Source organism: Aulonocara sp. 'chitande type north' Nkhata Bay, linkage group LG20 (assembly GCF_057382095.1).
Source record: "Aulonocara sp. 'chitande type north' Nkhata Bay isolate Kocher_YH1m ecotype deep benthic linkage group LG20, A_spYH_male_GT1.1, whole genome shotgun sequence".
NCBI lineage: Eukaryota > Metazoa > Chordata > Actinopteri > Cichliformes > Cichlidae > Aulonocara > Aulonocara sp. 'chitande type north' Nkhata Bay.
This window is the reverse complement of record NC_141363.1, coordinates 4,828,927-4,901,015: the sequence shown is the minus strand read 5'-3', so window position 1 is coordinate 4,901,015 and position 72,089 is coordinate 4,828,927. Positions and strand designations below refer to the sequence as shown.

At 41.8% G+C, this 72,089-nt stretch overlaps 2 protein-coding genes across 3 annotated transcripts; one reads left to right on the top strand and one right to left on the bottom strand.

Annotated features, from left to right (window-relative positions):
- Nucleotides 1–49,359: 49,359 nt before the first annotated feature.
- Nucleotides 49,360–57,210, top strand: perm1a (PPARGC1 and ESRR induced regulator, muscle 1a). Its single transcript, XM_086278643.1, has 4 exons — nucleotides 49,360–49,713; nucleotides 50,029–53,699; nucleotides 56,032–56,148; nucleotides 56,310–57,210. The coding sequence occupies exons 2-4, from the start codon at nucleotides 50,051–50,053 to the stop codon at nucleotides 56,438–56,440; spliced, it is 3,897 nt and encodes a 1,298-aa protein (XP_086134769.1). The 5' UTR covers nucleotides 49,360–49,713; nucleotides 50,029–50,050; the 3' UTR covers nucleotides 56,441–57,210.
- Nucleotides 57,211–58,194: 984 nt separating this feature from the next.
- plekhn1 (pleckstrin homology domain containing N1) lies at nucleotides 58,195–71,094 on the bottom strand. Of its 2 annotated transcripts, none has more exons than XM_086277703.1 (17): nucleotides 71,052–71,094; nucleotides 70,701–70,889; nucleotides 68,960–69,047; nucleotides 68,629–68,790; nucleotides 67,776–67,856; nucleotides 67,016–67,106; nucleotides 65,137–65,270; nucleotides 64,489–64,638; nucleotides 63,292–63,372; nucleotides 63,107–63,182; nucleotides 62,709–62,854; nucleotides 62,258–62,410; nucleotides 61,358–61,600; nucleotides 60,782–60,937; nucleotides 60,175–60,420; nucleotides 59,898–59,958; nucleotides 58,195–59,048 (listed from the first exon to the last, which is right to left on the bottom strand). In XM_086277703.1, the coding sequence occupies exons 2-17, from the start codon at nucleotides 70,772–70,774 to the stop codon at nucleotides 58,864–58,866; spliced, it is 2,127 nt and encodes a 708-aa protein (XP_086133829.1). In that variant the 5' UTR covers nucleotides 70,775–70,889; nucleotides 71,052–71,094; the 3' UTR covers nucleotides 58,195–58,863. The 2 variants fall into 2 exon arrangements, with proteins under 2 accessions (XP_086133829.1, XP_086133828.1); XM_086277702.1 differs by having other exon boundaries at nucleotides 68,960–69,050; nucleotides 71,052–71,093.
- Nucleotides 71,095–72,089: the final 995 nt, after the last annotated feature.

The following is a 72,089-nucleotide window of genomic DNA, read 5'->3' as shown; positions in this document are numbered from 1 at the left end:
TGCACCCTGCTGTTATGTGCTGGATTGTCTCTGGGGCATCTTTACACAGCCTGCACCTGGGGTCTTGCCTGGTGTGATAGACCCCAGCCTCTATGGATCTTGTGCTCAGAGCTCTAAGCTCTGAGCATATATATATATATATATATATATATATATATATATATGAGCCCGTAAGTCAGTGGTCCATGATAAGATGGTAAGTTGGAAACAATACTCTGTTGAAGAATTGTTAAACTACCCACATATGCTTCATTCTGCGCCTTCTTTAAGTTAATGCTTTTTGCCTCCATCTCTTCTTTTTCACCTTAAACAAAAAGAGGGGCCTTTAATGTCTGTATTAATTTAGAAGCAGGTGGTAAAGAAGCCTTTGTTAATCAATTAATGATGAATTCCCCCCACTTTACATGGTGGCTTTTTCACCATCCGTTTACTTCTTGTGCCTGAGTTGGGGAAACTTTATAAAAAGTTTATCTTACCATGAAATGAGTAGGCAAGGATAAATGGCTAACGTGGGGTTTTGTCTGTCAATGCAGTCGACCTATTGGGGGTCCACCGACTGGGCAGGTTTGGACCATATGTCATCATTCCTACCCTTTGTGTGGGCGTGTCTCTGTGGCAACGGCATCAGCTGCGACCATTGTGTGAGAGGATTCAATGGCCCATATATTCATTGCAGAGCTGGCATGGGCCCCGCAACAGAAACAAATTGATACATACAAGCGCCAGCCCCATTTGGCGAGCATGACACATTTCAAATGGACAAAAAAGGACATTTTAGTCTGCTGAAAATCTTGAGAAAAGCTTGGTCACCATAGTAACTGTGCAGTAAAAGCGATCATGGGCCATTAAACTCCAATCAGATGTAAATTTGGGCTGCCCTCAACCCCTCTGAGGGAAAGCCCCCTTCACACACAAGACACAAATTAAACAGTTTGTTTGCCAATTCACATGTCATCTTAATGAGTTTTTATTCGTTTCCCCTTTGTTTAAATGGAGAGAATTACAAACTGCCATTGATTTGTAATACTGGGCCACTTCAGCTGTCTGCACATGATCTATTCATAACTCATTCCAAGCCAGATAATAAAAAGGTACAAAGCATGTTGTAAAGCTTGTGAAGTGATAAATTGGAGCCAAAAGAAAAATAATGGCAACTTTACAAGATAATCAAACCCTTAATCAAACAGCAATGTACAGTTTCATTAATTTTCTGTCTTTGCTTTCTTCATCATTGACAAATTGCTGAAAGTGTTGTTGAAAACAGTTTCTGTTTCACATACTGTTAAACTTTAGTTAGTGCTTCTTATTATTATTCTTTTTCACGAAAATGTCCTGTAACACAGGAAACAAGTTTTAATGGAAAACAAAGGGCAACTGGATGACACTGTCTCCAGGACAGGAAGCTTTGTGCCCTTGTGATTGGGCAGAGAAAATATTTTGCTTGACTTGGTGGCTACAGATTTGTCATGCCATGCAGCTCCGTTCAATGGCACACACAGTGTCTGATGTTATTGTAGCAATTAGGATTATTATGTTCCACAGTGCCTGGCTTTTGTCAAAGAACAAGTCAGCAAAAAGAGGTTGCACAGGTCGTTGACACAAAAATTGCTTTTTATTAATCATCATTACTTGTTAAGAGCAAAAAAAAATCCTGGATAATGCTACTTGCATGAAACACATCCAGCCAAAGAAAGGGTAACAACCCATATCGTTACCCAGTAATCACTATGAAACATCAGGATTTATGATAAAAATAATTGAGATGGATTCATTGGTTTAAAAAAGTAAACATTAGCAATTTAATTCAGTTTCAATTCAGTTTTGTTTACATATACTGCCCCCAAATTATATCACTCCTTTTGAGCAAGTACTTTGGTGAGTGACAGTGGGAAGGAAAAACTCCCTTTTAACAGGAGGAAACCTCTGGCAGAACCAGGCTCAGGAAGTAGGGGGGCACACTTACTGGCCTTATTCACTGATGTGTGTTCAGAAATGTTCCTATTGTGCATACAAACAATCTATGCCTCAAATCAGTAATCAGCGTGCTGCAATGTCCATCTTTTTCTGTATTATGAAATATGTTTGCCTATAGGTGTATCATGAAGAAAGCTCAACACTGATGAAAAACGTAAATATCAGACCGGCTGAAAAACAAACAGATGGAGGACAAAGCCTACAAAGCCTATGAATGTCCATCAGTGGGTTAGCCTATACCAATAAATGAGGATGAAAATTAGAGCATCAAATGAATGAATGTAAGACCATCATCTTCACAGTTATTTTATAAATTTAGCCAATCTAAAAAATGTAAATATTGTTAATTAATGGATTTATATGTAAAGCATTTTGCATTTTCTGAGATATCATTCGTGTGTATACATGAATTGAAGTGGTTCAGACAGTATTAAAAACGTAATGTAAGAAGAAACTGATAAATGCCGGTTTTATACGAAACATTAACGTGTGAGGTTCAAGCACAGCATTGCATGTATTCGCTGTTTGTGATTAAGACCCATTGTTGCTACTCCAAGTGTTTCCATGTCCGAACACGAGAAAGGGGGGAAAAAGAGAGAAAAACCATGACTAGCTCTGATATTAATGAGAAATGAGTGTGTGGTCCTGTTATTATGCCTGTTTTCAGGACGCTGTCGCCACTCTTGTCTTCACTCTCGCCTCATACAGTACAGCTGCTCTGTTATGACAACACTGGACAGTCAGAGCACAGCATGGGCTTCCACTGGCTCCGGACCAAGCTGACCTGGGAGCTGACTTTACCAGTATAGCTGCAGCCTCCCCATTGCTAGCCTATTGTTGCACGGCACAGCTAACGATGGCCTGTCTGTCTGCTGTGGTCTCTTCCATGCAGAGCAGGGGGAATGCTAATTTGACAAAGGGATGATTAACTACAGCAGCACGGTAACAAACTGCCTCATTTTCACGTCTTGTTGTCTCCAGTGTCCCACCTCCCAGAGATTTGACTGCTCTATTAACTTATGTGTGTTGAGGGCTTAGCTCAATACTTCAACTCCTTGTATGTTACTATTTTTTGCATTTTCTAAAAATGTCCTTTGGTAACACTGTAACTAAAAATTGTAAAACTATGTAACTAAATCTACAAAATGTAAATTATTTCTTTAAAAGATAGTGTGGCAAATATATTATTAACTTCCATTTGCTAGCTAATGCCTACATTTATGGCTTCAGTTGTTGAGCGTTACAACACTACAGCAGCTGATTACCACCCAAGCCAACACGTGAAAAAAATTCCATATTTACATTTTGTGTGAGTCACTGTCTTGCTGTTGCCTTAGCCTAAGCTGCCGGGGGAAGACCCAGATTGTCTAACACTTGGAAGGTTGGTGACTTTCTCCCTGGCTTCTCCAGTCAGCATGCCAAGTTATTCTTGGAAAAAATACCAAAACCTGAGCTGAGTGTGAGTGTACGTGTACGTTACGCTCGCTCAGTGCATGTTTCTTTTCATTCTTCACCTTTGAATGACGGTTAAAAAGTGTAGGGTCCAAATTCCATGCATTTAACATATGGACACAGAGCAGCTGTAGTTCAGGAGTAAGCCATCTACCAGTCGGAAGGTTGGTAATTTGTTGGTATCTTTGGGCTCAGTACTGAACCCCAAGTTAACCCTCGTGCATCCATCATTGTTTGTGAGTATGTGCGAATATTAGGTGTGTAGGTATAGAACAAAGCCCTTGCATTTATTTGTGTGTGACTTGGATAACAAGCCGTATAGTAAAGTGCTTTGAGTGCTCAGTTAGAGTAAAAGAAGTGCTACACAAGTTCCAGCAAATATATAACTTGCTAATCACTTTGTCTCAAAGTAAAGAAAGTAAAGGTGGGTAAAGCTGACCTGATAGTGGTGGAAAGAGAAATTTCTGGTCTGTAATAGATGTTGATTTTGTATTTGATGCATGAACAATTTGTTTTAAGGGTTTGATCCAGCTAGACAGCCAAAGTGGCATAGATACATCTCGTGTTATATTCAGTTTTAAAGCAGCGAGTAAAGGGAGTAAATCACTTGAAATTCGAAATCTTAAAATAGATTCTCTTGGATTTCGCCAGAATGGAAGAGACCGTGAAGCCACGAGAGAAGTAAAGAGAGAAAGACTGAAAAGGAGGCAGAATGGTGTACTGTCTGGCTGTCTGGTGTCCACACAGAACTCTGCCTTGTCCACTGGTGGCTGTGGAGGATTCATTAGACACCACAGTCACTCCCCCTGCACGTGAGTGACAGGTCTCTTCAACCAGCTCTCTAAAGCACCAAAGATCATCCCACTCCTCTCTTGCCCATCTGGCTGCCTGAATCTAACAAGGGGTGCCCTCCAGTTATAAGAGTGCATAAAAAAGAGGAGGAGAGGGAGAAGAAAAAAGTTAAAGACTGGAAGATCCCATCAGATTCTCCGTGGTCCATAGGCTCCAATTATTCAGAGCTTATCTTTTCAGCTTGGCTGATTTCCCAATGAATAAAGTGCGGTACGTATTACTGCCGGGCGGGTGCATCTCTAAAGAGGCTGAAGGAGGATCAGGGATGTGGGTTATGGTGTCAATCTGGCCCTGACCCCTGGGGTTAGGGAGGTGACGTTATGCAGTCACAGTGCCAAGGCATCCACTTGTAGCGCTTCCATTTAGAAACCGTTTGGATAAATGGAAAAGGGCAATCACATTAGAAGAGGTTTCTTTCCAAAGAAAGCAAAGAAAGAACGATAGAAAGAAATCTCTAATGACAAAGTGAGTGACTCTTGACTTTAAAATCACCTCTAAGACGATGGCTGGAAAAGGCATAAGTCAGGAGGGTTAAGCTTAAGCAAGGTACGTGCTCACATTTGTGTCAAGAACTGCATCAAATGATTTTAGCAGAGACTACAGGCACCAGAAAATATGGCAGATAGAGACTATGGTAACCAGCAGATCCACTACAAACAATGGTTTAGTGAAAAGTTGGCCACAAAATGCAACCATTTTTATAACTACATGCGGAGTATATGTAGTTATTTGCATATGTGATAAGAATCTCAAGTTACAGAATAATATGTTGCTGGTAGCTTTTCCAAAAAATGTAAACAAAAAATAAAAAGGGTTTCATAATTTTCTGAATGCCAGGAAAACTTCAGGGTTAAGTGGAGTGACCCTCCCTGTACGAATCCCACTCTCCACTTGGCACCGAGCTGGGGCACCACGGGAGATTGGTGGTCCTCCGGTTCGCGGCAGCCCTTCCATTCCTGAGCATCTACAGCCCTCAGATCTACCGACAAGTGTTGCCCATCCCTCTCTTTTCTTCTGCCTTCATGGAGATGGCTGGGAGATTCTCATGCCAGCGCACAATACCTAAACAAGCGGGTATGTCTAATTCAATTAAGTCCACAAGGCTGTGCCAAGTGGGCCCTGGTCCTGTGTGACAGGGATAATGAGCGGGCAGAGAGGAGCAGGAGGAGGAGGGGGACTGGTGTTGGATTGAAGATCGAGCCCACGCTCATTCAGACATTCATACTTCATTCTTTTTATTATCTGCTCCGAGCTTTAATGTTTCCAAGATGACCCCACTCATTTAGTGCTGAATGGAATATTTTGCATTCCAGCATTAATGTGCAAATAGGCTTGATGAAGGACACTGAGAGGCTGGGAATTATAAATAGTGCGACCTCTGAATTCCTACAATTCATCACTTAGAAACGTCTCTGAATCTGGATTCTTTCCCCACTGCTGAGAACAGTGTCACACGAAAGATGTGCGGGAGAAGGAAACTTAACAATCTGACTCAATGAGTGACTCAACAAACAGATACCTTACAAAGAGGCCGACTCTCCCTCTGTGATCGCTAAGCCATTTATCCTTTTAGTCTTTAACTAATACTTGTATATATTTTACCTTTGTCGGTGCTTTTCCATGATTAATTGCTTTAAGATTAGGTAAATAAAGTCATTCAGTTTCAACTTACTGTTGCAAAATAGTTCCCTCACTGAAAACAAAAGCAGCTGAGGACTGGAAGGCAGAGGATTCAGTACATCCTGAATAAGTCGGAAGTTGGAATTTCCAAGTTCTCAGTTAGTATTTGAATCTTGAACGCACCCTCAACTCAGATTTCCCACTTGGAAAGTCGGAGCAGCCTTCGCAATCCTGAGTTAGCAATCTAAGTTTGTACATAAAAAGTAGTACGATTGTGAAACTTTTATCTACACTGCCACAGTTGTGTATTTGTGATTTACTAAATAAGGCATTCGCAGAGCACGGTGAATGCCTCTGTCCACGAATGTGCTGCAACTATTCTGTTGTGTTGCTAGTGTTACAAAAATGGCTCTGCTTAGCTTAAGAACCAATGCAAATCCTGGTTTTCCTCACCTTTTCTGGAACGCGCTAGCTCAGTAGCTACATTGCTCCTGAGTTCCAAGGTGTCGGGAACCCAGCATTAGAAGTTAGCAAGAAGCTAGCTTGCTAGCTGATGTCTAGAAATGATATGTCACAGAATTGCTATTAACCTTAGACATCTAATGAACTTTAGATAAAGAAAATCAAATATGTCAAAATTGACATATTATAATTTGCCAACTCCTGGTTAGCTACAGGGTAATCATTAGGCTTAGGACGTTGAGTAATACACACTTTTCCTTTACTACTCGTGACTGTATCACCTCCAATATGATGGACAACTCTCGAGCAATGTGTGCTTTATAAAATACACCAACAATGGATAAAACTGAGGTCCTTGAGTTTGGCACTGAAAACTCCTCTAAGGTAATTACATCACAGTACCAAATATCATATTTGCTTGTCATATTTTTGACCAGCATTTACAATTTGAATCTCACTTCTCAAAGATTATCCAGTCTTGCTTTCTGTCATCCAATAATTTGGAGATTTTAGTGCACACTTTAGTGCACTAAGTCACTTTTCACGTGTATCTCTCAGTCCTCCTTGGCGAGTCTTTAACTGAACCAAAATTCAGCAGATTTTTTTTTTATTTTTGGTGATAGTTTATATCTGATTTGTACAGAGATGTGTATTTTTAAACAAATGCGTGACCTTACATTTGACTGTGTCTGTATGCTGGAAGTATACATGTTGGAAGCATAAGTACAGTTATTAAAACTGCAAAGGAGTTGTCAGGGAGCATGCTATACAATCCTGTGCTTAGTCGGCCTGAGAGCGATATTTCTGAATAACTAGAATAAGCTTAGCTATGCGCTAATCTAGCACAGGAATAGTACTAATAAAAAACTGTACTGAGATAAAATGACTTTAATGAGTTTAGAGCCAAGGCAGTAGAGGCTTGGAGAAATAGAAACAGGGTCAATGTGTCATCACTTAACAAGCTTATAGAGCAACGACCACAGTTCATTTGTGCTTTAAGATGGGATACAGCTACGCCTCCCCTTGACACTCAACACTGGTTTATTTTAACCACATAACCATATGTGGTTTTTATTTTAATCACAACAAATGTTCCCCGACTTCAACAAAGTGGCAATTTTACTACAGCCACTGTTCTCCCCATAACTACAACCACAATGTTTTTCCCAAACCTAATAAAATTGAACCATAGCAGAAAACTCAGTCACAGAGACACAACGTCCTTCCCAGATTTATGCATTAGGCTAGAGGAAAAGGGAAAACCGTATAATTTATTGTTTTATTTTGGGGAACTATAATTCCGGACAGCACAAAGAACGTCTGTCTCGTTTATTGTAAGCTGAAAACTTGTGTGAGAGTAGGTGTATTTCAAAGGCTCGATGACATCCACTTATCCAGCGCCAGTGAGAAAAGTTGCTAAATAGCGTAACAGTCACGGTTGACAAGGAGTCATGCGTTGCTCAAGGAAACCTGCTTTTCTGCATTTTCGGCACTTTTGACTTCAGCTGGGAACTATCTCAGACCTGAGAGGCTTTTAGTTTCACTGAAGTTTCCAAGGACTCCTGCTGCTCTGCTGAGACCCTTGTCCCCGACTGGCACAAAACAGCCTCTCAAACGTTTGACTTTCTCACAGAAACAGCTTGCTAAATGGTATTTCTGTAATGGACTCCTGCTAGGGTTCATATGTGTTGTATAGCCACATTGCACAAAGTTGAGTCAACATGATTACCATGAGAAAGGTCCCTAAGAAAAGCCCAAAAAGGGTTTTTTGAATAAAAATCAGAAACTATAGAATTCATTGTTTTCCCAAGGAAAAAGATGAAAATCAAAGACATCGATGGTCATTTTTTTCTATTGGAAAAGTGCTGCCGAATGAATGTCTTATTTACATGCCAAAGGAAAGGGCCGTGGTTTTAAAAGGATGGGAAAGCAGGGGCCTCCATTATGGTGGTGCTGGTCGCAGAGGCCGTGGCTACTCTGGCAGCCTCCCTGCCAGGGAGCGGTTAACAAGGCCTTGGCTGAATTAAAGAATGGCAATGAGTTTTTAATTGGTGACACATTATATTTATCAAGCTGACAGCAGAGTGACTGCACTGTGGCCTTTCTTGTTTTGTCCTTGTGTGCGCATTACTTCCCCCAAGGTGCCCCTGTATGATACCCCCTGTCTGCCGAGGTCCCTCACGTGTGAAGAAAGAAGAAAAACATAATAATTGAGCATCGAGTTGAATGATAACACTGAATTATTCATTAGGGTCCCTTAAAGTGCTGGATAAATCAACACCCCTCTCTTCTCTTTTTGACAAAAGCATCTCTTTGTCCCTCAGTCCAATCACGCCAGTTTAAGGCTTAGCATAAAGACAAATCCTTTTCAGTCCTTTTAGTGCTTCGTGACAGACGCTCTGCTGCAGGGCCGGAAAAGTTATTAACAAGTGTTTAATATTTGGATGGGAGTGTTTGGTCACCTCTTCTATACATGCCATTTATGTGCAGCCCGTATATATTATGGGGCAGCTTGTGACTCAACACTTAATAATGACGCTCTGTGTTGCTAATGTGTTCATATGCTGTGAATATATTTGAGTTTCAATAAAGTTTCATTCAGCTTTTATCATCAGGTTCACTGTTATTATGCAACCTTTAAATAGGTTGATTCACTCCACACCAAATATTGACTGCTCTTCCAGCTGCTGCTAACTTTTTAACTGCTACACATACTTTTTTTTCTCCAGTGGATACAGTGCACCCTTTAAAAAATGTGACAATAACCCTTTTAAGAAATAAGGCATCAGATAAAAGGACTGATGTATAAGTGTACAGTGTTGTATTTGGGGGATTAGGGAGCTTTTAGGAGAGATCGCCCATTTCAATTAAAGATCTGGGGACATAAACACATAAACATGCTTGTTGCAATAGTTATACACCCTTAATATCTCTCACTATAACAAAAGGGGCATCTCAGTTTCAATTTTATATTTCTTCTGTGTAATATATCAGGGATATTTGTATATCCTACTGAGCTTACTGTCTTGGAGCAACTGTGACCACATAATTTCCTCTAATTACGTGTAATTTTCTGATTCTGATAAACAAATGTAAAAAAAAAGCCAGACACCAGCTTACTAATTTCCAGCAGTCTATCCCATCAGGAAGCAGTTCAAAAAAGACTCTTCATGTGAACCGTTATCTGTTTAATTTTAAACAGCGCTTGTTTTCGAGTAACAGAAGGTCCCCAGCAGTTTTAGAAGAAACCCTTTGTTGTCTTCAGGGTGTTACTACAGCGAAGGGGAGTAAAGTCTAGAGGTCCTGGCGATCCTCTTCAAAACGCTAGTGAAAAGGGAGAAGGGGTGAGGGAGGCCTAATGAAATATTTAAGATTTAGGCTAAAAAGGGACTCTGAAAAACTTTGCAACAAAGGGGTTGGCCGAGGGCCTTCATTGTCCCGGGACCCGACGGAAGCAGGGGCCAGGCTGCTACAGATGTGAGGAGAGCCCATATTGAGCCGGGATGTGTAGGCTCTGCACACAGCTGTGTCACTGCACTCCCGCCCCAGCCACCAGCCCCCTGCCTTTGTGAGCCTTTGTGAGGGCCACAGAGTGGCAATTTTACACCGAGCTGATTGCACAGCAACGCCTTTGTGTCGCCAATAAGAAGACCCTGCCCATTCCTGAACATCGGCACTCATTCCCTGCGCATCACAGATTTGCACAATTCTTCCCCATCCCCTCAGCCCACACAGTCTCATAGCTTTTTATTATCTAAGAATGACAAGGTGATGAATCCCCTTTCCGTTGACTGATACGAGCGGCGGTGGTTAGTTTGGGGAGGGGTGAATCTCTCATCCTGGCTCCTTAGGATCTGCCTATTTAGCACTTAACTGCTTTTGATTAATGGACAGCCCATTCTATGTAACGTATGTTGTTTTCGGGGCCCACAGAGGCAACCGCATAGGCAAAATGCTTGAGTAATGATGTCATGAGGTCACAGCGAGCAGTTCAGACACAGAATGAGTGAAATGAAGGAAGAAACTGAGCTTTTCCATTTGTTAAAAAAAAGTTCAACATATGGTGGCAAGTAAATGTGCTAAAGTCACTGATTGTGTGCTTAAAGAGTTAGATGAGCATCACTTTACTAAGAAAATACTGAATGTTTTACCTCCACTCATGAATGAGTGAAAGAAGTCAATGAACGACTATGATGTTCCTTGTTTCAGTCTGCTAAAAATATAAATCCTTTGCCTAACAGAAGACTTGATCCCTCAAATTAGACGGAACCCTTCCTGAATGCTTCGCCATTACCTCTAAATCCCCTGGTGTCACTCAGAGCTACAAGGCGAGTTCAGGCCTGAGCACTGAAAGGGCACAGCAGCTTAACACCAACCTTAACACATGACTCACTCCTTCCAAGCTCATAAAGTCTTCTTAATGTGGCTAATGTGAAGAACAATAGAGAAAGACCGGGTCAGCAACTTGGAATAATGCAACTCACTTTGGACAAATCAAGAAACATCTTTTGACCTAAACTTACACAGGAGAAGCCTTAAAAGAGTCACGTCATGCATGATTTGAGTTCGAAGGCAATTACGGAAATGCATTTTCTTTGACTGAATTCAGAAGGAGATGTCATAAAATGTCAACAGCCTTAGGTATGTGGACATCCAAAACCATTAAGATTCTAGCTTCCTCGTACTGCTAAGTATGAATACTAATTATACTGATACTGGTCTTCATTGCCCAGGTACTACTCATAGTCTTGGTTTCTTCAGGTAGAAAAAGCAAGTTGCTTTTCTACTCTACCTGAGCACTCCAAGTGCTTTAGGAAACATGCCTCATTCATCCATTCACAATTAAGTGCTTTCTACCTAACAGCAGCCAGGGATTGAACCTCCAACCTTCCAATTAGCAGTTGACCAACTTTACCTCCTGAGCTCTATCCATCCATCCATCCATCCATGTGTCAGAAGTCTAGACATCCCTCTATCTAGCCATCCCCTCTAGCATTTGTTTTTTTCCACTAGCACCTACTCAAATCAACTAGGTTTTTAGGGTTTTCCATTAGGTGCTAGTTCTTGGTATCAGGTACTGTTTAAGAACCTACTCGGCTGGTTCTTAATAACTGAATACCACTGATTAGCCAAGGACTGACATCACTGAATGAGTCGTGAGAGAGGGACTCCTTCACAAGAACGAAACCTGCTATTTTAGAAACCTGACAACGAAGAAAATGGCAACACATGCTGCCTGCCGCCTTCGCTGGCTCTCTGGCAAAAAGTCCGTATCCCAATATGGTATACCATCGACTCGTTGTCCTTGATTGTTGTGTTGTGTTTGTCTCATATACAGATAAGTTCACTTTGCTATAACAATCCCACCCACATTGGGGTGGTACTCAATTATGGAAATAATAATGGAAAATGGTCTAAACTATATATAGTGCAGTCGAGTTGAGCGAAGTAGATACTAGTGGAAAATAGCCTGTTGAGGCATTCCCAGGTGGAATCTCTGCAGCGTGTCCTGGGTCTACCTGAGTGCCTACTCAAGGTGGGACACGCCCAGACCAACACACCCACGAGGCATTCTACTCAGATACTTGAACCACCTCAACTGGTTACTTTTAATTTGTTTGAAGTTGCTAGTCGAAATAAATTAAATCTAAAAGGTAAATATAAATATAAACTGGTATGAATGTGAGAGTTTGTGCAGAATAGTAGCAGTATTGTTACAATATTGTGTACGAAAATATTGTGGCACTATTGTCTTACTTTTAATGCCATTTTTAATTGCTTGGTATGTCGTGTGCAGACACCAGCACATGATTGCATGTTTTGGAATAAGATAATAAAGATTTTAAACTTAGTAGTCTAATGTGCTAATACTAGCGTCCTAGCGGTGTTTTCTTTTCTTTTACACCCATTTACCCCAGTTGTGAAATTGCCATCATACAGTGCACTAAAAAGTAAAAATGTTTTTACCACAACAGAACACATGATCCACCTAACCTTGCCAAGTTCCTAGGACATCATCCACTTTTCCAGTCGAAAATGCATGGTCACCACTTTGACACGGTGAAATCAGGCATCCAGTATGTTGAAAGGAAAGGTCAGAACTGGACATCTAGTGAGTGGTACAAATGTAGGAGGAGTGCTATGAATGCATACAGCACTTCATAAAAAGATGTGTTTTTACATCCATTTTTAATAAGAACTATCTATGGGTTGATTAGTATCTAACAGCTGTATTGAATATTACATCTATATTATGTGCATTAACATCATGTTTGTCTGTTTATGCATCAATAATGTCATTCATCAGTACTTGCACATTAGCGCACTGTAATTCTTCATTACCGCTGAAAGTAAGTAAGTAAAGAAGCTAGGAACTGAGAAGGACTCCCCTATTTATACCCAATTCAAAAACTTGTTACTCAAGGGGTTTTTGGGTTTTTTTTACTGTAGTTTTCTAGCTTCCCGTTACAGTGCCATTGGGGTGTATGACTGAATCAATGATATCACCAAAGGAAAAAAAAAATGCACCTATAATGAGCCTCCTGTATTGTTTCTGTTCCGGCCCTGCCAGAGTTATGGATAGACTCACTTCACTGGGATACTTAATAGCCCTTAATAGATGTGAGACTGGTGGAGTGAGGCAGACTGCACGGAGAGCTTGATACAAACCAGATGCGAGGCTAACTAACCTCTTAGCCTTCCTGCTATTTAAACACGGGTTTGCTAGCTGTACTTTCCTCTGAGTTTGTCTCTATGTTCTTCACAAAGACCTGTCACGTTTAATGGCCAATTGGCTGAGTGGGCTGCTGTAGCCCTCTCTAGAAGAAAAGCACCACGGAGAAAGGCTCATGGTCAGCTAATGCAGCTTAATATTCTTTAAAAGGGTTTGGGGAACAATTAAGAGAGTGTTTCCCATGGTTCTCCCCCCAGCGGTTTGCGGCTGCCTGTGCAGCCGCTCGTCTGTTTGATGGACTCTGAATGCATCTTATTGATGGGGGTCAGAGATTAGAAGCAGCCGTGCAAGGGGAAGAGAGTGAAAAGAGGGTCCCACACGGTGGCCTCAATGTGGCTCAGACACGCACACAAACAGCCGCTAACAGCTCTTCCTCTTGTCCGTCTGTGAATCATATTCATCTGTGATTAATGAGCGATTGGGCGCTGCATGTCCTCTAATAGAGATTCTCCTGTTTTGTTTTGTTTTTTTGCATATGTTACATCTTTTATCCAGCTTGTGAGAAAAGTTGCTAAAAATGCTATCGTAATGTGGTGAGGCACTCGATGCATTTTGTCATGTTGTTTGTCTGCAAATGCGCTCTCAGTCGTCTTGCAGGCGCAGTGCTCTGGCATGCACCCACTGTGCAGATGCCACATGTGTGAATGTGTTGGGTCATGACCTCGACAGCAGACGCATGAAGCAGAGTAACACTTAACCCCACAACATGCATTTCTGACTCCAAGCATGGAGAGAAACTAGTGTTACTATGTCAGTAAGCACAGATTTTTCTTCAGCGTGAGCAGTGCAGCGACTTTGTCGCTTTAGATTTTACAGAGTGATGCTCTTTCAAAATAAAGCAAATGCAAAATTATACTGCTTGCAGTCTCACGTGAGTCATATCAAGGAAGTGGTCTGTCTCACTTGAAAGCATACCAACCAATTTCCTGCCATCAGACTCTTCACCATTTATTGTGATACCTAACATTTGCAAAGCTTTAGGTAATATGCATATAATACTAAAGTGTAAAAATAATTGCATCCTTTAGTTTTGTCACCCCGAATTTACCATTGTGTGTTTATCTTGTAGTGCCCTGGCAGACTGTTGGGATGCTATACTAACTAGTTGTCCGTCTACAGCTATAGCTCACCATGCAGTGGCAATTAGAGGAGTGTTTTGGGTCAAGGAGAAAGCAAGGGTTTTGTTTGCCTCCATCTCATGATTGAATGGCCATGTATAGGAGCATGAAAGAAAAGAAGCCAATTAAGTGAGGGGTGGTTTGATTTTTTTGTCCTGTGTTGTAATTAGGCCCAGGCTCTAAAAAACTTCCTCAAGTACCATTTGGGTTGTTTTGTTGGCTATATCATTAGGACCAAAATGATCCGCCCAGGTGCTCACTGCCTGAATATGTTGAGAGACGATGTAAAGAAAAACTGCCAACCACAAGATTTTGGTGCTTGTAACACTCCCTGGCTCACACATAGTGGCATGAGTGGAGTCCTTAAATTCTGTCAATCAAGCCGGTTCAAACAATGACGAGCATGTTTTACATTCAGACCATCCGAGAAAATAAATGGACTTGATGTACACTCAGCGGAATTCCAAAATGTCCTGGAAATGAGAGTAGTTATTTTCCTTCCTTGGTCATTTCAAAAGCACTTCAGAGACTCAGTTACCTTTGATGGTGCAGAGCCAGGAAGTGAGTCATATGCAGTGGTTTTAAGTATATAGGTTCATTCACAACCACATCCAGTCAATTAAAGTTTTTCCTTCTCCACCGAAAACCTTCACAGTTCACATTTTCCACAATTCTTCTTCAATGAAACATTTGTCTAAAATATTCATTCATCATAATTCCTCGATTCTCTCTTATTGACCAAATGTCTATAAATAATATTAATAAAGGGGTAATAAACATTTAGTTAGGCTAATATCTTTTTGTCAATGAGTTTTATAGCATCTGGCTGAATCTGAGCAGAGTACAGCTCTGTACACTTCACAGTTCAATCACAGGTCACATCATCAATAAACCCAATTTTATTGGTGCCCGTTCCACTGGTAGCCATGCTCTGACATGTTTGATGGATAATGAAATATGCTTCAGATCATCAGCTGTTTCTCTCCTTATCCATCCTTTTCTCTTCCCATCATTCCGGTACAAGTTCCTCTTGGTTAGAACTGTCCAGGGGCTGTTTTAGATGTTTACCGGGAGTCTAATCTAGCCTTCAGGTTCTTAAGTTTGCAATTTGTTATAGACTCTCTTTATTTAGAATCATGAAGGGGTCTCTGGATTGCAGATGTTGACAATGATACTCATATCCCCTCAAGGGTATTCTTGACTTGTCAGATGTTTAAATGGCTTTTTCTTAATGAAAGATATATGACATCGGCATCTCTACTGAAAAGTTCCAGTAACTAGTGAATTCTAAATGCAAGTTTAATTCTTGGACCTTCTTTAACCTCCAGATCTTTTATCATCTTCATTTGTCATGAAATACCAAGGGGCAGATCTGACCTGACCATGAAATAATTCAACTGTTCAATAGTTTTGGGCCTCTGAAAATGGGGGATTTTGTATAAAATTGGCTGCAATTCTGAAACAGGAGCGCAGTTAGTTTGTTAAATCCCTTGATTTAAAGCTAAAAGTCTGCACTTCAATCATAAGTTGTTTGTTTGATTTATAAATATTTATAAAAAGTTGTAAAGCCTTTGCTGTCTCAAGCGATTACACAAATCAGCCTAAACCCTGACAGACAAAACAAGAACCACTGGTATGCATATCTGACCAACTAATCAGATATCGTGACCCCATAAACCCCCCACCCCGAGACATATACGCACACACATCCATACATGCTGACACACTCCCTGTTTCCTGACTCTGGGAAACTGAGAGTCCGGCAGCTGCTGTCAGGCTGGGTGGTTAAAGGAGGGGTAGCCGAGAGGCATGGGAAGGATTTAAGTGTGCCATGTTAATAACTCACAAGTGGCCTGGGCCCATGGTCACCCTGTCATTAAGGTGCCACCACACTCCTGGCATCTGACCCAAACTTACATTCCTGGTGTAATGGGCGGCAGCTGGACCGAGGTTTCCAGGAGGACAGCTGAGAACAAGCAGGCGGGGAATACCACGGGGAGCTCCCACGCTCATCACTCCTTCAACCCTGTCCTCGGCCCTATTCATTAGTTCCTCCCAACCAGGAAATCATTTCAGATTGCTCTTTGCAGTAGAGAAATGAAAAAAAAGAAAAGTGATCATTTAGATTAATACAGGTCACAAAAGTGTAGCAGTTATTCCTCCCAGAGAAAATATAGCTCTGGTTTTGGTAAAGCTAACTACAATATGTAGCTCCACCTTTCTTTTTTCTTTCTATTAAAGGCTGCATAAATCAACAATGACACCTGACAGAAACTCAAATGAAAAAACACAGTTTAATCCCCACTACAAAAGTCTCCAGAGTCACCTACCATTTCACTCTGCTGTACTTCTGACACGCTTCTTCCGCCCTGAATCCACTGACACAAACTTTAGAAAACCGACCCTGACAAAAAGAAAACGTCCACAGTTGAACTCATTTTGTTTTGTTTTTTTTACAAAAGCACCTTCTCTCAGTGTTCATGTGTACATAAGAAGTGGGGGCTGACACACAGACCTCAGTCTTGGCTGGCGACCAGTGGCCGGAGCAGCGTTGGCAGCGAGATCGTGAGAAACAGGGGGGCGACACCCAAATGTCATCACAGCTGCAAAACTGCTGAGCATAGAAGCCAAATTACAGAAATATGTACCCCGAGGCCTCCCAACAATGAAAACAGAGGCACATTTGAGTGGCTGCTGCAGTGGAAGTTGTCCTGCATTATGTTTCGTGGGATTTACCATGAGCAAGAAACTCCAGATTCCACAGCTGCTGGCAGACATCACAGTGCAGCGTCGGTAGCTGTGTGGGAATTCACACTGCTTCAGCCTCATTATTATTGTGCCATGTTATTGTGCATGAAGCCTGGTGCACAAGGAATGCACTGTTCACATAGTGTATGAGAGGATCACGCTGATAGCCATGTTTTGAATCACAGTAGCTCGGCTGTCTTGGTCACCAGAGTGTTTTGTTTGGATTAGAGAGGCAGACACCCTCTCCGCTTTTAAGATTAGCCTCAAAACTTTCCTTTTTGGCAGAACTTATAGAATAGTTAGGCCTGATCCTCCCTTAGTTACGCTGCAGTATGTCTAGGCTTCTGGGGGCTTCCCATGATGAGTGTTTCCTCTTCACTCAACCCCTTTTTACTCTCTGTGTGTTTATACACCACTCTGCATTTAATCATTAGTTATTATTAATATCTGGGTCTCTTCCACAGTGTGCCCTTTTTCCTGTCTTCCCTCACCCCAAAGCAATTGCAGCAGATGGCTCCCCCTGCCTGATCTATCGTCTGCCAGGGGTTTCTTCCTGTTAAAAGTGAGTTTTTCCTTTCCACTGTCACAGTCTTTGCTCACAAGGTTTTTGTTTTCTGAACTATTGTAGAGTCTTTACCTTTCAATATAAAGAGCCTTGAGGCGCCTTGAGATTGTTGTTGTGATTTAGCACTATACGCAAAACTGAACTGAATTGAACTGAACCGAACCGAGAGTAGTAATTGTGTTATTGAAGCGTAGCTCTGTTAAAGTGAGGTAAAGCAAAGTCATTCACCCAAACCTGAGACGTATCATCATGCTTGCAACTCATCTTTGGCAGGAAGTGTTTTTGTGGTTAGGAAGCCATGTAAACTAAATGCATGTGCTGGGGAGGGGATTGTGGGGGGTGGGGTGCGTGTCTATCAAAGCATACACGTCGAGCTTCTTTATCACATCAAACACCGCAAACCTCACTAATATTCTCATGGCATGAAACCTACATGCATTTTTCTCCTGCACCACACTTTGTCCTCAGTATGAGCTCCTATAGTGCTTTTTATTGCAGTATTAAAGCTTTGCACGCTTAAACAATGACCAAGCTGTTACTGGATACAGTGGAGAGTCTTGCAATTTCGTACCTCATATGAGAAGAATAAACTGGTTTCATGTAGCCTTTTTTGCATTCTTTGTTTTCAGTGGAAAATTCAGCTTGTTTTCTTTCTCTCTCTCTTGAGGACAGGACTGATAAAACTCTTACATTCTGTATTATCTGGTTATGGTTATAACAAATAAAGACAGGAAGGCTGTGGATGGTTAGTGTGTGGCTAGTTTAAGGAAACATCTTAATCCCAAATGACTCCTGCTGCAAGTGTAGGAATTAAGGACTCCTACTGTTTGGTTGCAAGCGCCAACCACGGATTCATCATCAAGTGCAAATTCTAGCCTAAAAAAGTCAGAGTTTTTCATGCACGTCCATTTAAAGGTCAGACTGCTTCCTGCATTTGGACAGCATTTGAACATAAATTGTTGGGTGTGGAATAATCCAGTGAGTACATATTTCCTAGGGTACTGAGCTGAGTCCATCACTCGGTTCCCACCCACGAAAAATGTCAAATGAGGTTAAATGTGTCGGGAGCTGCTTCCTAGGAATAAACCACTGTGGATGTGGGCAGAGACCGTTTTCCCTACATCTTGGCATTGAAGAGCTTTACTTTAACTGACTGTAGCTACTGAATCTACACAAATATGGACAGTCACACAAACTGGCTAAAAACTACTGGGATTGTTTCATTTTTCCACAGATCATGGTGCCAGAATGAAAGGTGCAATCAACAGTGGCGCTAAAGCAAAAACAACTTTCAGAACTGATCAAAATGCATCTGCAGCCCATTATTTGCATGTTCTGTTAAAAAAAAAATCTTTGGAAAAACGTACTTGTCCTCAAACTCAGTGTTTGTGGACATATTCCTGAAAAGCTAAAACAGTCTCGGTGGTGTATTTATTTACATGTACACAGGTGTGTGTCTGCATGTTTGTATATGCAAGTGTATAATAGTAACAGAGTAGGGGCTGCTGTTTATTTGTGCATGAGAGTGAAGCTGGGAAAGTTTGAGAGAGGCAGTAGCCAGGCGGGTGGCTGCGAGGGAGGTAGATTTGTGGTTTGGGTGGGTGGGGGTGCTAGTTATGTGAGCTCAAGGAGGTGGGTGAAGAGACGGGCTGTGCAGAGAGAGGCAGAGAGGGCCTGTGCTTGTGCCTTTCAAGGTGTGTTATTTGTTCAAGGCTGTCCAAACATTTACAGAGCGCTGGCAGCCGTGGAATGCAGAGGCAGGGCCGGGACTGAGAGCAGCAGCCGTGGGAAACCGCTGCTCTCCTCAACCTCTGCAGGCTCGTTCCCCCTCGGGCAGAGTGTCAACGCAGACGGTGCCAGAGATGTGTGGGCCTGATAGTGACAGGTCCCGTCAGCAGCCGCGCGCACACGTACAGACACACACACAGACAGAAACGCACACACACACGTGCAGTTCCAGCAGGCACACAGCCGGGCTCATTGCCTCGCTTGCAGACTGACACACATTAAAACACAGAGGCAGAAGCCAGAGGCACACGCCTTACCGCATATGCACGCACACACACCCTCAGACATGTTTAATTGTTCATTCACACACCCACACCCACCGCCCCCCCCCCCCCCCCCCCCCCCCACCCCCACACACACACACACACACACACACACACACACACTTAATTCTTTTAGTCTTTTGAAAGATAAACAGTAGACTTCAAAATTGCTTTGAGTTTAGCTTTTGATTCCACAAATGTATTGTCTACCGGCACATGCCCATGTGAGCTTAAGTTTTACTCATGTTGTGTCATGTTATAAGTTTCAGGGAAAAACAAAAATGATCTAAACCATCCACCTCAAAGCCTAAGCAGTGAACCAGAAATAGATGAGACACGGGGAGAAAAAATGCCAGGTGTTTATTCAGCTACTTTTATACACAGTACTTACTGTTTTTGTGTGTTCTCTGGCATGAAAATCATAATCTCATACTACTGAAGTATGTATGCACGTACTTGTATTCCTCGTGTGAAAAATGTCGGTCTTTTGTTAAAAAGTTCTTTTATTTGCCTAAATGAGGTAAGCAGAGACTGAACGTCTACAATCCACCTGTTTTTGCCCCGTGTCAGTCAGACTGAGCGGACAGTAAACACGTCTCCAGGTGCCAGTGCCAAACATGACAGCCGAGCTCAGCTGAAACTTCCACTAGTAGGAAGTCACCGTGCACTGTTGAAGCCGTATCCTGTGATAAGAGCTAAACTCAGGAAGCTACCCAGCAGTTTATGACGTTCCTGGGTGCAGAGCAAGTTCACTCATATGTAGGTAGACCTGTTCTCTATTTCCAAGTGCAAACACCAGAGATAATTCACGACTGACTTACTGAGCCTCACACAGATTGACAAAGGGTAAAATTCACATTATTTACTGTCGAAAACTTAAAGGGACCTCGTTCGTCTCCGTTCGTTTTGTGACACATTTTGTGAATTAAAAACAATCACGCAAAAGCAGAGAGAAGAGTTTTTCTCTTAACAGTTAACATAATGTATGATAAAGTTTTGGATCCATGAAACAGGTCATGGCTAAACTGAAGATGTGAGACAACTAAAACAAAGGAAAGCACAGGAGAGTATATACAGCATATAAACACTGATATTTACATATTTACAGCAAACAACAACAAAAAAAAAACCCTGCAGACTAAACGGAGCAATCGTCTGATCATAAATCAAATAAGCAAAATATATAAAAAAAAAATACAAATACAAATATTTGAAGTAAAAATCCTATTTTCACCATAACACGGCGAGCTCTTGGTACTGCTGGATGTGTCACTTCCTGTGTTAGCTCTGCACCTTGTTCTCAGGCCTGCCAACTTGTCCCTCCAGATGCTGGAATAAGTCACTGAAACCACTAAAAAAACAAAAGCAAGAACAGCCAAAGCCAAATTAAGGTGTGATTAGACAAAAGGTATTCTTAAAGATATATATTTTATATCAAATCTATATATTAGAGATATTCTCCCTATATCGTGATACTTTAGGTTGAGGATGAAACCCTCATTTGGTGTTAGGGTGACAAAAACGAATTAACATGACAAATAGCACGATAAAGACCATAGCCTGCATATGCATGCGTTTTTATTTACACTAGTTTGTGTGATTATCACTAACTGTGCTATGGCTCCAATAACAGTCGGCACAGTGTCAACAAACCAGGCTGGAGATGTTAATCTTATCATTTTCTCAGCACTTTGTCAAATAGCAAAAAAAGAAAAAAAAAAGTTTTGTTATATAACAAAAGAGAGTGATAAGATCTTATCATGACTGCAGTACAGTCTCTTATAAAAAACAAAAAACAAGCAAATAAGTTGAAGGTATGTGAAAAGGATGTGATAATCGTGACGCCTCCTGTTATATTTATCAAGGTTGGCAACAAAATGCATGCCGCAAACTGCAATTTCTATACAGAGTGCGGACAACGTGCTTCAAGCATCGCAGCTGAGCAGAATGACTGAAAAGCATATGAGCGATCTGTGTCAACTACAAAGAAAGGTACAGGTGTACGTGCGCGTGCGTGTGCAGGAAGGCTTCCAAACATGTGAACATGTTGTGTGCGGCTACATATGCAGCATTCATCATAAATGTTTCCAACCACACTGACATTTTCATATCATTTGGAAACGCTTGGCGTGTACATTAAATGTCAAAAGCCTGTAACTGCTTTCTGTTGTGTGCACAGAGTGAATGTAAAGGGACGAGAGAAAAGCTGTACACAGGAAAAGAGAAAAAAATCCCTGCTTCCTTTGTGATGAGCTGTGCAGCAACCACCATCATTTGATTAAATCAACTGATTTGCCTATATATTGGCAAAATACCGACTGTTTGTGTAAACATGACTTCATGCTGTTGGAACAGCTGCTGAATGCAAAAAGATTAAGAAAGCACGTATGCATAAGGCGCTGCGCGACACCTCACATGCATGACACTTGTATGACAAAGCTGAGGGACACTTGCTCATCACCCTCCCCCCGTTCTTCTCGCACGTCTCTTTGTCCTCGTGTCTTACGCACTCACACACGCACACACTTATCAGCAACTTCTGGCCTGCAGCTCTATACACCTGCCCGCAGTGCTGGAAGGGTGTCGTTTTCCAACGATGAGGCAACTTATGACCAATGAGCTGTGGTGAGAACGGTTAGGGAGTGTGGTGGGAACTCTCCTCCCATTACTCTTCTCCCTACCTGGGAACCAAAGCAGCCTCGGGGAGGGGCCGCCCGGCCGACTACTGTCTGAATGAACACCAAACAAAAACTCTCACCAACAGGTGAGTTACACGAGTCACTGTTGGTTTTTCTCTACTCTATTCTCTTTTTTTGCTTTCCCCCCTCCCCCATCATTTTGTTTTTCATTCAAGGCTGGCACGCTGCTTTACATTTTGGCAGCACTGAAAAAAAGGACACAGAGAAACAAAACAGTCAAAGTGTGGGAACTTTTTCTCCTTCCTTTTTTCTTCTTCCAGGAGCTTTTATCAGTATTAACTCTGCTTACACAGGTATTTGTGCACCTGTGGCACTGAATTAGTGGATCAGCTTCTTCATTGTGTTGTAAAATAAGCACTGTGAATTACTTTTTTTTAAATTCCAGGATTCTGCCTGAAAACACGCTTAATCCTTCACTGAGCAGCTGTAAGAGCTGGGGGGGGGGTTTCTTTTTTTTTAAAAAAAAAAAAAAGAAACCCCCCTTTTACTGCTGGTGCAGATCTTTTATAGTTCTTATTTATTGTAAGTGCATAGTTACATATCTCTCTTATTTTACCCATAACTGTTGTTTGAAAGGCTGATAAAAGATGCTTTTGTCCCACTGATCTCAATCTCTTCCAGTCAACAACCTCTGGGTGTGAGAAATTAGGCCAACACGTGTTAAAATGGCCCACTTAAAACATAATATAATGAATACATTTAGAGCATGGCACAATGAATGACATTGAACTCTATGGAGAGTTTGTCCCTTTCATAACAACTGCACAGGGATTAGATTTTTCAAAAACTCACCCATCTGGATTTTTTGGAGGCTCAAAGTTGAGGCGTGGCCGCTTTGATTGACAGGTGTGCCGACCGATAAATCTCTGCTAGGCCTCATCTCCAGTAATTCACGTCACTGAACTGCATATTTTGATTGGATCATCTGGCAAATAACATCAGTGCCTGCGTGGTACAGACCATCCGAAGGTCAGGGTTTGTCTACTTCTTTTTGTGAGTGAAGTGTTTGAAGTGAAGAAAAAAAAAGCTGGACATTTTCTGTGAATGAATTAAAATCTTCTGTTTTTATATTTACAGGATAGTCTGGGAAATGAGCTACCAGAACCTTTTCTGAACCTTTTCTGGACCATTTCTTTACTACGTGAATAAAGAAACGCTGCTGAAATTGCTGAATTTACATTTCTTTTTTATAGTAAGGGATTAAATATATAGTTATGTTTCTTTTCATTGACACAAAGGACAATTTCACTTAAGATCAAAGTGGGCTGTATGACGTCCCTTGAAGTCAGTTTGACATCCCTGTTTTCGGGTTTTATTCAAGTGTTATTTAGTACACTATAGTGGTGCAGTGGTCTGAACTATCACTCCACAGCAAGACGGGGGTCAAGTTTGAATCTGCCACTTGACTCGGGTTTCTCTGTGGGGCCTTCGCTTGTTCTCCCAGTGCTTATGTGGGTTTTCCCCAGGTACTCCAGCTTCCTCCCACAGTCCAATAACATGCAGTTAGTGGGGTTAGGTTAATTGGTCATTCTAAATTTCCCATAAGTGTGAATAATTGTCTGCCTCTATGTGTTATCCCTGCTTCAGACTGGCAACCTGTCCAGGGTGTACCCCGCCTCTTGCCCTATGTTAGCTGGGATATGCTCCAGCCCCCTCGTGACCCTGATAAGGATAAGTGGAGGAGCATGGATGGATAGAGTTAAGTGTTACATGTTCAGTAAAGCTAAAAGAGCCCTAGATACAATTCATTGCACTAATCATATATTTTTGTCTAAGCTTAGCCTTATCTCATCCAAATATGTTCATTGGTGGCTTCAACAACAATATAACACTGACCTAAATGCTAATGTGGAGTCTACAGACTGAAGAGGGATGTCATCATCCATCTTTTGTATACAGTCTGTGTATATAACTAAAAGAAAAGACACTACCTTAATTATAATAACCTGCAAGCTGTCAACATGAAAGTTATCAAAAGATCTGTTTTTTAATTTTAGGTCAGAACACAAAATATTTAAATGGCACCATCAGAGCAGTATTTCAGATATCTGAGTGCACTGAAACTAAACAGAAGTCCCTCTCATAGATTTCATTGTTAAGAAGCTAGATAGGTGGAGGCAACTACAGGCTTTCCTCTGCATACACAACTTAAGCTGGGACACACAAAGGATTGTCTGGGTGATCTATGCGAGACAATCCCAAAAATAAAGACGGGAAAACTTCTTGGTGAGGATCATCCTGGTTACACAATGAGTGCTCTGTATGCTGTGATATTTTAACAGCCGGTTAGATCTGTTTATTTATTCAGTATACAACTTGCCAGTTGGTGCAGCAGCTCCCACTCCCTCCTTTACTCTGCTATGTAGTTTCTGTGTTATTGAGTTTAATGTGTTATTGTTGCATTCATGCATGTTTATAGGTGCATTTTAATCCTGTACACCATATTTAATGTGTTTGGTGTGCTGGCAGATAAAGTATTATGTCATGTCTGGTTTCTTTGCAGAAATATGAAAATGGTCTGTAATTGCATCTCTAACTAATTTATCTCTTGTCAAAAAAAAGTTCTTATGCAAGGTTTTTGCTTAGTCCTAAACTTGGGCTCAGGCCTGAGTGATGGAAATGTGTGTGGATGCATGTGTGTCCTCCAAGTTGTTGTGCTTACTGATAACCACTAAAGTGCAAGGTCAGCAACCGTGCATGCAGCGGGGACAATAAAGCAGTAATAAGAAAACTTATATTCTCTGGTGTTTGCAGTGGTGTATGTGGGAGTGTGCAACAATCACCATAGAAGCGAATGGATTTTAATAGGAAGTGTGTTTTGCTTGCACCACGTGTGTTTATGAGATTCCTAAACAGCCTTAGTAATCTTAAAATTTTGGTAATACTAACCCAGTATGTTTATTGGCTAAACCAAACCAAACAACAGCTAAAGCACAGCTTAACTGTACAGACAATACAGAAGCAATTCCAAATGTTGGCTTTTTTGCTATAACATTGGCGGGAATAATTATCTGATCCCCTGTCGAATTTGTAAGTTTGCTCACAAATAAATGAACACTCTTTACAGCTGTTTAATTATAGTGAAGAGAGACACAATATCAACCAAAAATCCAGAAAAAATACATTGCATAAAAGTTATAAATTGATTTGCAAGTCATTGAGTGAAATCGGTGTTTGATCCACAAGAAAAATATGACTTTAATACTTGGTGGAGAAACCCTTGCTGGTAAGTACAGGTGTAAGATGTTTCTTGTAGTTGGTCGCCAGGTTTGCACACATGTCAGGAGGGATTTTGGCCCAGTCTTTTTTACAGAAACTCTCTGAATCCTCTATGTTTTTCGGTTGCTGCTTGTCAAGTCGAAGCTCCAGCTCCCTGCACAGATTTACTATAGGACTGAGGTCTGGAGACTGGCTAGGCCACTCCATGACCTGAATGTGCTGCTTCTTTAGCCACTCCTTTGTTACCTTGGTGGTATGTTTTGCATCATTGTCATGCTGGATGACGCATCCACCACCCATTTTCAGTGTTCTGACTGAGGAAAGGAGATTCTCATCCAAGATTTTATGGCACATGGTCCCATCCTTTCAATTCAGTTCATTTGTATTTACATAGTGCCAAATCACAACAACAGTTGCCTCAAGGCACTTTATAGCCTTGAGGCTAATAAAGACCTTATTACCGTAAAACCCCAGCAACCTCACCCCCGTGAGCAGTGATACAGTTGGTGATAGTGATAAGGAAAAACTCCCTTTTAACAAACCAAGTCTTGGCCCCTTAATGCGATGAAGATTCTGTACCCTCAGCAGGAAAACAGCAGATTGACTTTGCGGCCGCATGAAGATTTCAGTGAATTATGGCATAGACATGAGACGAGGCTGCTTAAAAGATGTGATCATGTAAACAAAATAAAGAATATATTTTGTGTTCAGGAACATAAATCAATAGATTGTGTGGTTGTGAACATTTCACAATCCTAGCTTAGCTTAGCTTAGCTTAGCTAGGTTTGGTTTTGTTTAGTAAGGAGTCCATAAGAGCCCCATGTTCTTCCCCATGTTTATGACAAATGTAATGACATGTAAATGACACGTGACATAGTGTCAAAAACTAAACGAAACAGCTTGTTACACCGCACATTTACCTCATATCAGGTTAAACTGTTATGAACTAGTTCGCATTTAGACTAGAAACAGCCTGTGAAAGTAGATTCATGATTCACACTAACTTAATGACCCCTTGTGCCCTTATGATGGAGTAATATCGAAAGTCAGATTGAAATCATAGGAAAGGTTCGGGTTTTTCCTTCACCTGTTTTATCAGCTTTGTCACTTATTGTGTCAAGACAAGTCTGCATTTGCATCATGGCAGTTCTTACGTCTTTCTGAAAAACATGTTAGTAACTCATGAAGCTCCTCCAGAATAATAAAAAAATAAAGTTACATTACACCCAGTACTGTGCACTCAAAGTAAAGATCTAGCTGGTGTTTGTCTGTGTGCTAATGTGAGGATCTGATAGCAGGATAGACACCTAAGTGTGAAGGAATCTTCCCTCCTCTTTTATTGCTGCCCCCAACAGAGCTGCGCCATCGACTTGACTGCCCAATAAAAACAAGTAAAAGGCTGACATTGCACTTCATTTAACACCGCATGCCCTTCACACTGCCTCCTACATAGGCCATTGTCATCCACAGGGACGTGTCTTTGTTGAGAGGTTCATGTTGTCCATAAAGCAAAACTCCAGACAACAATAGATGGGCAGCTGTTTCCTAGGCAAGCAGTGTGTTTTGCATCCTACAAGCAGGTGTTTTCTCATGATGTTACTTTGTAGTGTAGCTAATGCAGCTTGAGTTTCCAGGTGACTAATGACTAATGTCACATCCCGAATTTTCTTTTTTCTTCACGTGTCAAACTAAATTTAGTAGCGTGGCTCTATTTTTATTCTATTTCTAGTTTTTTTTTTCATGTTTTCGAAACTCTAAAACACGTATAATTCAACTGTCCTGTGCGACTTTTATCGTAAACCCAAGCAGGTATTAAGCTGCATTTTAATAACTGAAAGCGTACAACCAAACGTGCTGCTCACATGGACAGCAAAAATCTTTGAACCGTCTCTGCGTCGAGTGCATAAATGTCTGAGTTGATTTAGCCTGGGTGGGGAGGATGTGCACTCTTTAGATGATCGTTCACAATGAGGTGTCAGGTATGAGACAACTATTCCCTGGAGCAACAGCCACAGAGGGCCACGTCTTCATCCCTTTCATACTTCAGTGACTCATGAGTATTTGCTCCTTTAGAGAGAAGAGATTGGTAAATGCATGTTTGAGAAAGTTACTCTTTTCTGTTTTGCTCTGGGGGGTTTTTCACTTCCCTTGAACTCTGCCACTGGTTTCAGTAGCAGTCTGAGACAAACACGCTCTTCTTATCCTTTCTGTTTCAGCTCCAGTGCCTTTCAGATTTCAACTGACTTTTCTTTACCTTTCTGACTGCTCTTTTCCCCTCCTTTTGTTCCATGTCTTTCAGTCGTTGGTTTACAGCAGGTCCACGGGGGAGAGGGACATGTTTGCTCATTCTCTCAGCAGAAGGGGCCGGCAAAAAGCTGGCAATCAGAACGAGCAAATATATTCATGCAAAGTCAACCCGACTGAAGGGAATTGTGGGATGTTTGCTGGAGTAGAAATAGGGATTAGGAGGCCATGCTGTGACCACAGGTGCCTGCCTTTTTACAACTATTGCATTTCTTTACTCGCCAAGGAGGCAGATGCCTTTTCTCGTTACTTGTATTGTAACTTTTTTTTCTATAGAGTCTATTGAGTTACTGAAAGAGAGACGGTCTGCTCAAAGCGCATATCTTTTTGAGGCTCACTAATTGTAACGCAAAACCATTTAGGTAAGGTGAAAATATCCTGCCTAGAAACACAAGACCAGTCACACACACATGGATGAGAGTGAAATGCAAAATTTAAACACACAGCAGTTGCAAGCATAGACAACAAGGTCACAAATTCCTGTATTTCCATACCCGTGTTGAATTAATCAGTAGGATTCAATGATTTTGCCTTGAATGGTGACTGATAAGACGCAGTCAAGAAGTAAACATGAGCAACTGTGTCATTGTTTCCAAAAGTCCCCACTTGCTCCCCGTCTAGACTGAAAAAATCCACATTCAATGTTATCATCTCATTGAGTGGCCTTTATCAGCTGTAATCACTCCCATACCTGTGGCCTGTATAGGAGCCCTCCCACCTAAATGCAGACCAGAAGGTGCAGTGACAAACAGAAAGCAGTCCCCATCATGTAGGGCACCTAAAGTAACCTGATAACATGGAGTTAATATTATAAACTGCAGTTAAACCCAAACTTTATTTTTCCATAACTTTCTTATTTCAGTGTTCGTGAGTATATAAAATTGTATCAGGCTCAAAAAGCTTTAAAAAGAAATTGGTCCACATAAAGCTTACTTTTGTTTTTAAATATTTATATTTTTACTCAAACATGCAAAGGTTGAAATTTTTATGATGTCATCTACAGCTCAGTGCAGCAGGCTGGCATTACCCACTTCCCTGGCTCATTCTGCTTACACCTTTCCCATGAGGATAGAAAAAGCTGTGCCCATGCATCAGTGCAACAACATGAGTATGTGCAGCTTCTTTTTCTGGTGGCAGGATGAATGCCATCTTTACCATTTCAGAATTATTATTATTTTAATCACAAGCTGATGAATTTATGTCACATAAACATGAGAATCACTGCAAATGTAACCAAAGCAACCATGAAACAAGTGGATTTGCAGTGAAATGCTGCTCGTGGATTTTCCTACCTGGGCCTGTTTTAACTACTGTGCTGAAAGAGATACTGATGTGTTGTGTATGTCTAGCCCACTGTAGCAACACTGATATCAAATGTTGTGTCAAGGGCAACAAATGGAGGCAGATTATCCACTTCAGGGAAGCAGCCGGAAGAAAACGAAGAAGATAATCAATCAAGTGTGTGAAAAAAATACTTGCACTTGATAAAAAGGTTTGTTTTTGTCTGACCCTGACTTATGCATCATTTCTACCCCAGCTGGTTTAGTGACAGCTGGACTGGATGGGACAGTCTGACTGGTTTCATTGTCTTTTGCACCAGCTGAGTAGGTCTGCCACTTCTAGGTTATGTAGGGTTTCAGAGACTGAATAAAACACACAGTATATGCTTGCCTTGTCACTCATTCTGTTTTTACCCCTGTTTTTCCATCACACCTACCCTTAATAACATTTATTTCATGTAATCGGACCAACAGTTGGGTATATGAGGACTTTTATTCACCTTTCTGTGACTTTGTGATCCAAGGTGCACCTATTCACACGGACTGTATAAATGTTGTTTGCCTAAAAAGTAATGGGGCTGAGCAATCTTGTCAGACAACTTTACGGCACAATTTAGGAAGAAGTGTCAGTAAGTAGGTACATGGCATGCTTTTGCAAGCTTTGCTGATCCTTTGGTGCACAATTAGTGAAGCATGCCACTTTGCAGCAATGTGTGATTTCCCACAAATGTTTTTTCAGTATGACTGCCTGCTAAGTAATCCATTAGCAGTGGTAAAACTAAGTAGCATTTACCAAGCACAACATAAAGGTGCACATAATGCTGAACCAGCCATTTACAGATTTTTAAAAAAATTAAAAAAAAACAAAACAAAACAAAAAAACAGCAATTTTTGGCAAAGAGGTATCCCTCCTTTCAGTACCTTTTCCTCTGTGCTTGCATCCTTGCACTGCTGTATGCCCACAGAGGAAGTGATGCAGTGTCACAGCAGAACAAAAGTCTATTACCTAATAAAAGAAAACACAGAGGACAAGCGTGAGAAAATAGTGAAGGAGAACAGGTTTATGGCCCCATGTTAATTGAAGTGATTTAAAAAAAGAATCCCATATTCCCGGAAGGAGGCTTGAAAGCAACAGGAGAGCCCTGAGCAAAAGAAACAAGGGTGTACTGCTGTAAAACAGCTGTTCTTCACTGTTACCCCCATCAGCCTTTGCACAAAGACACAGGTGCGAAAGATCAATGCATACAAAGATGTCAAGAAAGCATAACACACACTCAAAAAAAGTGACAAGGGAAAACACTGATTACTCCTAAATATTCATTATGTTACTCCTGATATTTACCTTTTGAAAACACAAACCAAGAGTGGTCACAGTCAGTTTTAATCTCTCTCGTGGTTTCACATAATTCCAGTGGCATGACTTTCAGACAGAGCAGTCCCACTTTAACGGTGTCAGGTGAGATCAAAACAGTGTGCTTTCAGTATCACAGTCATTTTAAGGTCTCTCTTCAGCCCCACAGCTCAGCCATTTTTGAGTCAGACTAGACCCTCTGTCTCTGGGTTTTGTTCTACAAACCTCCTGCTGGAAGCTGAGCTCTAAGACAAAGCCCTGTTTACACTAATGGCCCACTAGGCCTTTTGCCACAGAAACAAATAGCAGTGGGGGGAAGTCAATAGAATTTAACATTTTGACATTTTTCCTCCAGCTCTCAAAACCAATATTGACCCAGCTCCCCTGCATGGCTGTCTTTAGTCCAGGACCTTGGCATACAAATCAAGCCAATGCAGTCAGAACTGCAGGCAGTCAGTCGAGGGGTGAGGCCAACAATAGCCTACCCAGGATGGGGCTCTCCCACTGGGCAGGCAGAGTGGCCACTGTCCCTGGTCTCAAGCTGGTCTGCTTAGGCCTGTTGTATGAAAGAGCTCATGCTATCCTGCCCGCTTTAATGATTCCATCTGAGAGGACCAATTGTGTCTGTACTCCAGACCCTGCTGGTGAGTGAGGTGGACAAGTACAAGGGACAGTGGGGGCGCTCACATGTGCAGAACAACCCCATAGCGGGCCAGTACTTCTCAAAGGGCAGATTACAATCAATTAGAGCCTAATGAGAGGGAAGCTGGACTTGTAACCTGTTGCAGCAGGGTAGTTGTTTAGAAAGCTCACAGTTGGCAGACACATCAATAACATTTGAAATAGCTTCGGATTGAAAGCAAGACACAGCGGGAAGCCCCTGAGTGCGTGGCCATGTATGCCTGTGCTGCTTCTGTTGCTTTACCCAAGGCGACTGAAGAGAGAAGAACAAGGATACTCTATAAAAATATACTGTGTTTTGGGCATTTTTGACTTCTGTGAATTCTTTCATTCATTCAGCCATGATAACAAGCCTTATGGCAGCGGGTGTCGTGACCCAAGAGCTCACGCAGAGAGAGCTAACAAAAAAACATTTGAGACATTCATAAACATGGCAATCAGCAGTTTAGATTCTTCTTTCAAGTGTGTGTGTGTGTGTGTGTGTGTGTGTGTGTGTGTGTGTGTGTGTGTGTGTGTGTGTGTGTGTGTGTGTGTGTGTGTGTGTGTGTGTGTGTGTGTGTGTGCGGGTGGGTGGGTGGGTGACTGTAAAAGGAGGACTTTAGCTGTCACCAGAGAAAGGGCAGAGTGTGGGAGCTTGTGTCGCCGCCCAGCAGGAGAGCTCGTCCTCAGGCCGCTCTTACCTGTGGAGCCTCTTTCTCCACGGGGAAGGTTCTTTGCGTGGCAGGCTGGCCCACCGCAGGGGGAGCAGGGGATAGTCATATAAGGGAAGGTGAAACAGCAGGAGTAAAAGGGACATTTTGGCCTCGGGTGAAATCAGTTCAGCTGAGGGAACAAGTGAAGGTAGAAGTCTTCCAAAAGGCTTCAACCTACACAAACTGTGTGCCGACAGAAATTCTAGTTTACTTCTAGTAAAGAGCAAGGCCACTGGGGCGATAAATTATGATTACCCAGCCATCCATTCACGAGCCACACCTTCACATTTTTGTCCTTATGTGACCAGATAAAGTGTAGCTCACGCCACTGAAATTACCAAATCATTACCAAATCATCAACTGGTACTTTGTATTCCCTGAAATGAATAAGAGGTCTGTATTTTTATGTATTACTAATATCTGTCTGATTATGACTGTTCAGCCAGATGTTTCCTGCTGGCAGCGAGCAAAGATTCTTTTAAACATTACTGCCATCCTTTGTTATCTTTAACCATCTTATTGTTTTTTTTTATTTTCTTTTTTGAAGTTGCTGTCATTTATATGTAGGTGAGCTTACCAGTGTTTTAAACACAAAATGGACTTACCCCTGTTATGTTTAGTTATATTTTTATGTCATGAACCACATGGATATAAAGGAAAAAATACAAGTGGCATAAATACATACACTTCGAATAAAAAGTTTTAGCTGAGTCCGAAATCGTTCCATAATTCAATAAACCGGGGCTACATTTTAAGGCTGTTAAAATAATAATTTACATTTTACAAGTTTGCCTTTCTACAATTAAATAAACATGAACGGGCAATACTGAAAAGCTTTACCAACAGAACGCAAACCAAAAGCAAATTAGTACCTGACCACATGCCTACATGTGCAAATTAAAGCTGTTCCCTGCACCATGCAGCTTGAATTTCCCTGTAGCAGTAACACTAGGTAAAAAGACAGATTTATACTATAAAATTCAAATATCAAGAAGGCGAAGAGCTTGTCGCTTGAAGGAGGTAATTAGAAATACTTTGGCTTTAGAGCAAGTGATGCTGATAAATGATAGGAAGAGGGTTGGAGAGCTATATCTGTCACAAAGCAAGCCAACTAACGTCTTCAACCACTCGAAAGCACACCGTAAACTGCAGTATGATGAATGCATGGAAGCTGAAGAAGAACGATGCAATGGTGCTAATGTGAAACATAAAGCATCAACTCATGTATGGATGGATGGATGGATGGATAACCACTACAAGAATGTTATCCATACATACATATATGAATAATATTGTGATGTGTATTGTAATTTTCTGGGTTTTGTCCTTTTGGTCAGCTGCCTTTCTTTGTGGAGGTTGCACATTTTGCCTGTGTCTGAGGGGATTTCCGTTGGATACAACCTCCTCTCGCAGTCTCTCACAGGCATGCGTGTTATAGATGGATATAGGTTTGAGGTCCAGAATAAAAAATACAGAGCTGCGTGAATACATGGATAAATGTTTATTCTATTCTAAAGTCCAACATTAAGTGATGTTATTCTAGAAAAGCAGCACATAAAAAAATACCATAATCATCTGACAGTTCATGATTCGTGTCATAAAAAATAATGAATGAAATGGACAGTGGGTTCAGATGATATCACATTATAATCTTGAACTTTGTCCTTTAATGGGGAATTGCATCATGTTGTAAAATTGGAAAAATAATGAACCCCAGCAGCCCATTACATCTTCTTACCTGCTGTTCTTCCATTTCTTGGACCAAACAGATCAAAACATACCGCCAGACATCAACTCGACTATATCTCACTATGGCCTGCCCACCATAAAACTTAATGCTTTGATTGAAATGTTGCAGTAACCAAGCTTTGAGCACATAAACTCACTTAAAGCTGACAGAGACCGATTCTTTCCTTTCACTGGGACAATATTAAAAATGCCTCACCCCTTTAAATCAGCTTCTCGTGCTGTGACTGATGTGGGAACACTTCCCATCCCCAACCGATCGTTGTAATATATGATGCTGTTAGTTTCCTCATGGCAAGCAGTTGGGTAGCACCGGTCACCACTGTGTTGAAACACTTTTAATCAACCAGAGCCTACTGTGAAAGCCCGAGCCCCGCCCGGCTCCCCACCTGCCAGAACCGAGCAGTTCACCTCAGCAACCTCAAAGCGATGGCGAGTATTTAGTAATATCACGCGGCGGTCCGGCAGCGTCTACTATAATGTACCAACTGACAGCACCGGCCTCGCACAGCCCTGCTACCCCCTTCTAAGGTTATATTACAACACAGTGGGAGCTCTGAGAGAGTAGAGGACGGGAAGCTGTGATTATTTGGAAGTTCTCAAGACAAGCTGGCGTGTTCCCAGGCTATGGTGGGGGTAGGCTTTCTCCCAGCATGCCATGCTCTGTGCAGTTTGATTAGAACTAAAGTAGACAGAGCTTCTCATGTATGCTGTTTCTATTGGCACATTTCTTCCAATTACCCATCAACCCCACTCCATGAGTCAGAAGTGCCCAAAAAAATACATGCATTTTGACCCTTGAGACCCTGTGTGGGTTTTCCCAGTGTTATTATTCAAAGAAGCGTGTAAACCATTCAGAGTAGAACTGTGTGCGCGGTGATAAACCACACTGCACCGTCAAACCCACGGAAATTAAAGGTGATTATTCCATGATGAAGGCAGAGATTAAAAAAAAGGAGGAGAGAAAAGAAACACAAAGCCCCAAATTTGTAACATAAAGTTATCTGACGCTGACAATAAATGTATGATTACACAGGTCTGAAAAGAGGCAGCCCAGAACATGTTTGCATAAGCATCTACCAGCATTACAGTTACATAAGAGGAGAACTTGCAGTGAACCCAGGAAGAGTAATGGCATGACCATTAGCAGTGGCAATGCCACAACTTGCTTCTTCTTCAGATCAAGAGGGCTCTGCTTTATTTTTATGGCATGCTTTACCTGCTTTCAGGCCAAAGAAATAAAAAGTCTTAGCTGCATGGTGCTGTGTGATGATGCTATTCAGCGTATGATGTAAGATGCCCAGATTACACAAAATGATTGATTCTTGCTATATGACAAATTATTATTTTTATTATTATTATTTTCTTTTTCTGAGTTTGAAGAGAATCTCTAAGTTTTAGTCCCCACTTAGAGATACTGATATGTGATGATGCAGATGAATAAAACAAAATAATGATTTATCCAGTGATTCCACCAGGTTTCAGGAACCGCCACACAACAAAAGCTAACAACTGCTAAAATCAGGCTAATTATCTGAAGCGACCCGAGAGCTAACATTACTGGGAAACCAACATAATGAGGGGGTTTCCTCTTCTTCCCATTCTGCTGTTTGAATCCAAAGACTATGGACATTTGAGAATACACACTATACGGCTGATAATTCTCTAGTGTAAAAGGATTGTAACTCTGAGAGGTTTTAGGAGCTGATGGCATTAGTATAGCTGACCCCTGACCATTTGCTTTTGTTGCCCTTTCCTTAAGTAGAGGAACACATTAGCCACTGCTTCTTATTACCCTTTCTGTTATGGCAGCACCAAGCCAAGAAGCAACCAGCTTACCTCTTGTTACCTAAGCTCTCTATTTGGCCTCGTATAAGAGTCTCTTTCCTTGGAGAGCTGCTCTCCCAGCAGACCCAGACGAGCTCAGGGAGCACTTGTCAGAGACCTGTTGTATTGCAGAATGAATGGCGAGGCCTCAGTACAAATTCTTACACGCTCTCAGGTGGCAAAGGCCAGCATTGACTGACTGGTTGTGTTAATTTAGCTGCCTTTCAGTCTACAGGCTTCTGGGCCTCAATGGCAAAAGAGCTAAAAAAACATCTGAAGTGTCAGAGCAAGAATGTGCCACTCAGCCCTGAAGAAACACATCATTAACAAATGTCTGGCAACAAACAAACACCGATAGTTAAACAAACCAGGGAGGTAAGCGCTACCACGCTGCACACTGATAACCTGCACAGTGGGTGATCCACATTAACAGGAAACAATCAAACTGGAGGAGGAACTCTGCTAAACTTTTGAACCACAAAAGAGCTGTGGTGCGACAGTTTGTGGTACGAGAGGGAAAAACTGTGCCCACTCTCTGTCATTCTTCCCAGTGATAAAGCTGCGTGGCAGCTCAGACTGAGGTTACTCGGGGGATGGCCCATACCCTCAGCGTGCCAACACCCACTCTGACCAGCAGGCTGACTCAGATGCTGAGGGCAGACAGGGCACTGCACACCGACAGACATTTGACTCAGACTTAGTTATGTGCACTCCTGGCCTGAGGCGTTGCACTGAAATGCTTTGCAGCCAAGCTTTGATTTACTGGCTGGTTTTGGCAAGGATGCATGCAACCGGTATCACACGCCTTTTCCTTACAGGAGAGAGACACCCTGAAAACTGGTTTCATCCTCATACTACAGCCCACATCTAAAGATAATACAGTCACAGAGGGCAAGGTGCCACTTATGAGTCCATTAATTCATTTTTACACACTCTCTCTAAACCATCATATATAAACTGTAACAGTGGTGGATGTTCTCATTCGTCATGTGAGTAATGAGATCAGCATATGAGCAAACAATCTCTGTGACTCAATGATTGTACTAAACGTTGTATTTCAGGCAGTTTTTTTCCTACTATTGATTATCTGATTCCCTGTGCATAGTCCAAAGACAACAATGGTGATGCCAAGTTGATCATAGGTGTGAATGGTTGTCTGTCTCTTTAACAGACTAGGGACCTATCTAAGTTGTCTACTTCTCGCCCTATGCCCTTACCCAGGTGGGATGGGGTCCAGCCCCACTGCAACCCTAAACTGGATAAGCAGAAGAAGCTAGCTGGCTGGCTGGCTGGCTGGCTGGCTGGATGGATGGATGGATGGATAGGTATATGATGTAAGAGGGGATATCCCTATTATGTTCATTTCAGACATACAGCAGTGCTAGCCACCTAAACCACCAAATACGGATTATTGTGAACAGTAAATCATGCAAAGCTACTCTTTCTGAAATTGGCTTATTAAATATCATTCAACTTAAATTAAATAAACTTTAAAGTGCTCCGAAGAGCTGGAGGGAAACTAAAAACTTGTTATCCTCTGTGGGTTTGTGAACAGACACTCCCCCATTAAAATAAAGACATTGATGAAAGTTTTAAATCCATAATAACTATTTTCTCAACCACTTGAGGGCAACAAAAACATGTTGTGAGCAAGTAGACATAACCTTAGCAAATCTGGTGGCAAACAGTTATGTATTGCATATAATTTTGCTGTTGTTTTATAATGAACTTAATTTGAGCTACTGCTTATCACTGGTTCTTTTTTATCTTATTGTTCTTACCATGCATATATTTCCTGTGTCAAATCAGCAGTTTAGCCACTTCACACAGCTTCTCTTCTTTGCACATACGGCATAAAAAATAGAAGAAGAAGAATCCTTTAATTGTCCCACAAGGGGAAATTTGGTTTTAACAGCAGCCAGAAAGACACATATACAAACAAACAGTACACAGGACACAGAACAGAAACATACACAATTTTTTTTCTTACATATTTACATTAAGGGCAATGGTTACTATAAACAGAGTACTGTACAGTTATTAAATAAAATAAAATTGTAGTTGGAATCGGTTGATTAAATGAGGGACAGAGTTTGACATTTCTTTCTTTTACTCTGATTTTTTGGACTTTTATGGACCTGTTTGTGCAGCAGCTCTGACATGTCTGCAAGTCACAGCTCTCCTGTTAACACGTCGACACTTCCAGTCGTTTCGCATGCTTGTTGGCGGGTCATGTGTTCTGTGCAGATGCCGTGAAGAGAGAGTCACGACACGTCACGGCTGCTGGGAAACTTCAGGCAGTGAGAAGTAATAATATAGCTGAGGTCAAAGCCTCGTCACATCGCATGTGATGCAAGTGGCAGACCAACAGCTCCATAGCTTTGCAGAGCCGTGTGGAGACTTTCACGTGGTGAGTGATGTGCTGCAGTGTGACTGGTCGCACCACTTCCTATTGTTCCCTTGTCACTGATAACCTCTGTGACTCGGGCCAAAGGAAGGAAGGCCGTCGATTAGTTTGTGGCAGTGGGCTTGTCAGCTCTTTGTCCACCAATAACTCATTAACTTAAAGAGTCCTCTGAGAGAAGAATGAATCCTCACATGGCTCGCTGTATGGTTAACTAAGAGTAAACAGCCTTTCAGGCATCTCTGAGATGTGATATCCTCCAAGAGGAGTGAGCACAAGCCTGTCAGGAGGGAATATATTCATTCTATCCTTTCATTTTAAATCATCAGTTATAAATAATGAGAAATGCACGTTTTTAAATGACTTTAGAGCACTTTGCTCTCATTTACGCACATACGCAACAAGAAAATGGGATTGCAAACAGGTTGTGTGGAAAGTTTAGCAGAAACTAATAAAAAGGCATTTAAAATAACCTGAACATCTATGATGAACAGTATGGACAGTAAAAACGAAGCCATGTTGAAGCCAACTCTGGTAAATGTTGGTAATATTGTTCTTATCAAAAGCTGTAGCTCAGAGGTAAACAGTGTAATCTGCTTCACTGATTAACTCAGCTGATCAGGCCTGTGGGACTCTCATGCTGTCAGGACAGAGACCAGAGTCAGATGAGATAACATCACACCTCGGGTGCTGAGCTGATGTCATGTGTCTGCTGCCTTAATTGTTCACTGTTTATCTGCGCCAATGTGCTGCTCTCACTCGGCCTGCTTTACAATCATTTCAGCTGTTTCATTTGAAGTGAAAAAATGGCAAAAGTTAACCAAATTTCATGTGCAAGAAGTCAGACTGCCTTAAGCCTGGAAACTGAAAGGAGAATTAAACCCACTGTCTGAGGTCTAAAAATACCTTGACACCAGCTAATGCGTGATGATGTGGTTACACATTCAATGTAGAAGGGAGGAGCGAGCAATCAGCATGGAACCAAAAGGTTTCATCACTGTGTTTCACAGCCAAGATGGCTTTGCAACCTATGAAAGAACCATTTGTGAAGCTGCAAGTTTAGCCGTGGCGGACAGCTTTCAGCAAGTCTGCTCAGTTTCCTGGCAAAAGTACAACATAGAGAACAATTACTGGCCCACACAAATTTTAACAGTTTTAGTTTTGGATTTTATTTTATGGAGAGAAATGGTTTTGTTTGTTTATTTGTTTGGTTGGTTTTTGTTGTTTTTTTTAAACTTGTGAACAGCCTTATCGTTCCATTCAGAGATTTAGGAAATAAAGTTAGTAAGTCTTTTAATGTTAGTACTGCTAATATAAACAACATTACAAGGGACAGACAGACAGATAGATAAAATATAATAAGATTAAAAATAATAAGTAATAATAAATCAGTCACACAGGTTCTCCTATATGGATCAGTGAAGATACAAATAATATGGTTGTTTAAATAAGTTATAAAATCTGCACGAGTGACTGTTTTGTCAGCTTTGGACTAAGGATGGACTCTATACACTTGCTCACTCAGTGTAGAGAAGAGTCATCGTGCCACCAGCTGTAAGCCAGGGCTACGAGACGGCAGAAGTATACAGTCTATACTCATCCGCACACTTATTAGCAGAGACCTAACTTGGAAATTAATTGGAAATGTCTCTTAATTTCATGGTTGTGTAGTGGCTAACAACAGAAGTTACAGTTAAGTACAGAGAGCTGTCTCTCTGCTGAATCCACATATTTGGCAGTTTGCTCTCTGCCACTGCTTTTATAAATAAACGCCTTTGGAAGTCTCACACTTTTGTTTTGTTTTTTGCAACTGTTACTTACCTGTAAGGTTAGCAGGTCTTAAACTCCTTTGTGCTTCAGCTCTGGTGTCAAACGGTGGTTGTTAATCGCCATCTTGTGGTGAACACGGCGCACTACATGTTGAGTCGAGGTCATCAGGGTCGGCCCATACCTGAAAAGCAGGATCTGGTATTTACATGACGAGGCATGTGCTCGTGAACACATTTGTGTGTTTCTTGTCAAAGGGAAAGCAAAAAAAAAAAAAAAAAGACAGAAAAAAAAGTCATTTCAATCACCCTAATTAATTAATGGCTATAAGCTGTCTAATCTGGGAAGCAGAGGTTCTGCAGAGGAGTATTGATGATCCCCAGTGTGCTGACACTGCCGGGTGGTGATGCTTCAGGTGAGCCAGTAATGTGTTGTTAGTGCTCCTGATCAAATCCCACCATTGTCAGGACGAATGATAATCCTCCTGAGTACCTGCAGGCAGTCCTACATCCAGCAGCAGCAACAGAAGGATACAGGTAGCAATGGCCTCTTTAGCCTAACAGCTGGACTAGAATAACCCCTGGTGCTTTGAAACGGTCCATTACCTTATTTACAGTGGGCTCGTGTTTATGGATAAACACGCAAACGCTCTGCTCTTTTTCTTCAGAAAACTACGGTTCATTTATAATTAGTTCACATTAGACTTGAAAGGCTTAGTTTAGCAAGTTTAATTAGCAGACATATAATTTCAAAATTATACCTCAAATTGAAAAGAAGGTAAGCAAGAAAGAAAGAAAGAAATCTTAACTGGTAAATTTGAACGAATGTGTCAGCAAATTCAGCCTGAGGAGGCCGTTGATGTAAATGTTTACTGAGACCACAAGATATCCAGGACACCAAGAGACAGGTGCTTATATTTTAATAACTACATTAAAAAAACAACGGAAATGAACAAACTCAACTAGCTGAAATTAACTAAATTCAAAGTAAAAGTATAAAACATTAAAAAAAAAAAGATAAGATAAGAGCTCAAATCAAAACTGTAGATTCAAGCCTTTTTAAAAACATGAATGTGGGGAGGGTAGGGTGGGGATTACACATTCCAGATGTTGAGCAGTGGAAGTGAGTGGGGATATGCCAGCTTATACTTCTGCATCAACATATTGTGGAAATGTCTTTGTTTCTGTAAGGTAACTGTTCAGCACAGGATGCACTGAGGCTGCCTGCTATTCTGTGATGCTTTCCTCCTTTCATCCTGTCATGCTGAGTGAGCGCAAGCACAGGTGTGGTTTACTTTTCTGTGAGGCGTGAGAGCCAGAGCTTTCAGTTTGCAGCTTTCAGGCTACTTCTGTGTTTCATGTGAGTAATCTCTTTAAACCAGCATGTGTCTGTTCAAATCAATGATAAATGATGCTATTTTAATGTACCAGCCCCGATATGCTTTCTGCAAGAATTCATCTGTTGTTCAACGCTTTCTGCACATTCAAAACGTATCTGTGTTTTAAAAAAAAAATTTTCAGGAATAAAAACTGTGCAAAAGTGCAATTCTGAAAAGAAATCCATATTTTGTCAAGAGTAAAACATAGAAAACACATCAAATGTTAAAACTGAGAAAATGTACCAGTTAAAGGGAAAAAATAAGGTAATTTGGAATTTGATGTCATCACTCTAAAAAACAGTTGTGACAGGGTCGTGTTCACCACTGTAACAACAGCAGACCTGCTGCTGGACTGCTAGGAGAGGAAAGTTGTCCTGTTCTTGCCTGATAGATGATTCTAGCTGCTAAAGAGTCCTGGGTCTTCTTTGTTGCATTTTTCATTTCGCGATGCGCCAAATGTTTTTAGTTCTTTGGAGGTCTGGTCTGTAGGCAAGCCAGCTCAGCACCAGGCCTCTTCTACTATGAAGCCATGCTGTTGTAGTCAATGAAGTACTCGAAACAGAAAAAGATGTCATCTGGATGACTAAGACAAGATAAGATAACCTTTATTAGTCCCACACGTGGGAAATTTGTTTTGTCACAGCAGAAAGTGGACAGTGCAAAAGTTATATAGCAAAACTTAGAATACAATATGAATAATATACTGTACACAACTGTACAGAATAGAATAAAATCAAATACTATATAAAGTAGAATAAAATAGAATACAATATACAATAGGATATAAATAGAATACAAATTCTATATACAACTGAGTAAAAATACAACTTTGTCAGAAAGGAGTATTGCACTTAGTCTTATTGCACATGTGTGGGTTTGTGTGTGTTTGATTAGCTGCAAAAGTCTTTGTTGTGGAGTCTGACAGCAGTGGGGAGGAAAGACCTGCAAAATCTCTTCGTCCCACATCGTGGGTGCCGCAGCCACTGGAGGAGCTGCTCAGTGCTGTCAGAGTCTCCTGCATGGGGTGGGAGATGTTGTCTAACAGGGATGACAGCTAAAACCCTCTATATACCTTTCAGCATTGATGGTGGCTTTCCAGATGTGCAATCTGCCAACAATTTGGAATACCTAGATCTCAGTTTTTAAATATCTACAGTATACTGTCAGGGAGCTCCTGAGTACTTTGGAAGACTGGGAAAGGACATAAAGTGTCTTTGTGTAATTCTCAGGGAAGGTTTGCCAGTTCTCAGAAAGACATCATTGATTAGGAGTACTGAAACAAAGTCAAGGGATGTAACTCTATTTAAGATTGTATATCCTTATTATTGAATACCATTATAAAGTATCTAGACTTGAGGCTAAGAGACTTAGACTCAAGACTATAATAAATAAAATTATTCATGATATTACAAAGATTCATGTCCCATGTTTTAGGTCATGATAGAGATATATATAGTAGGAGTGGGAGATAGAGGATCCGAAGCATTTGAAATAATGTCTTAAAGACAGTTTGGAAGTCTAATAAGAGGATATATATATATATCAGACATAGAGGACAGTTACAAGTACCTGGGGATCCCGCAGGCGAATGGGAACCATGAAGAGGCCGCTAGAAAAGCTGCAACCACCAAGTACCTGCAGAGGGTCAGGCAAGTCCTGAGGAGTCAGCTGAATGGTAAGAACAAGATCCGGGCCATCAACACGTACGCCCTGCCCGTGATCAGGTACCCTGCTGGTGGCTGATATCCAGAAATCCTACCAGTGGCTGGACAAAGCTGGACTGAAAGACAGCACAGAGGCACTAATCATGGCAGCACAAGAACAAGCTCTGAGCACAAGATCCATAGAGGCTGGGGTCTATCACACCAGGCAAGACCCCAGGTGCAGGCTGTGTAAAGATGCCCCAGAGACAATCCAGCACATAACAGCAGGGTGCAAGATGCTAGCAGGCAAGGCATACATGGAACGCCACAACCAAGTGGCCGGCATAGTGTACAGGAACATCTGTGCCGAGTATAACCTGGAAGTCCCGAGGTCAAAATGGGAGATGCCCCCAAGGGTGGTGGAGAATGACCGAGCTAAGATCCTGTGGGACTTTCAGATACAGACGGACAAAATGGTGGTGGCTAACCAACCGGACATAGTGGTGGTAGACAAACAGAAGAAGGCGGCCGTAGTGATCGATGTAGCGGTTCCGAATGACAGCAATATCAGGAAGAAGGAACACGAGAAGCTGGAGAAATACCAAGGGCTCAGAGAAGAGCTCGAGAGGATGTGGAGGGTGAAGGTAACGGTGGTCCCCGTGGTAATCGGAGCACTAGGTGCGGTGACTCCCAAGCTAGGCGAGTGGCTCCAGCAGATCCCGGGAACAACATCGGAGATCTCTGTCCAGAAGAGCGCAGTCCTGGGAACAGCTAAGATACTGCGCAGGACCCTCAAGCTCCCAGGCCTCTGGTAGAGGACCCGAGCTTGAAGGATAAACCGCCCGCAGGGGCGTGCTGGGTGTATATATATATATATATATATATATATATATATATATATATATATATATATATATATATATATATATATATATATATATATGTATTAAAATATTTCCTATTTTAATAGCATAATATAAAGAAATAAAGGGTCCCTTGTTTTTTACAATTACAAGCACCGTCTACTTGTTGGTAATTCATTCTTTTACGCCCACATAGTGTAAACAGTCTGTAGTTTCATACTGGTTTTAATCAGACTCTACATCAACCTGTGTGGTACAAACAGTCTGCACACTTCCTAAACAGTCTCCAGTGATGCAAAATACAAGTCTTTGTCTGCTATTTTCTGTCGTCTACCCTTTGCTGTAATTTAGGCATTGCACTCCTTTTTGACACAAAAGGTGCCACCAGCCAAGGATGCTTGGTAACGGGACCATACAGAAACTGCTCTCTGTTTAAACACCATGTCACCGAGCTGGTGATGAATGTGTTTTTTACTGGGTTTTGTTTAATTAACGCTGAATTGCCGAGCCTGACATGGTAAACAATTAGGGTGAAATTCTGTCACATTAGTAGCTGTGAAACAGCCCGAGCGGATCTCAGTCTCAGCTCCATAAACGCACTCATAAGAGCTTAATCCTGTTGATGGAAACAGAATCCCACCCATGGCAAAACAGCCCCGCTGCCCCAGGTGCAGTAGCCACTCAGGCCCAGGCTTGTCTCCCTTTATTGAGGCTGATGAATTGAGAGGAGCCTCTTGGGCATGCAGCCCAGGCTGTGGTTTGGCTAATTAGAGGCTCTGTTTTCTCATAAATATCTATAGCAATGAAAATTAGGTAAATAAAGGCTGCAGTTCCACCCTGTGAAAGTGTGAGGTAAAAAAGTCTCAATGGAGAGTGACACTGTGAGGGAAACCTGGCAGGTGTGTGCTTTTACAAGAGAAATAATTGTTCTAAATTGTTACTTATAATGACAGCTTAATCTGCAATTGAGCTATGCAAACACAACCTCATTGGGGCAGCCTCACCTCTGGTGCTGGTGCCCCAATGAGGTTTATTGGTGCCTGGACCTGGGAGTATAGAGTGTGTATGGGGAGTGTGAGTGTGTGCATGGCAAACATTTCTGTGCATCTCTAAGTTGGGTGTGTGTGTGAATGTTTGTGTGCATGAGGGTGGGAATGCATCCTTGTGTCTGTGTGTAAATTTTTGCCTATGTCACACAGACACACAGTATCTTGGGCTGCTGCTGCTGCCTCCAGAAATATCTTGTATTATTAGTACTGTGTGCTGTTGCATGCATATGTTGGTTGTTGCTATGGTTTCCCAGTAGGTTTTTTCCCCTCTCCCTCTATCCCTCTTCGTCTCCTCTATTTTTCTCTTAGTCTCTTTCTGTTAACTTTTTCCCCAACTTCACTGTCTTTCTTTCTGTTTTTCCTCTGTCCACCAGCCTCGTCCGTTATGTTGTAATAATCCAAAATAAAAAATCCCAATAAAGTTCTAATAGATTTTGACTAACGAAGGCCATAATACTCCACTTGTGAAAGTAAATCTGTTTGACATTTTTCGGCCTTCAGGCATCACTTCTGATTGCTACATATACAAATAAAATGATCAGGTATAACATTACAACCACTGGCAGGTGAAGTGAATAACACTGATTATCTCTTCATCATGGCACCTGTTAGTGGGTGGAATATAACAGGGAGCTATTGAACATTTTGTCCTCAAAGTTGATGTGTTAGAAGAAGAAAAAAAGTGTAAGGATTTGAATGAGTTTGACAAGGAACATGTTGGAATAGCTAAACAACTGGATCAAAACATTTCCAAAACTGCAGCTGTTGTGGGGTGTTCCCAGTCTGCAGTGTTCAGCATCTATCAAAACTGGTCCAAGGAAAGAAAAGTAGTAAAGTAGCGACAAGGTCATTGGAGGCCAAGGCTCAATGATGAACGTGGGGAGCAAAGGCTGGCCTGTGTGTCCAATCCAACAGATGAACTACTTTTGCTCAAACTGATGAAAAAAGTTTATACTGGTTCTCAAAGAAAGGTGTCAGAATACACAGAGCTGCAGACCAGTCAGGGTGTCCATGCTGACCCCTGTACATCGCTGAAAGCACCAACAATGGGCACATGAGCATTTGTGTGGGTCATTTACCTGGGGAACACCTGGCACCAGAATGCACTAAAGGATGAGTGTGACACTTTGGACAGTGTACTGCTGGGACACTTTTGGTCCTGCCGTCTATATGGATGTTACTTTGAAATAAACCACCTACCTAAGGATTGCTTAAGACCTGTTTCATAGAAATAGTATTCCCCGATGGCGTCTTTCAGCAGGATAATGCACCCAGGATAATGGCACAAATAGTTTGAGGAGCACAACAATGAGTTTGAGGCCTTGGCTTGGCCTCCAAATTCCTCAGATTTCAATCCAATCCAGATTCTGTGGAATGTGCTGGACAAGCAAGTCCGATCCACAGAGGCCCCACCTCACATCTTACAGGACTTAAAGGATCTGTTACTAATATCTTGGGGCCACAGACCCCAGCACACCTTCAGGCGTCTAGTGGACTCCATGCCTCCGCGGGTCAGGACACAACACAATATTAGACAGGTGGTCATAATGTTATGCCTGGGTGTATTGTGAAGGCTTGTTTATTCCTAACAATAGTGACAGGGAGAGAAAAATCATTTGGGAATTGTTCTTTTTCTAAATTATCAGTAATTGTCATCATTAGTCAGTACATTCAGCTGCAATAAGGTTACATTCAACATCTGATAATCTGAGATTAACAGCAGATAATGAGATCGGGCCTGATCGGTTATCTTGGTATCTTTTAGTGTTGGGAATATTTTGACAGCAAGGATGTTCCCGTAATCACGTTGTTATTACTGAGTCCTGCTGATAGCTGTAAACAAAGGCTCAAGGCCTCCTCAGGTAAGACATCCTCGCCTTTTTAGCAGTTTGGCAACAACCAAACACAAATATTTTAGAAATCTGCCAATGATGTGTGTAAATCTAAAAACGGTGCTCTTATTTTTGTTTTCATACCCAAATTTGAGCTGGCACTCTGAGAGTTTTATCAAGCACACCATTCAACCACTACAACCAAATAAATAACTGTAATTTGGCATCATAATCAAAAAATACTAATGTGCTTTGCAATTTTCTGATTTTTCTAAAACAGTATATTTTAAAATTCATGGATAACAGAAATAATTGTATTTTAGTATATAATATAATATAATTTCAGTTAGAAAGCTTGGTGGAATTACTGAAACATAAACTTTACATTGATTTACAGTGCCTTACATTAATTAGTAAGGCACTGTAAATCAACACTATCAATAAAGTCACTTACATCCTTTCTTTTTTCTCTCACTCCCACCCTGTCCTAATCTTTTACTTATTCTGCCTTCCTCGTTTCCCCCCCCCCTTCCTTCTTTCTCTGCCATTTCCCCCTGTCTCTTCCCATTAATGACCTAAATATTTACAGTTCCAGTTGTAAAGCCCCTTTGTTGTGGAAGAAGCCTTTGTTAATGGCAAGCTAATACTAGGACTTTAATATGAACCAATAGGTGATTCCGCAGAAGGAGAGGATTCAAACACTGGACACAGAAGTCAGAAAAAATGTTCAAAAAGCAAATGTTTGGTCAGGAATCGATGTACACATGCAGACAGTAAGATAAAGATTCATGAGGAGAATAATCAAAAAGCACAAGGAAACAATAAAAGACAACAAAAAAATACAAACCTGGAAAAGATATTTGGAATGCAAACTAGGAAAGAAAACACAAGGAGTGCGAACTGGAAAGCTGTGTAAAGAGGTTGATCGTGTAAAGCAGGGGTGTAAAACATCGCTGGACTGTTTTGTAAATGTGAAAGAGGGCATAGACTTCAGACTTGAACCTTATTTTCTAATGTTTTACAACTTTTCTACCGATGAAGGCCTCCCCCACGGCCATTCATGCTACACCAACGTAACAGATAAACAGTTAAATTAGAGAAAAGTTACTGTACTAAAGTAATTCTGTTTTTGTTTGTGTGTTTGTTTTTTACAGTAGTAGATTTCAGAATTCTGTCAATTAAATAAAATGCTTTTTAATTACAGGACAGTGTGAGCAATGAGTTGCAAAAATGTTCTGTAATTTTAGACATTTATTTCTTACACCTTAAGCCCAAAGAGTCATGCTGACAGATTTCTTCTTTTTGTTACAGCAATGTTTCTTTGTTATGTAGAAAAACTGAAAATGTAAGAAAAAAAATGTATGAGAAACTGTTCATTCGCTAAAATTCCAATAAAAATTTCACTTAAAATTTTTCATAGTGTCGTCCTTCCCTGTGTTATATGGTAGTAAAGCATAAGACACCAGCAAATGCCTGTTGAGCAGAATTAGGCAAAATCTTACTGACAATTAACATTCACTCAAAGTTAATCACCCTAAATCCAGCCCTAAAGACACCCTCCAAACCAAATGATAACACGATGCAAATAAGCCCATCAAAACACTGCAACGAAGAAATAGGCTTTATGTTGGAAGGAACACACAAAAAATCACGACAAAGGAAACAGAACTTGTCTTCACTATTAGACAGGTGAGGTTAAAACAAAGATTGAAATGTAAATTATCTAATGACACAAGGACTGCTTGCAGTCTCTAATTTAACTGTATTGCTAAATTTCAATAAGCTAATTGAGGTCTCATAATTAAAAATTCTCTTATCAGAAGGAAACAGGAAATATCTGGTTACTTAACGTACACCCTCTAACATTCCTCACAGACTTTGGGTTATATTGATGTACTAGCATCATACAGCCCAGCACATCCCAAAAGTGAGCTATTGGATTGAGATGCGGTGACTGTGGAGGCCATTTGAGTCCAGTGAACTCTCTGTCATGTTCAAGGAACCAGTTTGAGATAATCGGAGCTTTATGACATGTCAGAAGATGAGTACACTGCAGTCACAAAAGGATGGACATGGTCAACAACAATACTCAGACAGGATGTTGAATTTAAAGCATGGAAGTTTCCCCCATCACTGCTGCCAGTCTAAACTGTTAACACAATGCATGATGCATCCACGCTTTCATGTTGTTTATGCCAAACTCTGAAACCACCATCTGAATGTTGCAGCAGAAATCGAGACTCGTGAGAGCAGACAACATTTGTCCAATCTTCTCCAATTTTGGTGAACCTGTGTGAGTTGTACTCTCGGTTTCCTGTTCTTAGTTGGGAGGAGTGACACCTGGTGTGGTCTTCTGCTGCTGTAGCTCATCTGCTTCAAAGTTTGATTCAGAGATGCTCTTCTGTGTATGCTGTGTTTGCATGTTGTTGCAGTTGTTATGTCTACATGTTTGAATGCATTTCAATGCTGCCATGTGATTGGCTGATTCGATATTTACATCAGTCATCAGATGAACAGTTTATATTAACATGCCATAACCTGACAGACAATAAATGACCTGGACACACACATGTGCTTGTATGTAACACCTAATTATTTATTAAGACTATTTAAATTGAAGTTAATCAGTGTATGGATTGGTCTGTGTATTTTTCACTAAATTGTGTTTTGATCCTTTGGCATTGTTTTTAGAAACTGCCAATAAAGCACCTTTATTTATTTTCTTAAACATCTTTATATATTTTTTTATTTCCTCAGATAAAGCAATCTTATTTTTTTCTTTGTATTTCTGATTTTCAGCCTCAGAAGAGTCACAAATGACGTCTAAGTCATTTGTGCCACTTTCTTCCGTCTGTCTTTCTGGCTCGCCTTAGCTGGAAACATTGCATGGGAAAGTTTCATATTGGCTGTCACCCCATGATGTCACAACAGTGAGGTATCAGCTGACTGACACACACCTCACATGACACCCATATCTGCTGAGGGACCTCTTTTATAGCTGCTCCCAGCCACTCCGGCTACTTGCTGAGGTTTAAGCACACTTATTTGACCAAAAGTCAGGATTAATAATAAAACATACGTAACTTTAATTAAATATGCCAAGAGTTTTTCTGCTAATTAAACAACAGTAACATTAAAGCTACTCTAAAAACAGATTAGCAGTTTGCCAGGGGAGAATCTATTTAAAGTTCAGAAATGTTATACCTCTGTTAGAGATGGCGGCTGTGAGAACACTGCGTGTATTACGTGATCAGAAGCACCGCTCTATATTTATCAGATCATGGGGCTTGCCTTGTCGCATGCTCACATGCAAGAACACCTACCAGAGGACGTACAGCATGGTGCTGCAGAGACTTCCTTGACCTTCATCTCCTGTAGAGCAGGACAGCTTGAATCAGGACAGGTAGGAACCATGTTTGGATGTAAAAGTACAACAAAACAGCTAAAACACATAAACATTTGAATTCTATATGCTGTAATTTTAATATAAGTAAGTTGTAAGTTGTGGCATTTTAGTTTTATGATTTGCATTGCAATTTAAATTGTGGATTGAAAATGACGCGCACTTAAAATTCATATCCTTGTATTTTTATGAGCAGCTTTATTAATGAGTTGATTTGAGATTAGAGTTTGCTAGTCATCCTGACAAGATCTGTAAATGTTAATATTACCTGATAACAAGGGTTTTACTTGACAGCTCTTTAAATTGATTTTGCAGGTTTTGTTGAAGTTGAAGCAAAATGGAAGAGTTTGAATACAGTGTGGAAATCTGTGACCGTGACTGGGAGCGCTTCTTTGCAGAGTGCGAGGAGTGTAATCTGCTTCCTCCATCGCTAGCAGGTCTCGAAGATTCGGGGATGAGTGACATTGATGACACGGGGTCTGTTCTTGCCATGAGGGCTCAGAGAGTCGATCTAACCGCAGGCTTTTCTGAGACTGACCGCCCTATCGATGGGGCGCCGCACTGTGAGGGCTCTCCTGTGGAACACTACCTCAGCAAACACGGCATAGGAGGGATGGAGAGCGTCCTCTCGGGCAGCGAGGAGGATATCCACCTGCAGTCCGTCAATATGTTTTTTGAAAGGCTGAAAAGTCTGACAGAGCCTGAGCCAAGCCGAGTGAACTTTGGAAAAAACAGTGAGGCAATACAAGAGACGGAGCGGTGCAGCGAAGGGCAGCAGGCCAGTAGAGATGCACTGCCAAAAAACATCCAAAAGTTTAACTTTCTGCCTGCCAGGGGTGAAACAGCAGTTGGCAAAGAGAGCAAGAGGCCTGTCGACACCATCAGAAAGACAAACACACTGAGAAAAGTGCACTCTGACCCCAGCATTTCCTTGCAACATGCAGCCAGTAACTCAGTACTCAACACTAACAAATCAACTGAAACTGAGTTATTCATCAGAGAGGAAGCCTGCACAGAACCCAGAGTCAGCGACGTACAGCAGTGGAATCGTGACTCACTGTGCACGGCCGTCTGCTCAGTGGCCACACCAAACAAGGTGCAGACATGCGCACTTCTACATGACTTTAAAGAGGAAGAATTGTTGAAACACCTCTGTAAAAAGTGTGCCACTGATTTAGCCAGTGATTTGGACATGGCAAATATTAAATGGCAGGAAGACCAAACTCCTATTGTTTCACAGTCAGACACAGCATGTTCAAACAAAGCAGTGATCCAAGAATCTCCGTCTGCTTCCATGAAGAGGAAGAGGAGAAAGAAGAGACGGCTCAGTGTGGAGCAAGGCGAAGGTGGGCACGGATACGAGAGGCAGGTTTTAGTCAAGCCGAGCGACTCGGAGGAGGAGCAGTGCCCGTCAAAAGCAGGAACAGGTCTCTGCTTTTCTGAGGATATCAAGTCGTTTTATTTAAACGAACCACAGAAAAATCTCACATCTCTTCTAACACCATATTCAATGACCAGCAGCAGTTTCCCGGTGATTATATCTTCTAATCCTCCATGTGATAGTCAGCACCAATATTTGTCAGAGAGTGTGGGCAGGCAGAGGAGGAGTACAGATACATCCGACAATAATTCAGCAAACAATAGCTCAGCGACCACACTGAGTCAAACTGATGACAGTGCAACGTCTGCACCAAACAGCAGTGCTACTGTGGCAACAAACTCAGAGGTTTGCAGCGAGTCGCAGGAAGAAAAATCAGCTGGACTGAAAATGTATCCTAAACTGCCAGTTTTAATGACAGTAGGTGAATATGGTAAACCAGACATGGGCAGAGAAAGTCAGAGCGGGGACATAAAAGTCGAGGGGCGTCACTCCGTCACTTCACCTGAAAATGAACAGAATCTCACATCTGCTGTAGAGGTCAAAGCAGTAACTCATAGTCTTTTATCGAGCTCAGAGTCAAATGCTACTTCTGTGGAAGTCGGCCAAAATGACAGACAACCCGCCGCTAAGTCAGTCCTGGCTGTGGAGGCTGGAAATTCTGGCGGGGACGAGCCCACACTGTGTCCCAGTGAGGCTGAGCCCCAACAACAGCTGGAAAAGGAGTTTCACAACACAGACCAATATAGCGGCACAATGGCAAACACCGACTATTCTCCACCTACAGCCTCGACTTTAAAAGGCTTGCTCACAAAACCTCTGCAATTAAAAACTTCTGCCTGCAAAGTTATCAGCGCTCAATTTACATCTGATAGTTTTAATCCCTCGCCCGATGAAAGCTTTCTGTCTAAAAGTTCACCCTGTATAGGTGTGAATACAGAGTGTCCTCTTGAGGTTCACACCTCACCCAAATTAGATATTTCAGAGAAAAGCACAGAAACACTAGCGGCATCACAGATAACAAGCAAGAGTCGAGCAGAAACCAAATCACCCGTGTCTGAAGATGTACTAACAAGTCTTTCAGATATCACAAATGTATCATCCTGCGGTACTCTGAACACAGAGTCACGGTCAAATGGAAATATCAGAGACATGCCAGCAAGTTTCTGTTCATCTGTCAGCGAGCAAGAGTCTGGAGGTCATGGAGGAAAAAAGGGGGACGAGAAATCTGGACTCAAGAGCCCAGACTCAGTGTGCGAGTTGTTGGGAAAAGCGGAAGATGCCATCTTGGTACCCGAAGCTGAATGTAAACCTGAACGGGTGCTGAATCCAGTGTTTGCTATGTCTTCCTTTTGGAGTGAGATGGAGAAGCTGACAATAAACGACATTCTGGGTTTGAGAATGATCAGCAAAGCTGCTCCACCCAGCTCCCTCCCACCGTTACAGGAAAACGAGGAGATGGCAGATTCAGGCTTTTTCACTCAAATAGACGAGTCCACACCCGAGCAAACGACCGAGGACGCCTCTGGTTTCCCCGATGCTGTAGAATCATGTTTTAATCCTAATAGCGCGGCCAATTTTTCCTCTTCACGAAGTGTTTTATGGGAGAGTGAATCAGCCCACGTGAGCCGAAGTGCTGATATTTACCCTGAAAATGTGATGCTGACATCTGTGAGCGACACTTCTCGACCTTTCCTCTCAGAAAAGGCTGAAAAGTCCCTCCGAAAGATTTCCAAAAATATCAGCGTGCACAACTTACGTGCACTCGAGTCTGAGTCATTTAGCTACACGCAGAAATGTGAAACTTTACAAACAGTAGATGAAGGAGAATCTCAGAAAGCAGAGTATGTCTTGCCTAAGCAAGACAAAGGCACAGATCCTCTGCCTTCCTCTCTGACAGACAGTTACAGCATCTCTCTCATAGATATATTTCAGTACTTCTTTGGAGGGAAACAAACTGCTCCCAGCCAACCAGCTGCAGATAACTTAACCACCTTCTACGATGACGGGAATTCAGTCCCTGAAACGTATGATCATTTTTTCTCTGAGTTCGACACAGAAAACTTCTTCTATCCGCTCATCGCAACTGAAGATGAGACCAAAGACAAGCCAGTTCCTATCTTTTCCAGCTCTCGCTCAGCTAACAGAAAATTCCAGTTCCCGGAAGCTTATGATTATTTCTTTGCCTCATCATCCTCATCTGACGAGTCGGAATCCGATGAAGAGGATAACACCGGTCCTGTCAGGGTATTTACCAGGTTCAGCCGCAAGGCGAGCTCATCTCATATTTCTAAAGACATGTATGATGATTTCTTTGCAGAGAACAACCTCAGACAAAACTTCTTCTGGAAAACAACATTCTCCTTCAGGAACATAAATTTTTCAGCATCTACAGTCCAAAACCAGGCGTCGCACTCTCTGTCTCTCGTACCTGCGAGACAAAGGGGCGGTTCTCATGCAAGGACAGTTTCTTCTCTGAATGCACTGGGAAATGAAGACGTGATGTTTCCTGATCCACTGCTCTACCACTTTGAGGACAGGGTAGTCAGCCAACTAGCACAGCAGCCTTTCAGATACGAAGACCTGCAGACGGCCGTTTCAAATCCAAGTAAGTCCACTTTAACACAACGATGCACACAGTAACCGTGGAAATGCGTTAGGTTATGAGATTCATTGCAATGTGCAGTGGTCGAATCTTCAGTATGTATCCTGGATTTCAGACATAACAGTTTGGATTGGTTTGATTTAAAAAAGTAAAGAGATGAGATCTCAGTAGCATCTTCACTGAAATTCCAAGTAAATGATTCAATTTGCCTTTATTTTTTGTAAGAAGTTGAAAGGGAAAAAAGACAGAAAATGCATTTTCCCCTCATTCATTCTTTATATTCTCCCAGCTTAACCATCTGATTTTACAAGCATGTCCACGTATCAGATAGGGGTCTAAATTTGTCATCGTTGCACAAAGCAGCACTCAGTTGCTTTCAAATCTTAAAATGACCTGTGATCAGAGATGGGCAGTAACGCGTTACTTGTAACGTGTTACTGTAATCCGATTACTTTTTTCAAGTAGCGAGTAAAGTAAGGGATTACTATTGCAAAAACAGTAAATAGATTACCGTTACTTTCCCGTAGGAACGCTGCGTTACTGCGTTACTAAAACCGTGATGTTTTTGGGAGAACGTCTCATGACAGTGATGTAAGCAAGTGTGACGTTCATGACAACAGCTGTGTGCAGATCAACAATGGATAATATATCGAGTGCGGGAGAGAGTATGAGCGTGCAGCATTTAAAGCGTGGAAGTACTGACCTTACTTTGAGTTTGATTCCATAAAAAGTGACAAAAACATTAGCATCTGCTGCGGGTAGGAAGAAAACTTCTTTTTACAGCGAAAAAAAACCCATAAACTTCCAAGCAAGCACCGAGTGCGCTATGACGTAATGGGAAACTCACAGAGAAACTCGCGGATTCTTCCACTGACCGCTGTGGCACACCTACACCAGGGTAAACCTCCGCCTACCCGCAGTCCTGCTTTACAGGTGAAAATAGAGCAAAAGGACCGCTAGTCTTTGATTTTATTTATTTTCTGCTGTGTTTTACTTGCATCTACTTGAAAGAGTGAGTGTAAACACAAAATATATATATATATATTATGTGCTGGAATGTGTTTAAATATTAAACAAATTTCTTCCAGTCAGAGAATGTTGCATATAATTAAATTTTAAAGTTAAAAAATTAAAAGATTAAAACTAATAAAACAAGTTTAAAAAAGAGACTTTTCCATTTAATTACATTTTGTATGATGGATTATGCAGAAAAAGTAGAATTGGGCTGAAAGATCTGTTGCTTTATCACCTATTCAGGTTGTAAATCGTGTTTTTTAAAAGTAACTAAGTAACTAAGTAATTAATTACCTTTGAAAATAAGTAATCATTAAAGTAACGGGATTACTTTTTGGGGGAAGTAATCAGTAATTAGTTACTGATTACTTTTTTCAAGTAACTTGACCAACACTGCCTGTGATCAGCCAAAATCTCCTGAACGAGGCAGCAAACACAGCCCAGAGGAGGTGAATAGAGTCCAGTTGTCTTCTGAACACTTCACCTACAGTATGCTGGACTTGATATTGTTTTCCACTCCAGCCTCAATGGAAAAGTGAAAAAAATTCTGTATTACAGTATCTTAGAGTGACACACTTAAACTTAAAAAAGATGTTTCGAAGAGCAAGATGAAGACTGCTCTAACTGTATGAACCTGTCCAACAGATTGCATCTCTGTGAGGCCTCCAGACAAAAAACCAAAACTAATAGACTATTTTTCATTAAATCAGGTTTAGTTAAGCTCTTTTTTGTTTTCCTCACATGTGGACGACTGTAACGTTGGACATGTCCACTGCTCGGTCAGCTGTTACAGTCCTGACTGGGACAGATTCTCTTTCCTCAGCTGTCACACGATCCGTACTGGACTGCAGGCACGCAGGAGTGAAGCTAAGGGGAATGGTAGTGCGTGATAAGTTGACTTCACTCAATGAGCGTCATATCTGAGCTCTAAGCCGGCTGTAATTGTGTTTGGCTGTGAAGGAAATGAAATTACCTCATATTTATTCATGAGTCTTTATGTGTAAATCCCTCTCCTCCTCCAATGCATTTAATTAATATGCTATATGATATCTGAGCTCTTTTGCTTACCCATGAGGGTTATCTTTAAGGTCACAAATACTCACTAGATATATATATACTTATATACTCCTAGAAGTGAACTGTCTGCAGGTGTTTCGAGGTTTACTGGGGCACTGTGTGAGAGCAGAGGAAGGCCAAACTTGGTGGGATTTTATTTACAGCTGCCAAACACAAATGGATTTCTTTGTACATGGTTGTTCCATTCTTGTGTGTTGCATTTGCACGAACAGCTTACCCACTCAAAACATTTCTGTCTTTGAAGGGTTGGATGCCCCATTCCTGCCGCTCAAACAGTCAGACATGTGTCTGGTTTGCATTGCGTTTGCCTCGTGGGTGCTGAAGACTGCAAATCCACAAGTCGGAGATGCTTGGAAGGCTGGTACGTGTGCAGCATCAGGGTGTTTAATACCACAGAAAATTTCCTTTTCCTGAAATTACAAAATGGTTCTTATTAAGTGACTGCGCTTCAAGTCCTGACACACTGAAACTTGGATTTTAGCAACAGGATTACTCACTTTTTCACTTGCATTTTCCACACAGTTCTGCTGGCTAATGTAAGTGCCCTGTCAGCCATTCGATACCTGCGTAAGTACGTCAAAGCGGAGGCGGCCGGCTGTGAAACGAAACTGCACCGCAGGGCGCTGCCTGCTCCTTCACCTCTCGGCCTCTAAATATGTCGAGGCTGAAGTGATCCATCTTTTCCAGAAAGTCCGCGGCGGATTGTTGAAACACGTTTGCACTGTGATTACTGATCTTACGTCTCACTGAGCTTTCCAGAGAAAGTGTTTATTTTAAGAGCAGTTATTTAACTTGAGTGAAACTTTAACATCCGAAAGTGTTCAGAAAAAAAAATGAAACGACCAAAGGCAAGATGAGGCAAGCTCATCTGACTGAAAGAAGGCTTTAGAAAAATCAGATGCATAAGTATGTGTGAAGCAAGCTTGGAGGTGATGAGTGATAAGTGGATTAGTGTGAGAGACTGTAGAGATTCAGGAGAAATTTACACAAACTTGTTTCCATTACATGACTTTTGGTAGCAGATGCTTCTATTTAAATCAACCAAACTTTTAAAATATTCTTACTCACAGTTATTGTATTTTACAGATTTGCCACTGTAGCCGCTCCCATTCAGAAGCATAATTTATTTAAGGGGGACAGCATTCTGTGCCAGTATCAGTTATATGTATATTATATATTATGTGAATGGTATTTTATGTTAATGACAGAGATCTGTATACTGTTGTCATATGTTGCACTGAGCTGTGGATGTTGATGATAATGGCAGTGATGCCTTTCAGTTGAACTAAAGTAAACAGTGTAGGTTGTGTGCTGTGTGTGTTATTGAAAAAGCAGACGTGCACGCAAACCTTTCTAAACACTAGATGGCGACATAAACTCATGTAACTGGACGCAGCTGTGTGATTTACAATGTCTTTCTTCCCTAGAATAAACAAAATACTGCCGATAAATCAGTACAGAAATATAAGACTAAGCTTATATCACAATATATTTTAATATACTGTTTAAATTTAAAGAGTTTAAAAGTTTGGTCAGTATTGTTGGTATTCAAAGAGCACTCTGTCAAGACGTTTTGTCCAGCAGGGGGCAACACTGGACCATAAACTCCAAGTGTTTCAAAGTTCTCTTGATTTTTCAAAGGAATCTTTTTGTTGTTGTTGTTTGTTGAGCCAGTTAACACTGACTTATGAATCATTTGAGCATGAAAAAGCTGCCTAACAGTAATGAATCACTGTTGTGTCTGCGCGTGACAGACAACTTAGCAAATAGCTTTAAATTGTATCTTCAGGCACTTTGTTACTAGCAGAAATCTAGTTTCTCATAGCTTACAATCATTTTATTAATTAAATCCAGGAAAAATACTAAAGAAAAGACAGATATAAAATAGTATTTTTGCACCAACTAAGGTGGATTTTCATACAAAATACTGACTTTTAAAACTGGTTATAATTGTACAACTCTAACCCTGAAACTCTTGTTTTTAAATCATTTACTGTATTTCCGTGTATGCCTGCATGTTTCAGTCAATTGCACCACATTTTGCTACAAGATGTAAAGAAATTAGAGAGGTCACATGATTTTTCCAAAGCACTGTACAATCTATTAATCACAGGTAAACTGTTGTTTATTATTTGCCTACATGGAAACTAAATGGTGTCTTACTAGACTTTGAAAGAGGCACCTGGTGAGCTAGTGTGTGCAGACTGCAGAAAACCTGTTTTACAACATAAGGTTTGCATAAAAAGACTTGTTTTATTCTTACACTGTTATTTTTCTCACGTTCTAATATAAACCAATCCTTCACCACTCACTATTAATTTTATTTAAAGCCAAGACACTTTGACAAATTATTACCTTTAAAGTGTTCCTATTACTATATGCAGAAGAGGACAAAACAGACACAATATACTGAAACTTTTAACACTTTTATTTCCAAATATAAATAAGCACCTCAAACAAAAATGAAAAAAAGCCACAGAGGTATCAGTACTGTGCACCTCTGATATTATTATTAAGTCAATATTAGTCAGTTACAGCCACATCTATTTGCCTTGACAGTATAGCACAATAAAATAAGTGTACAAGATTTACAAAAATATACATATATTCTTTACTATAACAAGCCCTGATGGAATGCTTTAATAACATTACACATTACAGTATAATATGAAATGAACAGCCTGTTTGAAAAACCTATAAATATTTTTAAAAAGAAACTGGGTTTACTACAGATAAAACCAATGACAGTGCACTTACAGCATATAGCAGATTTAGAAAATATTATTCAAGCTACACAGTATATACAGCATCCTCTACTGTCTCCTTCCACAAATGCTACATATTAAACAGACAACTGAAGCCTTTGTTTGCCACCTCCATAACGTTTTGCTTCATCCCGTCATTCCTCTGCTCAACTGCCCGACGTCTAACAAAGCAGTTCCTGGGATTTGTTGGTTCCTACTGTACACAGTGGGACCAGCACGATGCTTGCTGTGCTTGCCGGCTTTTATTATCCCCCTGATAGAGATCTGTTGTTTGCACACGTCCAGACGAGCGCCGGGCCATCCTTTTTGTTTTATGACCATCTCTGTGGTGTTGCCATGGCACCAAGCCCTCTGGCCCCGAAGTCTAATCCTGTCCAGTCTGTTGAAATTCCAGCCGTTGGCTGGATCATTCCTGTATCACAGTCGAACTCCCAAATGTTGTCATAGTCTACTTCCTGGTCATCTGGTTCTGCGGGTTCGAGGTATGAATTGCGACCTATAAGAATTGAAGACGATTAACATACTTGTAGTTTCACACAGCAAAAAGCAAACCTCACCCTGTTTAAGTAAACTTGGAAACAGTCCCAAAGTAATTATGGTGTTATGTGCATTGTCCCAAAATATGGTCTTACTGTAAAAACCAGTAGAGCTGCATAATCCCTGCTGCACCACCTTCTCTTGTTATTTATGGTCAATAGTAAAAAACGTGCAGCCCGTCAAATAAAATCACCTGGTAAAATCATGTTTACTAGTTTATCTGGATAATCAGATAATCTGGACTGACCAGAGAAATCCTAGTCTTGTTTCATCAACGATAGCAGAGCCTGTGTGAGCAGTTGTGTGCTGTCAGTCACAGTGGGGTTATAAATCCAATCTGTTGAGCAGTGTTCTCTTACACTGAGCTTCACCCTGTTGGGACAACTGCACCAGCATATTTAGAGCGACACTAAGCTCTAATTCACTGGCACATTTGCACATTTCCTACACCTTCAAATCTGCAACCTTTAACCTTCCGTCTACCTGCTGACAGACCCGGGAGTTTAATCACACCAAAGTGCGCACAGTGTTGAATTTACAGTGTGGTTGGAGCGTGGCCAATGTTGTGTGTCCTTTTAGGCACACAGGCTCACAGTGCTGACTTTTATAGCTCAAACTTTGAGATTGGAGATTTCAAAGAGTCTCCATTGTTTCTCCACAAAGAAAAAAAGGGGCTCTGTATCTTTGTTCACAGGATGAAATGAAAACATTTCCTATCTGGGCTAGGAGCACAAAAATGACACGCAGGCGTTCTAAACATAAAAGGAATGTTTTATTTGGCTATTGATTGCATGCCTTTAATTCTTACCTGGTGAGTAACCATAATGCATCTGAGCAGGCTTTCTGGCAGAGCTCGACGGGTGAAGTATCTGTCAGCAGATGTGAAAACAGAGACAGTTACTTCCTGTGATCAGTTACAACAAACATCCTCATGGTTTCTTAAAAATGTGTGTTTCTTCTGAACCTGTTTAAATATCACCTGCAGCACACTTGCTGTGCTACCATACAGTTTATCATTTCACTCTGCACTACTGCATTCCAGAAACCGGAGTGTCCTGGGAGATGAGTATCTCTGTGCCTCTCACCTGCTCTTGCATTTGACCTGGCACAGGCAGCAGCTTTAGCCTCGACACAGCCTCTGCTCTCTGCTGCGCTTGGTTCTCAGGTGTGTCCATCTCCAGGTCCAGAGCGTGGCCCTGGGAGTTGGTCAGGACCAGGCTTCTCCTGCCGCGTCCACCCATAGGAGGGTCGTGGAGCTGGAAGGAGGAGGGCAGCATCTGGGGTTCCTGGTGGTGGTACTGCTGTTGATTCAGCTGTTGCCAGAGCCGCGGCTAAGAAACAAAGAAATAAGATGTGCATTTTTAGCACAAAAGTTGCAACATTCCTCAGTTACAGTGGACAGTAAATGTATCCAATAAAATAAATGATGACTTCATAAAGAGGAATAGTGCAGTAAAACTGAATATTTTACTGCACTAGTAAATTAGGCCAAACTAAAATAATTAAATGACTGGTTGGCTAAATCACAATTTAAAACGTTTAAACTTCTATAGAAGATTTGACATGCTCTAAAAAAAGAGTTATCATATGACCAAATACTCATGTGTTTATGGGTGTTTGCACTGCTTGATATCAGACAGGCTGTGCAGGTGTAAATTGAACCTGTGGATCCAGTATCATTGGCCCACTTACCACTGGCCTGGCCTCTTCCAAGGAGTAGATTTCGGGGGTGCAGGGCTCATCGTAGAGAGGCGATAAGGGTTGTCGTGGGGCACACATATCCGAGTGGCGCTGGGAGATGTCAAGGGAGTACTTCAGGGATGTCTGAGGAGTGCTCCAGCTGTTAGACTGGAGAGGATTTAAACAGAGGCAGGAGTTAGCTTTACAGTAAGGAGAAATTTCCTTGCATTTGTAACAATAGACACAGGAAGTAGAAAAATCAACTAATCCACAATTAGTTGTAAGTGTTACAGTGTGATTGTGTCTTTGTGACTTATTCCAGATCTGCACCAGTGGAGCAGTAGAGTGCACCAGACTGGCTTAAGCTCTGTTTATAAACTCTAAGAGAGATCTCATTCCTTGCATCTTTGATTAAATTGATCTTTCAACCAGCCTAAGTGGCAGTGTTACTCCATTTGTTAACACCATATGCATGTCTCAGTCTATTGCCTGGTGTCTATTTAGGTTACTGCACACATGACACGTAAAATACGTCAGCGGTCTCAAAGGGAATATTCGGTTATCGAGTTAGACGCCAGACTGAATTACCTTGACAAGTGGAGCTTTCTCCAACCGCTGCGGGCTGGCCCGGTGCTGGGCAGAGTAGGGTATGCTGTAGAGCTGAGACAGCTTGGAGCTCTCTGCAGGCTGGAGGTAGGAGCTGTGCTGAGGGGATGAGTAGCGCACCGACAAAGGTCGTAGGTCACGCTCGGGCCTCGTGTGGGAAGATATGCTATTGCTTCTGCTACCTAGCTGGGCAGTCTCAGTCGAAGAAGGACGGCTGGAACTGTACTGTAAGGACAACACACCCAAAGGACAAAAGTCAGCCAAGAACTGGAGCTTTAGATCACATGTGCCAGCACAGACTGTCTCTTTAGCTTCTGTTTGCTCGTGTTTTTAGCAAACAGTGTCATGTAAGTGTGAGAGAAAAATGTCTCTGTTTAATTTGTGCCTTAGATCTGAAGCTGAACACTAGCATCTGGGCATGCAGCACGCTCTACTTTAGCTAATTGGATAGGCAGGCAGCTTACAGGACCCGCCCCCCCTTTCCTGGAGGAGTTTGGTCAAATGTCCTGATAATGCAGAATGATTAGGAAACTGCTGAAGCAGAAGCTAAAGGTCTCTTATGACTCCAAATCTATAGTTTTCGCAGATAGGCATCATTTGAGTGAAAATGACTTTGTTCTGTCTTTCCTTTTCTTTGCTGAAGGCCTGAGGATCAGCACCGGAGCCTTTGTAACAGGAGCACTTTGGTCTCTACACCTTGCTTAATAATTAACTTTGTGAAAGAAAGCATCTGGTTGCTCAGCTCCAACAAAACAAACACAGGCTTTTTTTTTTTTCACAACTCTGACCATATTTATATCTGTGCAAATATTGGTGCGTGCGATTAAGTCTATTAGATCACTTGAACACTCATGATTGAGAAGTAGCACACAGCCGACTTACACAACGAGGCTCGGAGTACCCAGGGGTGAGAGGGTTCTCGTCAAGAATTGGGAACTGAAGGTTTCGGGATCCTCGTCCACTTGGGGGCTGGCTAGACTTAACAGACTCCATTCTTCCTTGGCTGTGTCCACTCCACCTGTCAAACTGAGGGGCCTGGAGATTAAAGGGCACAAAGCACGCATTAAATATGTAAAGCAAGCGACTGTGAATAAATCTTTCAGACTTTGGTCATGTCTAGACCTACAGTAAATTGTTAAATTGGTAACACAGTAGCAAAAATAGAGGAAGTCAAGTATATAATCATGCTGAGTGTTAGTTTACAAAAGAGGCAAGGCCAGACTCATACTTTAATTCACTCCACCCATATTTTCACAAGAGATAGCTCTCTTAATAGCAGCTGTGGTCAGTTTAATTATGTTTGTCCCCTGAAAGCAAGGAAAGCAGGCCTCACCTCTGTCTTCGTCGGGGTGTAGATGATGTCATAGACGGGAGGCGGGGGGCTGAGAACAGGCACGTCAGCAGCTTTGAACTGCTGGATCCAGTCGCAGAACTCGGTCCTGTCCAGACAGGACACCACTATGGGGTTGATCATCTTGCCTGGGAAGAGAGGAGGGGAGGACAAAGCCTGTCATTCGGTCCACTTGCTCACTGGAATGTGCTATAGCAAGATTGTCATTCAGCAGGGATAAAACCAGCTCATTCATATTGGGGGGGGGTTACACTCTGTGACGCTAGCAGATTCATGGAAAAGGGCACTTAGCACAAAAACATGCATAAGAATGCAGGCTCATTAAAATCTCTTTAACATGGATATGACTAAAGAGCAGTGCATTGATTCACAGTGTTTACCTTCAATCATGAAGGTGTTGGGCTTGACGTCTTGACAGGGCGTGGTCACTGTAATCATGTTGAGCGGAAGTTTTCCCTGCAATTGTATAGCAACAGGTTAACACAACTTTCTCGTGCACACTCTTAATATGTCGGATGCATTTAGCCTGTGACTCATTTGAACATCAGAAAGGGGTCAACCTCACCTTATAGAAGAGCCCGTCGTTCTCCTCTGATAGGATGATCAGGGTCGATGGGTACATCACCAGCAGCCTGTCATTCTGCTCCTGAGGACAGAGAGATTTATGAAGCGTGTGGTTTTCTTTTGCTGAGAATTTATATTATTTTTCAACCAGAAGCAACATTTTTGCATAGTTTCCCAATTTTGTATATCTTGTTTACATATTTTACCATGTGTGCCTTTCACTTGATTTGTATGTATGCCTCCTGTTTGTATATATTTCCCCTGTGTACTGTTTATTCCTGGTGTTTTAATATTTACATTTTATTCCTGCACTTGATTGTTGGGTTTTCTCTGTATTGTTCTCCATTGGGTCTTTTACCTTACTTCTGAAGGTAAGAAGGCAAGCCCTGATAACTCAAGCAGTGATAAGATACGAATAACCTCCGGTGCAAACACAACCATAAGACCTGTGCGAACGTTAACAAAACCAGCGACATTATCTTTTAATACGGCGCTGTGAGAGGTACACTTTAAATCTCAGTAGGATCTCCACTCAGAACCAGTTAGTGGGGGGATTTAAAGGTGCGGCAGAGGGACGGTTTATGTTTCCACTCTCTCTCTCACTCTCTCTCTCTCTCGGAGGGCGTGTCTGGATAGACAGCTGACATTCCAGCTGTGAGGTGAGTCGAGTCACTGCGTGAGCCCAGCAAATGCCTCTCACACACCCAGGCCCTAAATCTCAAGCACTTCAATGGGACTGCCGATTTTTTCCCACAGAAAATAAACTGCAGAGATCCACGCAAGTTGTGTCATGACTACTGTTTTTTTTTTATTGGCTGCTAAACGAAGCCCTGTTTGCGGTACTTTTTTTTTGTCTTCTTGTATGTTTTTCAGGAGCAACCAGGTTGCAGGTGTCTCGCACTGCTGGTGCACCATGACAGGAAACAAAAAGGAGCTGAAGGACATTATATACACATATAGACTCCACCCTTTTCATTCACTCCTTACATTTTGTTGAGCTGATGTTTGTGTTTGTGTTGCGCAATGTGAAAACTATGTGAGTCACCTAGATTAAGGGCTGATGTTATCCTGACTATAATCATGGGAAAAATTCTCAGAGTTTGAAAACATGAATGTATCATTTGTTACCGTCTGTACAGTATTAGGCAAGTGACCCATAGCAGTGATTCAGTCTTGATAAGAAGCAGAGGTGACGTACCAGGCAGGGCAGGTGCTGCAGTCGCACCTTAGTGACATAGGTGATGGTGCCCAGGCTGTCTCGCTGTGAGCCTTCCCACTCGTGGATTGGCTCTCTGTTGATGGAATTTCTCAGCTCCTCTCTTCCCTCGAGAGAGTTGTCCTTGTTGAGCTACACGAGTGAGTAAACAAGAGATGAGTTAGGTGAGTCGGATCATCACCTGAGTAAATATAAGAAAAGCTCGGCTTTTCCTGAAACATAATCGTGTTCGTCTGCCTTCCTTCCCCGGCTTGTACGCCAACACCGTTTTAAAGAACTCATGACTCTGTTTCTTTTCTCTTTTTTTTCGTGATACATCCACATTCACGTGTTTTATCAACTAATTCCCCACCTGTGGGTGTAGAGTCAGCACTTTACCCCTGCACAGATGTGAGGGTTAGTTTGATGTAGGCCATGATGCGGTCAAGGCCACTCCCTAGTATCGAAGCCTCAGGGAGAGCCAGCAGTGAGTGACCCACTTGACTCACCTACATCTACACGCACGCACCCATCCTGTTTTATGAGCCAGGACTGAAGCCAAAGTATTTTCTGGCTAATTCAATGTGTGACTTAAGAACACACACACACATACAGAGGCCAAAAAACCACAGGCGAGGCTGATGAACTTACTCTCACTCTAGTGTAGTTTTCTGGTGACGTTGCATTTCCTCCATTAGCTTCAATGTTTTCTCTGAGCAGCCCAAACCACATGTCCATTTCTTCTTGGTTGGCGAAGTAGACGATGATGGGATTCAAGCTGACGCCTGCAGGATGTAAAAGGTCACAGGTCAAAAATGTAAACCGCTTCCTCTTTCTAAGCCCTTTTTTTTTATCTCACAGTGGCAGATTATTCATGTCCACAGTCTGCCTGCTTTGATGTTGTGAGGCGTTATGCAATAAGGGCCATAAATGTGAACACATGTTCAGGACAGTCAACCACATGTAAGACCTATGTTGGAAAAACCCCTCTGACCTGCTGTGTTTGGTATTTAAGGATTGTAGGAGATTTTCCTTCCCACACAGTGCTTATCCAGAAGGAATGAACAGGACCTGGGATGAATAGATCTGGAATCTCCCTCTACCTATCAGTCCCACACATACCACAGATAACCAGCACAGATAGGTAGTCTATTTCATTCCCGTCCACTGGCTTTTTACTGTAATCGTCTGGAACCGTGAACCTGTTGACTGCTCCCTTAATAAGCAGCTCGTCTGGAGTCTTGTGTTGACTTTCTTTTCACTGCAGGTCTTAATTTTAGACCGTGACCACAGCACTCCCTAAAACTTAAAGTTATCTTTTTCACTCCCTCAAATCTTTCCTCTTTTTTTTTTAAGTTCAAGCAACGCAAACATTACGAAAACGTCTCTCCCGGCTTTCAGTCAGTCAGGTCATTGACTGTTGTTGAAAATGTGCCACAATAAACATCTTGTGTTCACAGCTACATGTGTAAAAGCTTCCAGGAATTTTTACACATCCTCTTGTGTTGCTTTTGCACAGTCACCCCTCTAAGTCATCGACAGCGCATTTTCGACTCAGTGAGAGGAAGACATCGGCCTCCCTCAGAGAACCGATGTACATCAGCTCTCCCTTTTTGACTCAGAACTTCCTCACGCTTCCTCCAAATGTTTCCGGGCAGCTGTGCCCTGGGGAAGGTTAACGAAGTTTAAAACCAACCAATAAAAAACAACAGTGTTGAATAACAGGCTTGATCTGGGAAATTGCAAAACCAAAAGCGTGAAAGAGCAACACCGGAGAATGTCAATATTCTGGCAGCAGATATAAAAGTCCAGTCCACTTCTCTCGTTTTTATTTCCTGTGCTATTACAAAAGCTACGTAGCCACAACAGCTTTTTGTGATTTTAATTTAAGAAACTTTCGGATACTTTTTTTTTCTTGCCCATTCAAAGTTCAAAAGCTAAGTGGCATTTCAGCAAGCCTTAACCTGAGCAGTTTTTGGAAAGTGGCACCATAGATTATAGGCGGTGACAAGGTTAAGAGCGGTAGCTGGGCTTTTCTGCTCAACAGCTGGGCCGGCTGAAGTGCACCTGTTGTCTAACAAGCAGGGTATTTAAGGCCAGTTTGGCCCTCCCTGACCGAAGGCGGAGGGGGCTCAGCTCTGGTTCATCTCGGTTTTGAGAGGAGGTGAAGAGGTGAGAGGGATTGCGGGACCTTTGAATCCCCAGAATGTGATAACAGTGGAAATGCTGCAGTCTGGAAATAGTGGGGGGTTTTCTTTTCTAAAGAGAGGAGAATTTTTACTTTGATCTATAACTGATGAGGCGGTTCGACACAGCTGACCACACAACAGAAGATTAAAACAATAAATAAAAATTGTGTCAGTCTGTCTCATCATCAAAAAGAGCTATCCACAACTCTACATTATACATTTTCAGTCTAAGTGATCAATTACCTAAATTCCACAAAGCCAAAGAAACAAAACAGCATTATTGGATACCACGGCACAATGCCAGCAACCACTTGTGTCCTTTCTACTGAAGTCAAACATACCGTTTATTTGAAAGGCGAATTCCTGGGGTTGGCTGTGATTGCAGTTCTGCTGCAGGCTGCAGATAGTGAGCTCTTTCAACGGAAGAGTCCCCTGCACATAAACAGTAAAACAACTTCAGTCATGGCGCTTTTCACTCATTTCACTTTGCAACTTGTTCTCTAATGTGTGCCTTTCTCTTATTTTTATAGCATATATTTCTTTCGTTTTGTGTTTATTCCTGCTGTGTACTATTGATATTGACCCACAATTTCGTTGTGCATGCACAATGACAATAAAGAGCTATTCTATTCTCTTCACTTGCACACAAACATTCATAAACTACAAACCGTTCACTGCATCATCATCAGAGCTGCTATATGATCTGTTTGAGCCATCTGTTCAGCTCTAGTTCTTAACCAAAAATTATTCACCATGACAGTGAGGTCAGTCTTGGAAGCCAATGATGTATTCATGTCTGACTTCCATTTTCCGTCCTCTATAAGCCTGACTAATACTGCACACAGGTGCTTAGCTGTCTCTTTTAGAGAAGGGGTTTAATTGGCGGTAGCTACTGATGATTAATGGCTGCTCACGTTTTATGAGGCAGGTGAAGACACGTAATCATACCTTCTGTTTACCAACAAAGTGCTGGTTGACAGGGGGATCTATGTCAGAGCGTATGATGAAATGACAATCTTTTTTTTTTTACATCTAACCTGAAATCGTGAGGATTTAAAGGAAGGGATTGTTGATAATGTTGCTTGAATTTTGAAAACTCACCTGGTATGTCAGTCCGGTTGTGTTGTTGGAAACAAAATGAAGGTGTGTCTGGAACAGATCCAGGTAGCAGTCGTGTATATCCTGAAGAGACAGTAAGAGAAGATGAGCCAAATGTGCCGTGTAGTAAAATCTATCCCACCTGTGAGGATTACTGTTCTGCATTAAAACTGCAATCTCCGGTTGCAGGTAAATGAAGCTGTGTATGCATAAAGGCCCGTGCGGAGGCGCACGTTATTACTGTTTATTTTGTACCTCTGATTCACTGAGTGCCCACCGTCTTGTTACAGTATTATTTTGCTCTTTACTGCACAGTATGTTCTTTTCCCACCGTGACGTCATTCCTTCAATTAATTTTTTTTACGCTTATTGACAGAGCTGTTGTGTCACAACTTTGACAAATTGCAGTTCCCACCAGCAAGTCCTCTATCTGTGCCTGGGATCAGACACACTCTCTCTGTACCCTGAGGTTTTCTCATGAAGCTGTTGCACAACCACAGCCTATGCAAGCATGTCCAAACACAGGCTGCGGTTCTCTTTTTGGAAAACGTATTGGATCTTTCGCAGCCAACCAGTGCGTCAAAGCCGGCAGCGAGTTTCATTGTGTTTGGTGGCTGCAGCCACATCCTGTTAATCTCCACCTGTTTTGTTTTTTTGTTTTTTCGGCTTCTGACACTCACTGGGTTCGCACAGGGATGACTGGCATGATGTGTCACCATAGGCTTGGCCATTGTTGGACATGACTTTAACCGCAACGAGGTAGTTGCAGTATAATCTTTGTTTTCTTTTACAGCTGTGTTCCTGACATTGCGACACATGGTCATTTTAAAAAAAAAAGGTGCTTTGCTGCGCTCACCTGACAGTGGAGGAAGCGGAAACGAACTTTGGAGCTGTGAATCATCCGTCCATAATTCTTCACATTGATGCTGCTCTTCTTCCAGCCGCTGATCGGGTCGTAAGCAAACGGAGGATCCCATTTGATATTTTCTATCGTCTGCAGATCTTTAGGGGACATTTCCTGCAACCAACAAGTCACAATATTAGTTCGGGCATGTCAGCAGTAAAGCAGTCAGACCTGAATTTAAAGTCAGAAAGATTGGCACAGGGCTTGAAAACCACAGCCGAGCAGTTCTGTTTGGCATGTAGATGAATGACGTTATGTTTTCAGAGCTGATGGAGGTACGTACCTTCCTCGGGGTGACAGTGCAGAGGATATTTATGATGCTGTTGGACTTCTCCTGTCCCTCCTGGGGATTATACTTGCGAAACAAGCGACTGCTGTCATGAGAAAGGAAAACTATGTGTTAATACTCACTCTCCAGTGTTTACCGCCTAATCCATGTTTAGCTGTTTGGTTTATTTCCCAATCAACTTCACGCCTATAAGGATTCCAATATAGTCTCCTGTACAGTTAGTGAAATAACCTAAATCTAATGTTTGTTATAGCAAAGCTTTTCCTTCCAAAGTCACACTTTAGTTTAAATCACGTTGTCTGTCTCCTAAATCAATCAGCATCCACATGCCTGGCTCCCACTCTGTCAGTGCCAGCCCTTTAAATGATAAGAACAACTGAGTCTTGTGTTTGTGATAGCGAGGATATCCACAGGGAAAAATCAGCATTCAATGTCTCTCTTTGTTTTGCATGACCCTCATCTATTACCATTTGTGTCACATCTTCACGAGGAAGCTCCCACACTGCAAAGATAAGGCTTTAGAGACTGCTTTTACAGCTTCCGCTTGTAGTTTATCTGCTTATCTGTACATATGTGTGCCAGTGTCCTCAGTTTAACAACGCAGGCTTTTGTTTTTATGCTGGGAATCAAGGGTTGTCCGTCCAGGACGTCCATGTGCAGAATTAATTATTTATTAGTGCCTATTGAACAATAAAAAAATAAAACTTTCTAAAATGCATTTATGCGCAGTGAATAAATATAATGGTCCTACATTGTGATGTAATCTGCATCTGCAAGGTGGCAGAGGAATGTGTTGTAGATAATAGACAGGTAGTGGATTTGCACACCCAACATTCTCCAAGTCACTGCTGTGGCATTCAGCACCATTCACTCCCCTTTTCTTCAGGGAATACCTGAGCCTGGCCTGATTCTCCAACACAAAGAGGTTGTACGGTAACAGAAAAATGGAACACTGACTGTATTGTTCATCCTGATCCAGTGATCCTGCCTGGAAGGTGTATCACTGTCCAAGTTTGAGCCGCTGAGCTTTTAAAACCAACGGTCTTTTTAGGGTCGCAATGCTCATCTTTTTATTTTAAAAAAACTTTAAAGCTACATGAGATGTTTAACCAAACTACATCCTGAATCGTTAGTCAGAAGATGAAGAATAGAAGCAGTGGTGAATTAGAACCAGATGTGATGGTCTAGCAAGGCTGAATCAAGGGTAACATGCCCAGGCATATAATCCTGGGGGATTAAAAGAAAACCAGGTAGAAAACCAAGTGTAAGCCAGCCATCTCCATAGTCACGTAGTCATGTACTAACTTAGCAGACTAAACCTTATCATTTAAGAATAACAGCTCAAAATTAATCACGTTAATACTCAAGTCTGGATTGGTTTTTGTGTGTGTGTTCATCTTTTGGAGGGAAAACAGAGTAATCGACAGCTGGCAGATCATCTTCACAGAGATGCAAAGAGGAGGCAAATGGTAACTGGATCATTGACACCGTTGGCCAGACGGACAGGCTGCTCAGGCACGACTCCGGGACTATTCTGTATTATGATCCTGAACCTGGCCCCACAAAATGCACAACCTCTGTGTAACCCCACTTCTCAAACCCTCAAGAAATACCAAGAATACCTTCCGGGTGAAAGCCAGTGTCTAAAATAACAATCTGCTGTCAAGGGCATGACTCTGTTTACACACCGACACAAGTACAGTATGAACACCCGGAGAGATTGAATAGTTCTTACCTGTTTCTGCGTATGAAACTCTTGCTGGAGAATCTGAAGTTGTGCTGGGGGACACATGACATACTGCTCCCCATGCTGCTTTCCTGTGTCGGGCTCTGCGCCTCTGTGTAGATACGCTGTAAACTCCCTGTGTGATGGATGAGTCTAATCCAGACGTGTGGTGCGCTCACTGCTGAAGTCAGACTTGTACTGAGGCAGAAGTAGGGAGGGTGAAGAGTCACTACTGTGTGTGAGTAAAAGGGGGTGGAGTTTGGGGCTGTGTCACAACAGGTTGTGTGTGTGTGTGTGTGTGTGTGTGTGTGCGTGTGTGTGTGTGCGCGCTCGGTGAATAAGGACACACACTCCCCTGACCTGCCCTGTCTGCTAAATCAATCCCGACAACAAAGCCAACAGGAGGGGGTTCAAGGAGAAGTGTGCCATTTCACACCTTCCTGGAGCCAAATGGAGCTCATTGTTGGCTCACCGCTGCAATAACTGGCCACTAAACACGCTGGATGGTGTGTGTCAATCACACGGGAAGATGGGAACTTCTGCTGGCATGTCCAGACATGAAAATGCCTCCACACTTAAGTATTCTATTTATTACTGCAAGGTAAGTATCTGTGAGCTTTTGGTTAGTAGACTGGATAAAAAAAACACAGCACAGGGCTTAAAAAGGGTCAAAACATCTGTTAACCCCAAAGAGGGGAAATGTCTGGCGTCACATTGTTTTCAGAGCAAGGATATATGAAATGTGATATTTTCTTATCCATGTTTGCAACAGAGGGAACAGGATGCTTGTGAATTCAACCACTGAAATTTTCATAAGCCAAGAGGTGTATGCAAACACATCTTGTTTGCATTTTAGGAGGATGTTCCCAAATTAAATATCCACTACCTAAAAGTGAGAGTCACTCTAAGAAGTTAGGTCTTAACACCCATATCTGGTTAAAGGTGTCAATTCCCAGGTTTCCAACTTCCTTCATAGAACACGCGGTCTTATCGGTCAGACAACAAAGCCCAAAACTCATGATCACGCTCTGTTTGCTCATTGATTAGATCATTGTCTGTGCTGAGCTGCTGCACTAGTGTCATAAATTTTAAGCGCACGCTGCGGTCTGTCAGTTGTAGTGATGGGTCGTTCGCGAACGAAATGGCTCTTAGAGCCGGCTCTTTGACGTGAACGACGCGAGCCGGCTCCTTATCGCGAGCCGTCACGTGGGTTTTTTTTTTTTTTCTTTCTCTCAGCCTCTCTCTCGCACTTTTTTTCCGTTTCACTCTGCACGCGAGCCTTGTGCTTTACGCTGGGCAGAGGGGGGAGGGGCGGTAGTTACACTCAGTAGCACAGGAACAGAGCCAGAGAGAGAGAAAGAGAGGCAGGGACAACAACATTAGAAAGGTATAGTAATC

Bases quoted from the DNA above. Each gene is read 5' to 3' on its own strand.
- perm1a (XM_086278643.1), top strand. From the start codon at position 50,051: ATGGAAGAGTTTGAATACAGTGTGGAAATCTGTGACCGTGACTGGGAG. The intron at 53,700-56,031 runs GTAAGTCCACTT...CTGTCTTTGAAG, and splicing joins GACGGCCGTTTCAAATCCAA to GGTTGGATGCCCCATTCCTG. The intron at 56,149-56,309 runs GTACGTGTGCAG...TTTTCCACACAG, and splicing joins CGGAGATGCTTGGAAGGCTG to TTCTGCTGGCTAATGTAAGT.
- plekhn1 (XM_086277702.1), bottom strand. From the start codon at position 70,774: ATGGGGAGCAGTATGTCATGTGTCCCCCAGCACAACTTCAGATTCTCC. The intron at 67,107-67,775 runs GTGAGTTTTCAA...GTTTATGTGCAG, and splicing joins CAACCGGACTGACATACCAG to GGGACTCTTCCGTTGAAAGA. The intron at 59,959-60,174 runs GTGAGAGGCACA...ATCTGCTGACAG, and splicing joins CAGGTCAAATGCAAGAGCAG to ATACTTCACCCGTCGAGCTC.